The sequence below is a fragment of the Camelina sativa genome, chromosome 20 (genome assembly GCF_030686135.1).
Source record: "Camelina sativa cultivar CO46 ecotype springtype chromosome 20, ASM3068613v1".
In the NCBI taxonomy this organism is placed as follows: Eukaryota; Viridiplantae; Streptophyta; class Magnoliopsida; order Brassicales; family Brassicaceae; genus Camelina; species Camelina sativa.
In genome coordinates this window covers 34254028-34313199 of record NC_141899.1, presented here as the reverse complement: position 1 = coordinate 34313199, position 59172 = coordinate 34254028, and the positions used below count along the sequence as shown (strand labels likewise).

Below are 59172 nucleotides of genomic sequence, written 5' to 3'. Positions count from 1 at the left end.
GCATAAGGCCAAGTTTAAAGGCAAGGGTAAAGGGATCTCTATTCCTCATAAACCGTTGAAGGTGTCATCTGGACCAAACTTCAAGAAGAGCAATCTTGAGAGGAAGTTCAAAGGGAAGTGTCATCATTGTGGTAAGATTGGACACAAGGCTGATGTTTGCAAAAGCAAAGCAAAAGATCTCAAGTTGCAAGCAAACCTAACTGAAGAAGACATGGTTGCGGTGGTTACTGAATGTAACATGGTGGAAGACAACCCAGTGGAGTGGTACTACGACACTGGTGCTACCACACACATATGCTCAGATAGGACCATGTTCACCACCTATGTGCAGAACAAGTCAAATGAGCAGCCTTTTATGGGCAACACGGCGGTGTCCAAGATTGAAGGTAAAGGCAAAGTGATTCTGAAGCTAACTTCTGATCGTGAGCTCACCCTCCAGAACTTGAAGCACGTACCTGATATGCGGAAGAATCTCATCTCTAGAACAGTGTTAAGCAAGCATGGTTTTTCCATCAATTTTGAGGCTGATAAGTTAGTTCTTAAGAAAAATGGGATGTATTTGGGAAAGGGTTTTGTTAAGGGTGGACTGATCAAAATGTCTATAACGATAGTCCATCCAAAAATTGTAGCTTCTGCTTCTGTTGCTGAAATGAAAGAAAACCCTATTGCTTACTTGGTTGAGTCGTTTACTACTTGGCATGAACGTTTAGGACATGTCAATTACAAAACAATGCGAAAAATGCAAAACTTGAATTTGATTCCGAAATTCAAAACTAACCAAGAAAAATGTGAAGTGTGCGTACAGGCCAAACTCACTAACTCCCTCACCACGCGTTGAAAGAACAACCGAACCTCTAGGTTTAATTCACACAGACTTATGTGATTTAAAGTATGTGCAAACTAGAGGTGGTAAGAAATACTTTGTTACCTTCATTGATGATTGCACAAGATATTGCTATGTATATCTCTTGCATAGCAAAGATGAAGCACTGGAAAAATTCAAAGAGTTCACCCTCGAAGTAGAAAATCAGCTTCAGAAAACTATAAAAGTAGTTCGAAGTGATAGAGGAGGAGAATATAATGAGCCGTTCAATGCATTTTGTAGAGAAAAAGGCATTATACATCAGACAACCGCTCCCTACTCGCCAGAATCTAACGGAGTAGCGGAACGAAAGAATCGAACTCTGAAAGAGATGAAGAATGCGTTGTTGCAGGAATCTGGGTTAGCCCAGAACATGTGGGGGGAAGCTTTGCTTACCACTAATTACATCCTCAACAGGATACCGCATAAGGTTACTGGCAAGTCACCATATGAGCTTTGGAAAGGTACAGTACCTTCGTACAAATACCTCAAAGTGTGGGGGTGTCTAGCAAAAGTGGCTGTACCACCTCCTAAAAAGGCCACAATTGGGCCTAAGACCGTAGACTGTATCTTCATCGGATATGCACATAACAGTAGTGCATATCGATTTCTGGTTCATAAATTAGATATTCCAGATATCCATGTGAATACAGTTATGGAGTCAAGAAATGCTTCATTTTTTGAAGACATTTTTCCCTGTAGGAAAACTCAAAAACGGACTCGTGAACAACGAGATGCAGCGACTTTGGAAGCTGGCAATACTTTGAGTACTACTTCTGTAGAATCAGAACTGGAACCTAGAAGAAGCAAACGAGCTCGCAAAAGTAAATCGTTTGGTGATGATTTTCTGATGATGGCATTTCTAGCTGAAAATCTACCAAGAACATATGCAGAAGCTATGTCTACACCTGATGCACCTTATTGGAAGGAAGCAGTCAAAACTGAAATAGACTCTATCATGCAACATCATACTTACGAGATGGCAGATCTACCACAAGGATTTAAGCCTTTGGGATGTAAATGGATTTTTACGATAAAACGAAAACCAAATGGCGATATTGAACGGTACAAGGCTAGGCTTGTAGTGCAAGGATTTCGGCAAAAAGAAGGCTTAGATTTCTTTGATACCTATTCACCGGTAACAAGACTATCTTCGATCAGGATGCTCATAGGTATTGCAGCCTTGAGAAAACTTGAAATCCATCAAATGGATGTAAAAACTGCTTTTCTTCATGGAGATTTAGAAGAGGAAATCTACATGAAACAACCTGAGGGATTTGTTATTCCAGGACAAGAACACAAAGTGTGTAAACTTGTGAAGTCATTATATGGACTCAAACAGGCTCCTAAGCAGTGGCATGAGAAGTTTGACAGTATGATGATGTCTAATGGTTTTCGCATTAATGAATGTGACAAATGCATATACTACAAAACTACTCCATCAGGGTACATTTTGTTATGCTTATATGTAGATGATATGCTTATTATTGGCAGCAATAAAGACATCATAACTCAAACGAAAAACATGCTCAAAAGAAATTTTGACATGAAGGACTTGGGTTTAGCAGATGTAATTTTGGGGATAAAAATCATCAGAACTGATGAGGGCCTTATCTTGTCTCAAATCCACTATGCTGAAAAAGTGCTTGATAGATTCAAGCATTACTCAAATGGGACTGCAAAAACTCCAGAGGATCCTCAAATTCACTTGACCAAAAATTCTGGTGAACCTGTGCTGCAGGTGGAGTATGCAAGAGTAATTGGCAGTCTAATGTACTTGACAAACTGTACAAGACCGGATTTAGCGCACTCTGTAAATGTACTTAGTCGCTACACAAGTAATCCAGGACATAAGCATTGGATGGCTATAGCTAGAGTTTTGGATTATCTACGTTATACCAAAGATCATGGCTTGCACTATGGTAGAGAACCCGGAGTTTTGGAAGGTTACAGTGATGCCAACTGGATCGCAGACTCGAGAAACTCAAAATCCACAAGTGGATATGTTTTTACACTTGGAGGTGCAGCAGTGTCCTGGAAGTCTTCCAAACAAACTCTGGCAGCTAAATCAACTATGGAATCTGAATTCATAGCTTTGGAGATAGCTATGTCAGAAGCTGAATCACTTCGTAATTTCTTGGAAGACATCCCAATGTGGGGGAATCCTGTGCCTGCAATACGTGTACACTGTGATAGCGAATCGGCTTTGGGCAGGGCAAGGAATACCCATTACAATGGCAAATCTTGTCACATCAGACGGAGACATAAAACTGTTAGACAACTTATCTCAACTGGTGTAGTTACGATTGATTACATCAATACGAAAGAAAACCTAGCGGATCCATTTACAAAAGGTTTGGCGCGAGATCAAGTTATAAAATCATCAAGAGGAATGGGTTTAAAGCCTATGAATTAAGAGGATGTTTGATGGTAACCCCACCTACTCAGATTGGAGACCCCATGACCTAGGTTCAAAGGGACAACTAAATCAAGCTGAATCTGCTACAAGCACTAGAAGACTTTTGTCTTTTCCCAGTTCCTAGAGTGATGTAAAGTGCTTCCTGTATGTTAGAGGTTAAGCATATGCTTTTAATGATTTGAAATGTAGCTTTGTAAAATATTTGAAATAATTACAGGATATTTCTTTAAATACAAGCAGCTTATATAAATCACTTTGTGAGTGTGAAATGGGGCCGTTTCTAGGAGATTATATGAGGCTATACTCTCCAAGTTCACTCATGATTAACCAGACATGTTCAAGGCCACAAAGAACACAATAGAGAACCTCGTTCTACGAGAAAACGAAGCTGTGTTATGCCTGCTGTCTAAGTTTACATACAAATTCGGATGGTTCAAGACATCATGTTCACCAACTGGCCGAGTAAACTCGACAGGTATAACAATGAGTCGGTTCAAGGTTGAAAAACGCAACCAACTCATATACAGTTAGTTATCGCATATACTCTCGAAGGTCTGTCTAGTCTAGCTAGTAGTGTCAGTCTATAGGGTTAGTTATGTCGTCATATGTTTAGACTTATTTCTATTCATGTGGGGGATTGTTGGAACTGAATTTTCAGAAACAAGTTTCAGAAAATTGCAGGTTTTGGGACAATGACTTTCCGGTGACGTTCCGGCCAAATTCCGGCCAAATGGCTGATCGGAATTGTCTGGTCGATAGTGCAATGGAAAGCTGGTAACGAGTACTACAAGATGGTATACTCATACGTCCAAAACGGAGTTGATTTGAATGAGAAATAAGAGTGTGAAGTGAGCTACTTGGGATGGTTTGGAAAATATCCCACATCGGAAATATGATTGATTTTTCACTCATATATATATAGTTTTACACTCTTCTAGTTTCAAAAGTGTGTAGAAGGAAGAGGGAAGGTTCCCACACGCGAACCGAACTGAACCGGGCCGAGCACGGATGCGGGACGGGCCGGATGCGGGGCGGGCCGAGTCGGGCTGGTCTCGGGCGCGGACTGTGGTCTCTTGGGCTTTTGGGTTTTTAGGCTTTTTGGCTCTTGAGACTGCTGTAGGCTCATTTAATTTTTTGGAAAGACTTGGTGTGAACTCCAAGCAAACTTGGGCAGCACTCCGAGAATATTCACTGAATATTTTCTTGAGAGCTCCCTCCTTCCACTATATATAGAGGCATAACCTCTCATTATTTTTCACACACAAAAAACATAAACACTCCTTCCTCTGAAGATCTCTCTCTCCCTCTCTCTTGCTTAGTCCAAGTAAGTTCTTAGTTTAGTAGTCTCGAGAGCATAACGTAGATCTGTTCGCTTGAGTTCTATTACTGGTGTGCTACGGTAATAGTTCGTGATCGGTTGTATCCTGGGATTCATAAATCGTGATTGTCCGAAAGCACTTACGGCAGATTTATTGAATTAAGGAAAGAGATATCATATCTCGCCTCCGTGATTTATTTACTGCTTTATATTATGCTGTTGTAATTCGTTTCTGATTTCGTTAATTTAGATATAATTCGCATATTTTCTCAATTCGATTTTTGCGCTCCTAACATCAATCGCTGTTCTGCTTAGCTCAAGCCATGAGATGTTGGTTGAGATATCCGGAAATGTCCTCAACTTTGAGCATCCTTTAAAATCAAGAGCTACAATGGATTCAAGCTTGAGTCCAATGGGAATAATCTCTAGATTTTTGCAGTCTTTAATACGCAAATCTACTAGCTGATTGAGATTCTTAAAGGAAGAAGGAAGCTCCATCAAACTTGGGATATCCGAAAGTACCAACCTCTCCAATGAGGGAGACAGCATGGTCATGAGCTGGTATTAAAGTGTGAGTTCAAAAGAAGGCATTAAAAAAAAAACGATTAGGTGAAAGTGTAACCCAGAAAAAAAAAAAAAAAAAAAAAAACATTTTAGAGGCGTTAGTTGAATGAAAAAACATTTTAGACACCCAAATGTTAACAAAAAAAAAACGTTACAACTCACATTATCAAGGCATTAACTAGTATTAAAGTGTGAGTTCAAAAGAAGGTTAATGGAGAAAAAAGATTAGGTGAAAGTACAACATACCTGCACTTTGTCCCACTGTTTGTCACTACTCATTGCCCGCATCTTTAAATCAATGAGATTCTCTAGACACGAATTAGAGGGGATTTCTTCTATCCCTGTTTTGTCAATGTAGAGGCTTGAAATGTCGGTTGAGATATCAGGAAACTTGTTCAATAGTGTGCAGCCTTTGAGGTTAAGTTTATCGAGAGATTGGAGGTTAATTCCGGTGGGTAAAGTCTCTAAATTCTTGCAGTAAGCCAACTGCAAATCCTCTAAACATTGGAGATACTGAATAGAGGAAGGAAGCTCCACTAAACTTGAGCAATAGCTAAGATCAAGTTTCACGAGGTTAATGGCCATAGAAAGATCTGGGATTTCCTTCAGGTTATAGGAGCCCCGCATATCCATTTCTTGAAGCCTTGTAAGTGGCTGAAGCATAAGTAAGATTACACATCAACTGAAACGATTTTTTTCATTTACAAAGTTAATACTACTAATTGTAATTTTACTAAAAGCTTACATGAACTCCATCCCACAGCTTTTCCAGCTTGCTCTTCCACATTTGGAGCTTAACAAGGTTTTGAGGCTGGAATTTAGAAGGCATGAATTTCAACGGGTATTCGTCCCAATGTAGTAGTCTGAGCTTAGGGGAAAACTGACCAAAACCTTCTGATATGTGCATTGTTATGTCTTTCCTCCGATCAGAGAAGAAGTTGAGAAAAAGGAGATTACTCATTCCTTTGAAGGCATTCTCATGTATATGTAGTTCATCAGTCTCACCCATATTCAATGATATGCCTAGAACGTTTTTAGTACCCTGAATTTATAACATTAAAGAAATAGAAACCATTAGCTTAACAATTCACGTTTCCCTAATTAAGTGACAATTTTTAACCCTTTCTTATTGGGGAAGGTGCATGTTTTAAATCCTATAGAGTGATATATAAAACAAGCATGAAAAACTTACAGTGTTATTTTCAAGTACATTGCAAATATCTTTGGAATCCACCAAGAATTCACGTCCTCCAGGGTCACTGGACTGTGTGCAAACAATCTCTTTACACATTTTTTGTAGCAAACCGTGCACATCAACAGTATCATCATCAGTTATTTTTACAAGAGACTTATCGACCAGGTTTTTAAGCCCGATATTAACATCCAAGTCACTATCTGCTAGTAGCAACTTGACATCATTGACTTCCTCACCACTGAAGAGACATGCAATGTGACGAAATATTGCTTTATCTTTTTTGTTGTTTAACCCATCGTAGCTTACTCTTAGTGTTTTTTCAATTTTCCCATCCAAACTCCTTCGAAGCCTTGGTAGCATATCCATCCAATCCTCTTCGTCCCTACCCCTCAAATATGAACTCAAAACATTAAGACCCAATGGAAGATTACCGGCAAGCAATGCAACTTCAGAAGCAAGCTCCATAAAACCATCAGGTGGATAGTTTTGCTTGAAAGCAGATCGACAAAACATTTCAAGAGCAAGCTTTCAAGATGGGAGTTGGACCTCGTAAACAAGGTTAATCCCATGTGCTCTTAAAAAATGCTTATCAGTAGTAACCACAATAATTCTGCTCCCACACCCAAACCAATGAGTTTGACCCACCAAGGCATCTAACACCAGTTGATCATCCAAATCATCAATAACGATAAGAATTTTTTGTTGTTTTAGCCTCTCTCCCACTGCACCTAAATGATCTACTTTTATACCCTTTTTGTCTAGAACTTGAGATAGAAATTTTCCTTGCATATGCAACTTCATGTTGTAGTCGTCTGAATTGGCTCTAGGATAGATTTTCGTACTCTTACGTATGAAAGCTTTATCTATGAAAACACTACCTTGGAAGTGTCGAGAAAGTCGGCTAAACAAAGCCCGGTAGTTTTACCAATCCCTGAAGAACCCCATATACCAACCATTCTCACGTCCTCAGTTTCCAATTGCATCAACATACTCATTTCAGCGATATGGTCCTCAATGCCAACAAAAACCTCAGAATCCTTCGATGTAGTTAAAAGTAGTTTACCCAAAACATCATTGGCTATTTCTTCAACCATTTTTGCTTCGTTACCCCTAGCAAAAAGAAAGATAATTTCACAAACATGAAAACATTTATTCAATATAAAAATAAGCAATAATGGTAAAACAAAACACAATACCATGCCACAGAATGATATCCGAGGATATTAGCAACATCGGTTAAAGCATTCTGCCATAGATTTATCACGTCCTCTGTTTTTCTTGCAAGTCTCTTGAAAGATCTTTCCAAAGTCTCCGATTTGTTTCCTCACATGTGAAGGATCCAAACGGTAGAAAATGGGAATCACAAGTTGGCCAGACTCTTTCTTGCATTTCAAGATCTCTAACAACTCATTGAGACACCAACTGGAAGAAGCGTAGTTTTTAGAGAACACGACCACGGCGATTCTAGACTCACGAATCCCATGTTTAAGCTCGGGATCGAGCGGGTGGCTTCTTCCAATCTCACTATCTTTAAAAGCAATGATCAATTTCCGATCTAGCTCCTTGAGAAAGTGGCTCAGGAAACTTACGCGGACATCTTCCCCACTGAAACTTGGGAAAACATGGTATAGCCAATTGCGAGAAGAAGATGAATGAGCCATAGATAGAGAGAGAGGGGATGAAACTATGGCGATTGAGGTTGTGAGACCAAAAAAAGAAAGTACAGTATAAGTGAGGGCTCAATGTCGTTTCTATGAATGAAATATGTGCAGATAAGTGTCAGAACCATATTGTTGACTTAATTGTCCATCTTAAGTCAGGGCTTAAGCTCTTCTGATTTGTTTATTTGACCGGATCACTTACCAAGAGCCAAGTCTTTAGTCGTCAATTGTTTTATACTTTTGAATATACTAGGTTTTGAACCCAGGCTACACGTGGGTTTATTTAATATATTTTGGTGAAATTATATATGATTGATGACAATTATAAAATATTATCTTATAGAAAATATTAAATTAATAATAAGGTAAAACTTTTATTTCAAATACATAATTTAAAAAAAATATAAAAATCAGTTGTGCTAAAAATTTAAATCTGATTAAAAGAATCATGAATTTAACTTATAACTTAAAAAATCATGAATCAAATCATTTGTTTTTAATCTAGATTAGTTGGGTTTTCTACAGGTTATTAATCCCCGCTACACACGGGTATGCTTTTATTGATTATCATAAGAATGTATTAGACTTAAAAATCATTTAAATAGCTATACATATAATATGCAAAAGTATTATAACGTATTGGTTTTTTTTTTAAGACAAATGTTCATTTGTTTATATTAAGCATCATTTATGTTGTTTTTAGAAAAAAAAAATAAGAAAGCAAAATTAAAAATTACATACAGTTATTTAAAATATATTTTTTATAAACTGGTACGTGTTAAATAACAAAAAAAATCAAATTTTTCATACTATAATTTTTGTGATTTTTTTGAGTAATAATTTTTTTCCAATATCTGCTTTCAAACACGCCCTCTCCTAATTTTTTTTCTTTCAAAAATGCTCTAAAAGTCAGAAGCCTAAAAAAATATGTGTGTTATAAAAGTACACAAATTTACAATGTAAAACCTTATAATTATTTTATAAAACTTCATAAATCTCACATATTATTTATCTTATCATCTCTCTACCATTTGTTTATGTTCTTTGGTTTTCAAGTTATTTTTCAATTACTTAACTGATAGTATTGTAATTTCTCACCCTTATGATATTCTATTTTTATCTCTAGGATGCCACAAGGTTGCATGTACATATATGCTCGTTATAAGTGTTTGTCATTGAAGAACTTTCTGATGCTAAGGATTCTGCCAGCGCACGTGAAGCATCAAGATCCCTTTGCAGTGAAATTTTTTGTTGTGTTAAATCCTCAATATGCTATTAATGAAAAAACAAAACCGTAGCTTGGTCTTTGAAAGCAATGAAAGCTAACATCCTTCTAATCAAAGTAAGAAGATTATTATAATCAAGGACAATGCAAGACAAAGTAAGAAGATTATTATTCACCAAAAAGGTTTCAGCTCAACTCGAGATTGTTTGCCCAACCCACAATACAACTTGTCATTGTACATTCCATATATACAATGCCTCCATAACAACCCTCGAATAATACACAAACTAACAATTCAATTTGCAATTCCACTGTTGCTTATGGAGCTTATAGTACCACGAGTCTCTCCAAAAAATTTCAGCTCGATCAAACATCCTTACAACCTCGTAAAGATGCCCTAAATAACCCATCTTGGAACTGTTCATGTTCCATACTTGGCAAAAATTGCACCACTTTCCAGCAGTTTCTTCGCTAGGAAGTAACACACATAACTCCTTGAGTTTAATGCCTATTGAGGTTCTTGGCTTGTTGGATATCAAGCCGGTATATTTACCTTTCCTGAAAGAGATCATATCAACCCCCAAATTTGGCTACGGCTACTCAATACAGCCTTGATCTCCATCTTCCTTTCACTTTCTTTCTCTTCTTTCCCTTTCTCTTCTCAATCTGACCTGTCTTGGCTCCACCACCACAATCAGGACTTGCCACAACCACGACATGAGTCACAGACCAGCTAATGGTTTTCACCACCTCCGCCGCGTCACTCTGTCTCCTCTCCGTCACAATTTTCTCTTTTCTTCACATCATCTCAACCAAGGAGCATAATAGTCCTCGCCCTCTGCTCACGTCTCTCTGCTAATCCATGTCCTTTGTTTCTCTTTTTTCATTCGATGGAGTCTGATGCAGAACTCACAACGGTGAAACAAACTCAAAATAACGGCAACGACGGCAACAACGGCAACAACGCAACATACAACAACGGTTCAAACTCCCATATGTCACGAAGGAGACAGTTTCAATGACTCTGCCACAACTATAATCTGAAGTTACAAAGACTTAGAGTTGCACATGACAATAGTTTATACAGAAGCACATAACAACTTTTATTTATTAAAATAAATATCACAACCATCACTATGCACCTTTCACATATTGACTACATATTCACCGGTTGAAGCGGCATCTAATTAAATTTCCATGCATCAATTCACGACTTTGATTCCATACAACCTACGATCAAAGATTAATGGATTAGTATGTATATTTTTTTAAAAAAATTAGCACAATTAAAATAAGAGACAATAGGTCGCCATGATAATAAATATAATGTAAAATATTTATAAGAAAGTAATATACGTTCATAATTTAGGGTTTTACTTTTTTACAATTTTTAGAAACGTGATTAATTACATTTAATATTTGCAAAGTTACATTTAATGATATAATGATATATACTATATAAAGATATGATTAATTTTAGAGATTAAATATTATGTTTAATATGAATATTATTTTATATTTACATTTTTCTTATTTCCATGTGTTATAATTATAACATTTACATATTATTTTATATTTACATTTTTCTTATTTCCATGTGTTATAATTATAACATTTACATTAATTTTATTTCTGTAATTATTGTTTTTCCTTTTTTACAAAAATTCTTAATATAGAAAATTATTATAATTTTAAAAATGTTAAATGTTGATATGTCAAATCATGATTGGCGATTTTAAATCCTATGTGAACAGTCTTAAAAGCTTATAGCTCCTACTTTTATTTAGTATAATTTATTTTTCACCTTATGCAACTTTAATATAAGTTGATTTTGTAGATTATCCCTAACATTACGTTTTGATTAATGAACAAAAATATAAACTAGAGAAAAGAGTTGGTAGCCATAGTGGTTGAATCAGGTTTATATACGCGTGCGTTGTAGCAGAAAGAGAAGAACTTTCGTGGAAAAGGTGCTTAGGAATTAAGATTATTATCTTTAAGTCTTTAACTATGGTCATTATCCACTCACATTACCAAATTTTCAAATAAAGACAGAACTCAAATCCTACTCCCTCTGTATTGAGTCAATCTATATTTTTTAGCATTAGGATTTGGAAGAAAGCGTGTGCAAGAAGATACCTCTTTTACATTACTCTGTTTCTAAGGACTTGTGTGTAACGCTGCAAATTTGTGTAGTATACCAGAACTTATGTTTGACGACATCTTTCTCTTACGAAGCCTCTGAAAATGAAGTACTCACATGCTACATGTCATTTTCTATGTAGCTGGAGTAGCTCTAGATCCAGAGGAGCATTATAAGTATTTTGTTATGAGGATTAAACTGAGAAGAGCTCTATGTCACAACTGATCTGCTATGCAGAAACCAAAATAATAAGTCTGGTGCTTACCCGCTTGCGCTTACTACTTCTCATTGTCTCTACATAACGATCTTCAGAGAATCTTATACCACATCAGTTAGTCGAAACTGTTTATCTACCTGATTGTAGTTGACTTCAACTAGGGGAGAATTCTATTTGTTGAAATTTCGTTAAATATACGATTCACTTGGGTATATTTGTTTTTGCACCTTCATTAGCATTCGAGTTAATCTACAACGTAAAAGATTAGCACCGAAGTCCCAACTCTGTTTTGGTAATGGAACATGAGAAAGAAACATATGAAAATAAGTTACATCAATAATCACCTTTGCCTCATCAAATATTGGCTACCAAAGTTTCAAATGCATAACCCTGCATTGAAAGTAAATTGAATATAATTCAGACCACTGACTTGAAAGATAGAGTGGAGTATTGACTGTAGGGAGTGATAGTTATTGTTGGCATAAGCTTGAAGATAGCTTGAGGTGCAAGCTATACTAATCCTACCGAGTTATGAAATTATGATTAATTATATTTAGGAGTTATCTAAATATGTTAGTTTACCGGTTTAGAATAGGAAAGTTGTCAACTCTAAGGTTGAACAATTGTTATAAATACCAAGAGAGCATTTCATGAAGAGGTGCACGCCTTAGGGTATTCTAGAGAGATGCACACAAGGTGTGTGGCGTTGCCCCACTAGTGTTCAATATCATATACAATTATGATTGTAATTGTAATCTTGTTCTAGTGGATTTATTCTGGACTTGGTCCCGGGGATGTAGAAAATCTGAACCCCGTTAACAAACTCTATGTGTTGTTTACTTTATTCGTTCTTTATTTGCTATCAGAGCAGGAAACCGACTTGAGTCTATAATCTCTAATAGGTTAGATCCTGGATGTGTGAACAAAAAAAAAAACACGAAAGAGAATGAGGCGTGTGTTGAGTGTTTGTGGAATTGAAGAAAATAGAAAAAGGTGATTTAGAGTTCAGACATCAGATCTGTATCTTAAGAGGAGACAAAAACCGAATTACAAAGATGAGCTTTCATTTACAAGAGAAAGATGATGACAAAGATGTTGTGGTGATGAATACTCACTGGATTTTTCTTACGCCGGTGAAAAGTGTTTTTTTTTTTTTGTTTTTTTTTTTTTTTCGGAACAGTATGAGAAGTCGGCTCAAGATCAGAGAAGGAGGGTCTTGTTTGTGTTTATGTCATCATGACAGACAAAAGTACTTCCGTTGCATATTGGTGTTTGGTTAAACTCACGACGCACAAAGAATTGTCAAATAATTGGTGAAGAAACGTCCCCAAAGAATGCAGAAGCAATTGAAAGTGTGAGAACTTATGATCTGAACAATGAAATAAAGATTTCTTTAAACTCTCTTTTGATTAATAGAAAATCTGTTTACAAGTTTGTTCTAAACAATTTTCTAATCTCTCAAAACTCTCTTTAAAGAAACCTCACGCTCTCTCTAAGTTCTTAGCTCTTTTCTTTTCTTAAAGACTAAAACTTAATAGCTAGGTTAACTTTCTCTTGTTTGTGCTAAGGCTTACAATCGGCCTTTGCACCCTATTTATAGAACTAGACCTTCGCCTATTCTAATCCTAATAGGAATTGGACAATTTCCTTTTTCTTTATGATCTAGGAAATTTCCCTCTTTCATGTTTACATTCCTATTGTAAACATGAAACTCCTTGTTCTTCTAGAAGCTTCTTGCACCTTCACCCTCGCGTAAGTCTTCTAGATTGTGAAATACCGACATAAACATCCTGATGTTCTGTTCTTGAATCAGTACTCTGTTCTTCTGAAGTAGTTCACCTTTTGAGCAAATGTTACATCTTCAATCTCCCCCTTTTTAACTTTGTGTTTCTCAAGCATAATAAATTTGGCTTAAAAAAAAAACAAACAGCTTTAAACCGTAGTCAACCGTTCATAACATAACCATAGTCAAACTATCCAACCAAAAAGATCTCCGAAAAAAAAAAAAACTTCCAAACTTGAGAATCTCAGATCAGCTCAAAGCTCCCCCAGAATCTCAGACCAGCTAAGCTCCCCCAGAATCTCAGATCAGCTAAGCTCCCCCAGAATCTCAGATCAGTTAAGCTCCCCCAGAATCTCAGACCAGCTTCTACACCATCTCCCCCTGCTTGAGAATACAATAGTTAAAAACACCTCAAATCATCTTGGAAAGTGGATGATTCTGTATGAGCCTCTGGACTACTTCCGTGAGTCGCTGAAGAGCCTGTGACGTATCGACCAAAGCTGCATATGAACTCTCCTCATCTGCTTGACCTAACTGCGGCACACGAATGCTACCCAACTGAATTACCTCAGATGCCGACGAAAATCCCTCATCTGGTTGTTCATCCTGTGGTATAGGATGTCCATCCTCAGTGAGTAACCCGTGTTTAATCCCATAAGCAAGTCCATTTCGAACATCTTTAGTGTAAAACTTAGCTGTAACTTCTTCTTCTGCATTTGACCACTCAAGAGGACCATCCTGAATCCTAAGAGTGCCAAAAATTATCCGGGGAAAAATTACACGCCTCGAAGGATCACTCCACTTCATATTCATAACTTGATCATAGATCAACTGTCCGAGATCAAAACGAATACCTTTGATCATCTTATACACAACTTGAGCACGTTTGACTGAGGGATGATGTGGATGACCAGATGGAACCCAGTTAAAAGCTGCGAACATAAAAAGAGCTGCAACATCTCCAGGAAGATTCTTAACTTTCAACTTTGACCAAGGCAACTTATCTTTTCCACTTAAAGCCACTGCAAGCTCATTCTTACTCAGCTTATCAACCGCATTACTAGCTTTGTTCTCATCTAAAGTCATATATTCTAGATTAAATGCCTCATTGATCAACATAGGTGAGAATTCATACCACTGCCCTCTAACAAACACCTTAACCCCATCTTTGGCCTTTTCGTTTGGTAAATTGGCATAAAACTCACATATCACTTCCTTGACATATAACGATAACCCTTGAACTGACTCTTGTAATCCCAACTCCATGATTTTATCATGAATCCCAAATTCATCCGGTTGTGAGAAATCTATATTCCTTTCTGCTGTAAATTCTCTAGTTATAAGATGAGAATACCTGACTTGAGCAGCTCTTGAGACAAACACATTAGACCGAAAATTTCCCTTTACTCGAACATTCTTTGCCTTTGTTGTGGCAGACTTAGATCGCTTGGAAACAGAAGTAGACCCTCGATTCATCTTCCGCTTCTTAACCATGTCGTGCAATCTGTTCTTGCACAGAAATTTCTTCAAACCCGAAATCCTCAGAATCCGAAGCAACCTGTTTTCCCTTATCTTGAACCTCTTCTTCCTCATTGTCGGAGACTTCTTTATCATCAAGAACTGGTTCCGATTTGCTCTCTGTGGAATCTTCCCCTTCTACCGAATTGAGTTGAACATCATCACCGGATTCATCATGAATTTGATCCTCATTACTACTCGAGTCATCAACTAGGTGGGGGCGATTACAACCACCATCATCTCGAATCACTTTTGATTTGTTGCCTCCTCTCACCAAACCTTGTCGAGTTGCTCTCACCATCCTCTCTTGAAATTTCTCAATCGCTCGATACAACCAAAGAAAAACACACACAAAGTTTTTTTTTTTTCTTTCTTCTTTTTCGATACACCCGATGACAACCACCAAACCTCCTTTTAACCTAAAAATTAAAACCCAAATAAACCGCAAATAGAATCGGTTTACTCAAATAATTATTTCCAAAACCAGAATTTCTTTATACTTGTCCTCGACCAGCTTCAACCCAAACTCACATCTCACACACACCAATTGAGTTCCTCAATGTGGTAAATCGATTAAAATCTAAAGCTTTTGTGAATATATCAGCTAACTGATCTTCAGTATCAACATGACCAATCTAAACTTGCTTTCTCTCAACCAGTTCTCTGATAAAATGATGTCTCACATCAATGTGCTTGGTTCTTGAATGTTGAACTGGATTCTTAGAGATATCAATTGCACTTTTGTTATCACAATATACTTGTAGCTCCCCTGAATCCATACCATAATCAGCTGACATCTGCTTCATCCACAACAACTGAGTACAACAACTTCCCATAGCTATATATTCTGATTCAGCTGTAGACAGAGACACTGAATTCTATTTCTTACTCAACCAGGCTATTAAATTATTGCCTAGAAAGAAACAACCTCCAATTGTACTCTTTCGATCTGTTACATTTCCTGCATAATCTGCATCACAATAACCAACCAATCCTTTATTCGAACCTTTAGAGTACCAAATTCCAAACTCAACAGTTCCTTTGACATACTTAATAATTCGCTTAACTGCTTCAAGATGAGACTGTTTTGGTTTTGACTGATATTTTGCTCATATACCCACACTAAAACTCAAATCTGGTCTACTAGCTGTAAGATATAGTAAGCTCCCAATCATTCCTCTGTATTGCTTGACATCTACATCTTTACCATCAACATCTTTGGACAATTTCAATGAAGTACTCATAGGTATCACAGCTTCTTTGCACTTATCCATCTGAAACTTCTTAAGAAGTTGTCTTGCATAAGTACTTTGTGAAATAAAAATGCCTTGATCTGATTGAGTAATCTGCAACCCAAGAAAATACTTCAATTCTCCAACAAGACTCATCTCAAATTCTTGTGTCATACTACTCACAAACCTATCCACCAACTCTTTTGAAGTGCTTCCAAAGATAATGTCATCAACATAAATTTGAACCATCATAATGTCATCATCTTGTTCCAAGATAAACAGAGTCTTGTCCACACTCCCTCTAATATAGTTTTGTTCCATAAGAAATCTGGTCAGCCTCTCACACCAAGCTCTTGGAGCTTGCTTCAATCCATAAAGAGCTTTCTTTAGTTTATTCACATACTCTGGCCTAATTGGATCTTCAAAACCTTTGGGTTGTTCAACATATACTTCTTCTTGTAAGATCCCATTTAAGAAAACACTCTTCACATCCATCTGAAACACTTTAAAGTTCAGAATGCACGCCATTCCTAAAAACAGTCTTATTGACTCAAGCCTTGCTACTGGTGCAAAAGTTTCTTCAAAATCTACACCTTCGATCTGAGTATAACCTTGTGCAACTATTCTTGCTTTATTGCGAACAACAACACCACTCTCATCTATTTTGTTTTTAAAAATCCACTTAGTACCAATGATATTCACATCTATTTGTCTGCGAACCAGTTCCCAAACATCATTACGCTCAAACTGTTCCAGTTCTTCTTCCATGGCTATAATCCAAAAATCATCTTGAACAGCTTCTATATGGTTCTTTGGTTCGATCATGGACACAAAACACTCATAGAAAACAGTTTCTAGAGTTGTAAAGTAACTTGTCATCTTCTTAAAATCAATCTGCACTCCTCGAGTCTTCATTTTCTCATTTAAGTCCCCAATAACATCAGATGCAGAATGATTCTTATGAACTTGTTGCACTTCTTCTGGTTTTGTAATAGAACTGTCCAACTCAGAAACTTCTTTGTGGGCTTGAGTGATGCTTACCTGTTCTGAATCACTGTCTGAATCATCACCTTGTACAGCTACAGATTGATCATCAAAGACTACATTTACTGACTCCATGATTAAACATGTACGCCTGTTATAGACTCTGAATGCTGTACTACTCTCCGCATAACCCAAAAACATGCCTTCATCACTTCTGGAGTCGAATTTGCCAAGATAATCCTTGTCATTTAAGATATAGCATTTGCATCCAAACACATGGAAGTAACTCAGATTTGGTGTTTTGCCTCTCCACAACTCATAGGGGGTTTTTGTAGTATCTCTTCGGACATAAACTCTGTTAATTATATAACCGGCAGTGTTCAATGCTTCAGCCTAGAATTTCTTAGGAACTTGATTTCCATGTATCATTGCTCTTGCCATTTCCTGAAGAGTTCTATTCTTCCTTTCTACTACTCCATTCTGTTGTGGTGTCCTTGGTGCTGAGAATTGGTGTGCAATCCCATGCTGTTCACAAAACTCCTTCATAGCCTCATATTGAAATTCTCCACCATGATCACTTCGAATTTTCTTGATTCCTCCTCGTTCATTATGTAGCTGTAAAGCTAAAATTTTGAAGCTGTCGATTGTGTCTGACTTCTCACGAATAAAACAAACCCAAGTGTATCTGGAGTAATCATCAACTAAAACAAACACATATTTCTTTCCTGCTAGGCTTTCCACTTGCATTGGTCCCATTAAGTCCATGTGAACCAGTTCCAGAGCTGATTTTGAATGAACATCTGGAACCTTTTTGTGCTGAATTTTGACTTGCTTTCCCTAATTACAAGGTCCACACACCATATTATCTTCTCCTTTAAGCTTAGGTACTCCTCGAGTTATCTCTTTATTCACAAGAGTAGCAAGGTTTCTTGTATTCATGTGTCCAAGTCGTTGATGCCATAGATCTATACTTCCTCGAGCACTGTAGCATTTGATTGAATGTTTTTCCCACATGTAACAATTGTTCCCAGATCTTACACCGTATAACTTGACATTACCCGACTCATCCAATGCTTTGCAATCAGTTTTTGTGAATAAAACTGACAATCCTTCATCACAGAGTTGACTAATGCTTATTAAATTTGCACGCAATCCTTGAACTAGGTAGACATTCACCAATTGTGGAAGCTCTATATCACGTGTTGTACCTTTGCCTTGTATGAAACCATGACTTCCATCTCCAAATGTTACTGTACCTCCTTTCAATTTCTTAATATTCTGTAGATTACTCTTGGTTCCAGTCATATGTCTTGAGCAGCCGCTGTCAAAGAACCAAGGCTCCGTGTCTTCTTGTTCTTCAGTGATCATAGCCATATCGCATATTGGTTCCGTTTCTTCTTGTTCTTCAGTAATCATGGCCATATTGCATCTAAACCCAGATCCAGAAGCTACCATTGATCCCGATTGATATATGTCAGCTTTCTTCATCCAAACTTGTCTTCTGATTCCATTCCAGAAGAATCTTCCTTGTTGCTTTAAGGTACAGACCTTCTGCCAATATTTGTAGCAAAAACGTTTGTAGTGACCGATTTTCCCACAAAAATAACAACTCAAGGATCCATTAGAACCACCATAAGATGTCTCCTTCTCAGACTGATAGGTTCCAGCAGATACGAACTTGGTTGTCTGTGATTTAGCTCCGTTGTTCTCAGTAAATCCCAATCCTCTATGAGTTTTCTCAGTTCTCCCATAGCTCAAAATTTTGTCAAGCTGCTTTGTTCCTGCGAACATATGAATCTTCCTATGTTGTTGATCTAATTCAGATTGTAGTTCTGTAGATTTTTTTCTTTCTTTAAGTAGCTCTTCTTCAAGCTTGTCTGCTTTAGCAGATAATACCAACTTCTCTTTCATCAGATCTAGCGAATCTTTAGCCAGCTTTTTCTCATCCACCAATTCATTCTGTAATGACATAACAAGTGCTTCTAAACGAAGTTTTTCAGTAATCAAACCTTGATTTTCTTTTCCTAGCGAAATAAGTGTATTTCGTACTTCTTTGTAACTCTGAACAATGTCAAGAACTTCTTCTCCTTCTGATTCTGAGTCAGTTACCTCTTCCCCATTCTCAAATTCAGTGATTCCCACCATAGCTACTAAATTAATGAGTTCTTCTTCGCTGCTGCTATCACTATCTGACTCATTCTCAATGCTAATCATAGATTTTTCTTTCTTGAATTTAGAGTTACTCACACATTCCTCATGTGTGTGTCCAGTCCCTTTACAGATTGTGCACTTGGCATCTCGTAACTTGATTGTTGGACACTCTCGAATAAAATGACCATATCCCTTACATTCATGACACTGCATATCAGCCTTTTTGTCTTCACTTGTCTTCTTGAATGAATTGTTCTTCTTTTGACCTTGACCTTGTTCTATCCTTCTCAGAGCTCGATCGAATCTTCTTACCAACAGACTCACAGCATCTTCTTCTCCTTGATCAGTTAGGTCTTTGCTTACTGCTAGAGCTATTCCTTTTGGTTTCTTAATCCCATTAAGTTCCATCTCGTGTGCCTGTAGCATTCCTACTACTTCGCCAAAACTGAGATTATCTAAATCTTGTGAGACCGTTAAAGCTGTTTTGTATCCCATGAACCTAGATGGAAGACACCTTAGAAACTTTTTGACTAACTTTTGATCCTTATACGTCTTCCCAAGAGTTAAGGCTTCTTGTGCTAGAGCACTCAACTTTGAACTAAAATCTGAGATCGATTCATGTTCCTCCATCTTTAGATTCTCAAATCTAGAGGCCAACATATCCTTTCTTGAACTATGCACTTTAGTTGTACCTTCATAATGAATTTGAAGGATATCCCATGCTTCTTTAGCAGTTTCACACCCCTGAATCAACTCAAACTGTTTTCTCCCAACACTGCAATGAATTGCACTTAAAGCCCTTGAGTTGTATTTTGATCTCTTTTGTTCGTTATCAGTCCAGTCTGCCTCAGGTTTTGGAATTCGCTCGCCTGATTCATCTTTGATCGTTGGTTCCTCCCACTTTTCTAGAACAGCCTTCCAAGCAAGACGATCAATACCTCCTATGATGGATTTGATCCTTGACTTCCAAAACCCATAGTTTCCATCATCCAAGATGACTTTATTGTTGTTGAACAGATCTCTGTAGCTCTCCATCTTGTCCGCAGAATCTCACCCGTAATATTCTGAACAAGTGCTGCTATGATACCAATTGAAAGTGTGAGAACTTATGATCTGAACAATGAAATAAAGATTTCTTTAAACTCTCTTTTGATTAATAGAAAATCTGTTTACAAGTTTGTTCTAAACAATTTTCTAATCTCTCAAAACTCTCTTTAAAGAAACCTCACGCTCTCTCTAAGTTCTTAGCTCTTTTCTTTTCTTAAAGACTAAAACTTAATAGCTAGGTTAACTTTCTCTTGTTTGTGCTAAGGCTTACAATCGGCCTTTGCACCCTATTTATAGAACTAGACCTTCGCCTATTCTAATCCTAATAGGAATTGGACAATTTCCTTTTTCTTTATGATCTAGGAAATTTCCCTCTTTCATGTTTACATTCCTATTGTAAACATGAAACTCCTTGTTCTTCTAGAAGCTTCTTGCACCTTCACCCTCGCGTAAGTCTTCTAGATTGTTAAATACCGACATAAACATCCTGATGTTCTGTTCTTGAATCAGTACTCTGTTCTTCTGAAGTAGTTCACCTTTTGAGCAAATGTTACATCTTCAGCAATGACTGAAGTTACATCTGATTCTATTGTAGGATAAGAAGCTTTGAGGCAGAGACAAGTAGAAGAGTTATTGTAACATCCCAAATTCTATATATGTGGGCCACTTTGAAAAGTAGACGTGCTCTTGTTGTGTTGTTATTGGAAAGAGAGAGGAGGGAAAAAGAGAGTCGTGAGGAGAAAAGAAGATAGAGAGAGAGAATGGGATGTGTAGAGAGGGGAGAGAAGTAGATGTCATGGCTGTGAAAAGCCTCGGTGGTGGTGGAGGAGCAACGCCGGAGTAACTGAAAGGTGGAGAAAAGAAGAACAAGAAAGAGTTAAGAAAGAAATAAGAGCAGTTTGAAGAGGCGACTTTGGAGGCTCGTCGGACGCCAGATTTGACATCGGTTTATCAATCAAAAACCATCATCGCGTTTGCTACCAATCCATGAGCTCGTAGAAACTGACGGAAGTCCGATCGGAGTTATATTCAAAACGTTATGCGGGTTGCTTTCTGCGTAAGAAATATCTGAAACAGTCCGAACCTGCAACCCTAGAAATCGGATTCGAGGTTGTCTCCATGGAACAGCGATTGGTAGTCCAAAACTTTCCTGATCGAGCTGAGATTTTGTGGGGAGCCTCACGGTACTACTGGCTACAGATTCAACAGTGGGATCGTGAGTTTAACGGTTAGTTGTGGTTTTATATGTGTGTTTCTGAGACATATTTGTATGGAATAAATGGAAACATTATAATGTTTGGTTGGCAAACTGAGGTTGGTTGGAACTCCAGCGTGTGATAAGCTCAAATTAATCCCTAGAGCTACTCTCTCAAACAAGAGTTCACTGCAGTATTTTGGGGTCGAATCCACAGAGACTCAAAATCAAACACAATAGATTATAGAGTTTTGTTATTACGCTAAACAAGTTAATTTAATTAAAATAAAAGCAATGCAAATATTTAAATGAAAGTGTTGTAAATTCAGAAAATCAAAAGAGTTAAACCTAGGGAATTTCTCAGGAAATTATGAAATATTAAATCAGATAAATTAATTAAGGTTCAAGCAGTAAAGATCAGATCTAGAATTTTAAACTTTTGGTAAAATAACCAGTTCTCACTGCAATTATATTCTCAATTTAAAACCAGAAAATCCAAATCTCTTTGTAAAATTCTAAGTAATAAATCAGCTTTAAGAACATGTTTAGATAAGTTCACAGAATTATTAATTCAAATCTCTTTGTAAGAAACAATTCTGCTCATCAATGGTTTAATCAGGAAAACAATTATATTCTCATATCAATTTATTTCCCTAAGATAACAATTCTAGGTGATCAATCAAGAATTATTGTGAAGAACAACCAAGGATGAAGATCATAAAAGATTAAGAACCCTAAAAATCTCAGATCTAATAAATCATAAAAACCCTATGAAATACCCTAAACCTAACATGCAAATTACTCAGACATGTTAAATAAAGCACAAATCATCATTCTGAATAACATGCAATAGATATTAAAAGTAAAGAGGGAGTTCAAGAAATCTTCTCTCTACAAAGAATTCAGATCTATCTCTCCCAAAAGCTCTCAATATCATTTCTCTCAAAAACTGCTAGAAGATAACTTAAGGGTTTCTAAAACCCAAAAACAATATATATATATCCTAAAATACGTCCAGGGGTTTATGTTGCAATTGTAGAAGACTTTGGGCAAATTTGTAAAACTTCCAATTTCTTGTTCTCTTGTCGGGTAAACAGGAGTGCCAATCGATGCCCTACTGTGTGGTGTCGATCGATGCTCTATCTATGATCCGACTCCAACTTGATTTCCTTCGGTAAAATGCTCCAAAATGATCCAAATTGTTCCATATTGCCCCATCCGTGCCAAATTCCTAAATAACCTGTAAAGACTCAAAAATAACCTAGAAACAAATCAAAAGACTCAAAAAGCACACTTATATCATGGTTAAAAACCGTAAAAACCATGATATATCAACTCCCCCAGACTTAGCCTTTGCTTGCCCTCAAGCAAAACAGAAACTTAGACCTGTGAAAGAGGTTTGAAAACATAGAATTCACTCAACTGCTGGTAACTGATCTTTGCACTCTTCATTTCCTTGACTCTCAAGAACTTACTTCATATACTTTGTCAATTGAAAAGCATCAACATTCCTTACTCAAATCCCACAATCCTCTGGAATCTCTAGTCTCACCATTGCCATCTCATTACATAAATTAAAGCAAGTACAGGTGAGTTCTTACCTTGGTGTATTCAAACAGTGGCATATGGACTCTCTTCAGGCCAAGACATTCTTCTTACATCTTCTTTCCTCTCCCTTTTCTCACTTCCTTTTTTTTTTCTTCTTTTTTTGGTTTTTTTTTTTTTAAGCAAAGGTGTAAGCGAATACCGGGGTCATCGGTAATTTACCTACCCCTCGCTTCCAAGCTTTGCGTGATCATTTGACTCAAGAGTAGAATAATGAGGTCACTGGTAATTTACCTACCTCTCTAAACTGAACAAAATCATTTCATCTTTTATTCTTTTTTTTTTTTTAAGCACTGAAGGGAAGAGAGAGGGGAGACATACTTTGAAAAATTGCACTGTCTTGTATGGCCTGAAGAAGAAGTCTAGTCCACTGATTTCCAACTCCAAAGTAAGAGATTAAGTCCGGTTAAAATCCTGATAAAAGTTGAGACAGCGTTGGTTGAACTAGATATCCTTTGAATATGGGCTTTCAGGATTGTTGATACAGCTCATAGTCTTTTCCACACTTCAGTTCTGAGGTCAAGCTTAGTCAAGAATCATTAGAGTGTTAGCCAAAGAACAAGAACCATTAGTTAGAGATCATAATTCAACAGAAATTTTTGAAAAATTTGACTCAATAAAAACAAAAATATGGTTTTGACACAAGACACAAAAACCAAGTTAGTAGTTAGTACTAACCTCCCCCAGACTTAAACAACACTGTCCCCAGTGTTATCAACCAAGGGAAAAGCTAAGAAACAAAAATTGTGTTGAAAAATTGAAAGAAAAATTGAACAGTTTCGCGGGTTACCCAACCGGCGTCAACAGATGCCATACAAGGCAGCATCGATCGATGCCCTCAACGAATGGTGAATTTTGGCCGAAACTCCTTGTTAGTTGCAGTTAGTTGTGTGTGTTGTGATATGCTCAAATTTACCCTAGAGCTACTCTCTCAAATTAAGAGGTCAATGCAGTAGTTAGGGGTCGAATTCCACAAGGACTCAAGACTACACAATAAATTATAGAGTTTTATAATTAAGCTAAACAAATTAAATTGAATTAAAATAAACAATGCAAAATATTAAATAAAAGCTGTGAAAATTCAGAAGATCAAACAGCTAGGCCTAGGGAATTTTTCAGGAAATTATGAAATATTAAATCAATCAATAAATTAGGATTCAAGCAATTAAGAACAGATCTAGAACTCTAAACACTTTTGTAAATTAAATCAGTTCTCACTGCAAATAATATCTAAATTTAAAACCAGAAAATCCAAATCTCTTTGTAAAATTCTAGGTTAAAAATCAGCAATAAAATCAGGTTTAGATTGTTCACAAAATCACTTAATCAAATCTCTTTGCAAGAAGTAATTTTGCTCATCAAAAGGTTTTATCAGGAAAATCAATTATATTCTCATATCAATTTATTTTCCTAAAGTATTAATTCTAGGTGATCAATCAAGAATTAATATGAAGAACAACCTAAGAGGAAGATCTAGATAGATAAAGAATCCTAAATAAACAGATCTAATAATTCATAAAATCCTTGTGAAAAACCCTAAACCTAACAAGCAAACTACTCAGACATATTCAATGAAGAACAAAACATGATTCTGAATAATAAGCAATTGAGATTAAAAAGAGTAAGAAGGAGTTCAAGAAATTCTTCTCTCAAAACAGTTCAGATCTCTCTCCCAAAAGCTCTCAAAAATCTCTCAGGGTTGCAGGAAAAATAAAACTTGATAGAATAAAACTTAAGGGTTTGGAAAACCTAAAAACTATATATATATGTCCTAAAACACGTCAGGGACTAGTCTTGCAAATATGGAAAACTTCGGGCAACTGTGTAAAACATCCAAATTTGGCTCTCTCGTCGGTTTGGACTGGGTGTCGATCGATGCTAAGGCAGTGTCGATCGACACCATCTCCTCTGATCGATTCCAAGTTGATTTCTTGCGGATTATTGCTCCAAACTGATCCAAATTGCTCCACTTTGCTCCTTCCATGCTAAAAACCTGTAAAGACTCAAAAACAATCTAGAAACAAATGAAAAGACACTAAAAGACTCCTTATATCATGGTTAAAAACCACAAAAACCATGATATATCAACTCCCCCAGACTTAGCCTTTGCTTGCCCTCAAGCAAAACAGAAACTTAGACCTGTGAAAGAGGTTTGAAAACAGGGAACTCACTCAATTGCATGATGATTCTTATTCACACTCTTCATTTACCTGACTCAAAAACTTACTCCTTATACTCAACCATGATAAGCATCAACATTCCTTACTCAAGTCCCACAATCCCTTGGAATATCTGAAATCCCCATTGTCATCTCATTAGTCAATATTAAAGCAAGTACAGGTGAGTTCTTACCTTGGGTGTATTGATCAGTGGCATATGGATTCTCTTCAGGCCAAGACATTCTTCTTACATCTCCTTTCCTCTCCCTTTTCTCACTTCAAATTTTTTTTTCTTTTCTTTTCTCTTTTTTTCTTAATCAAAGGTGTAAGCGAATACCGGACTCATTGGTAATTTACCTACCCCTCGCTTCCAAGCTTTGTGTGATCATTTGGCTCAAGAGTAGAATAATGAGGTCACTGGTAATTTACTTACCTCTCTAAACTGATCAAAATCATCTCATCTTTTATTCTCTCTTTTTTCTGATTTTTTTAAAGCACTGAAGGGAAGAGAGAGGGGAGACATACTTTGAAAAATTGCATTGTCTTGTATGGCCCGAAGAAGAAGTCTAGTCCACTGATTTCCAACCCCAAAGTAAGAGATTAAGTCCAGTTAAAATCCTGATAAAAGTTGAGACAACGTTAGATCTATCAGATATCCATTGAATAAGGGCTTTCAGGATTGTTGATAAGGCTCATAGTCTTTCTAAGCTTCAGTTCTGAGATCAAGCATAAACAAGTAATCATTAGAGTGTTAGCCAAATAAGAGAAATCATTAGTCAAGATCATAATTCCCAAAAACAAAAAGAAAAATTTGAAAAATTTGACTCAAACTTTATGGTTTTGACTGACACAACTGAAACTCAAAAACAGAAATCATAGTTAGTAACTAACCTCCCCCAGACTTAAACAACACTGTCCCCAGTGTTATCAAGTAAGAGGAAAGCAAAAATAGAAATAAAATAAACAAAATCAAAATCAAAAGAAAAAGAAAAACCTACCAGTGGGTCGCCTCCCACAAAGCGCTTATTTTTAGTCATTAGCTTGACTGTATTGGAGCTTAGGCATCCGGAGGAGCAGAACATGGCATTGAAGTCCTCTTCATCCAAGGTGGTGTATAAGCTTTAGGTGCATGAGGTTTGCCAAGGATGTTAGGAATAGGACCAGGGCGGGATTTAGGGATGGTTGTGCTTCTCTTATGTCCTGCAAAATCATCAACAGAAGAAACAAGCACTCTACGATAATCTCGTGGCTTGGTTAACTGCAAAACAGTTTTTATCTCTTTGAAATTCTTATTGATGATAGGAGAAAGTTTAGGAGAAGGAGAGGTGTACCTTTGCCTTACCTGAGGGCTCTGGAGTGTGGATTGATGACTCTTCTATTTGGGAACAGGTTTCTGACTTGGAACATCATTCTTAGAGCTGTTCTGTCTCGGTCGTGGAGGGGTGTCGATCGATACCTTGTTGTTGGTGTCGATCGACACTGCTTCTGATGCTCGTGTTGCAGCAACCTTCTCAATAGAAAATGTCTGTCCATCAATAGTAGGAGCCCTCCTCAGCTTATCCATCTCAAAATTCATTCTCAAACCATCCACATTCAGTGCTATGTGTCCTTTCTGCACATCAATGATGGCACCAGCTGTAGCCAAGAAAGATCTTCCTAAGATGAGAGGATCTTTAGGCTCTTGATCATACTTCAGCACCACAAAGTGAGTGGGAATTATGAAGTTGCCAACCTTAATTGGAATATCCTCTAAAACACCTTCAGGAATTCTTCATGATCGATCAGCCAAGATAAGAGAAATCTGAGTTGGCTTGAATTCTGTCATCCCAAGTCTCACAGCAACAGAATGTGGCATCAAGTTGATGCTAGAGCCAAGGTCACAAAGTGAGTGTGAAAACCTTCCTGTGGAGATAGAGCAATCAAGTACAAAGCTTCCAGGATCTGGTAACTTCTTAGCAGTCCTACATTGAATGATTGCACTCACTTCCTTAGAAACAACCACTTCCTGCTTTCTCACCTTCTTCCTCTCAACAGGCTGGTTCAACAGAATTGCACTGACATCTTTTGTAATAAGTGCTCCTTCTTCAGGGCTCAAACCATTGGATACCATTCTCTTCACATACCGCTTAAGAGGTGGTGAAAGCTTTACTGCATCAATTAAAGGCATCTCAATCATCACCTTGTCCATCATTGCTTTGCATCTAGCTTCCTCCATCTCTTGCTTAGACTTTCTTGGCTTGGGAAAAGGAGCCTTAGGCTTGTAGACCCTTTCAACTGCTGGAACCTGAGATTTTGCAGCTTCTGGTTCCGTCTGGGATGAGTGTCGACCGACACCCAGGTGGTGTCGATCGACACCATCATCTGCAGTCGAGGATTTGGTCGATTTCTCTTCTTTTTATGCAGAAGCAATTTCACCATCATCTTCATCTCTCACCGATAAGGCATTGCAAGCATGTCTGGGGTTTGACTCAGTTCTTGCTGGAAGAACACTCTCTTGCCGTTTAACAGATCCAGCAGTCTGTGCAACTTGAATCTCCAGCTTCTTAACATGAACATTCAATGCATCAATCTTCCCATTCAGCTCAGTGTAAACATTGTCAATCTTCCCATTGAATGTCACTGTCAATTGCTCCTGTCCTTGCAAAAGCTGCTCAAGCATGGCTTCCATTCTACTCTCTGAAGAATTCTTAGGAGGTGGAGACTGATAAGATGAGTTCCCATATGTCCTTGTATAGCCATTGTTCTGTTGTTGCTGCTGATACTCTGGCTTGGAAGTGTAGCCTGAAGAGTTCCCACTGTAAGGCCTATTGCCTTGCTGATTTCCAAACCGCTGTCCCTGATTCCCATACACATAGTTCACATCTTCCTCTTGGTGTCCTCGATCAGGTTCTGGTTCATATGTCTCAACCTCAGCAGCAAAATGAACAGATTTCTTACCCATAAGGAGATTATGCACTGAATCCAGCTTAGCATTAACAGAAGCTAACTGGTTTGAATCAAATCCTCCATGCAATCTCTTCCTTTCAGCATCTGCTCCCTTAGTGCTATTGCTAGAAGCCAAATTCTCAATCAAAACTTCAGCATCTTCTGGAAATCTTGTTTTGAAATTCCCATGACTTGCAGCATCCAAAGCTAACTGATACTTCCAGTCACACCCTCTGAAAAAGATACTCAGCAATTGTACCCTTGAAAAACCATGGTGTGGACAATCCCTCTGATAAGCTTTGAATCTCACCCAAGCTGCCTTGAAAGCTTCATCTGGTCTTTGCTTGAAAGTGGATAGCTTGACTCTCAACTCATCTGACATTGCATCATCATAGAAATGGTTGAGGAAAGCCACTTTGACTTGTTGCCAAGATGTCAAAGATCCAGCTGGCAACTGCTTCAACCACTGAGATGCCTCTCCTGCAAGTGAGTATGGGAAGAGCTTGCAGAATATGAAGTCCTCAGTCACTCCATTAGCCTTGATACTGGTCACAAGATCCTCAAAATGCTCAATGTGATCCAAGGGCTTCTCATTGAGCAAAGCAGAGTAAGGTCTTTGCCCAACTAGTTGAAAGTACGCAGGTTTCAACTCAAAATCATTCCTCTGAAAAGGGGGAGGAACAATAGCAAACCGGTTCTCATACACTAGATCAGCCCGATTGTAGTCAGCAATGGTCCTGATCAGATCCCGGTTGTTCTTCTGTCGTCGAACGGGGTTCTGTACGTGGTTGGCAGCTCCACGCACGTCTGCAGGTGGGTGTCGATCGATGCCACCTGCTTGGTGTCGATCGACACCGTCGACACCATCAGCTGGTTCGTCGACAACAGCAATTTCAGCAATCACATTGCCCTCAGCATCAATCTTTTGGCCCTTCTCATTGCGCAAGTGGCCCTCTTGATCCCTCAAAGCACCATCCTCATCTCGCATCAGAATGATTGGGTTAACCATCTTCAGAGATTTGGCTGCTTTTCGGTTCTCACGCTCAAGTTTTCCCAACTCTTGGTTTGAAAGTTTCAGAATTGGACCAGTCTTGTTGCTCCTTGTGTTAGGCTTATTAGGCATACACCTGAAACACACAAGAGAAAAGAAAACAAAAGCGTGTAAGTTTCAAATAAAAATAAAAATTTAGACAAAATCTAAAACTCAAATCTAGTGGTAGATCAAAGAGTCCTCGGCAACGGCGCCAAAATTTGATATGCTCAAATTTACCCTAGAGCTACTCTCTCAAATTAAGAGGTCAATGCAGTACTTAGGGGTCGAATTCCACAAGGATTCAAGACTACACAATAAATTATAGAGTTTTGTAATTAAGCTAAACAAATTAAATTGAATTAAAATAAACAATGCAAAATATTAAATAAAAGCTGTGAAAATTCAAAAGATCAAACAGCTAGGCCTAGGGAATTTCTCAGGAAATTATGAAATATTAAATCAATCAATAAATTAGGATTCAAGCAATTAAGAACAGATCTTAGAACTCTAAACACTTTTGTAAATTAAATCAGTTCTCACTGCAAATAATATATAAATTTAAAACCAGAAAATCCAAATCTCTTTGTAAAATTCTAGGTTAAAAATCAGCAATAAAATCAGGTTTAGATTGTTCACAAAATCACTTAATCAAATCTCTTTGCAAGAAGTAATTTTGCTCATCAAAAGGTTTTATCAGGAAAATCAATTATATTCTCATATCAATTTATTTTCCTAAAGTATTAATTCTAGGTGATCAATCAAGAATTAATATGAAGAACAACCTAAGAGGAAGATCTAGATAGATAAAGAATCCTAAATAAACAGATCTAATAATTCATAAAATCCTTGTGAAAAACCTTAAACCTAACAAGCAAACTACTCAGACATATTCAATGAAGAACAAAACATGATTCTGAATAATAAGCAATTGAGATTAAAAAGAGTAAGAAGGAGTTCAAGAAATTCTTCTCTCAAAGCAGTTCATATCTCTCTCCCAAAAGCTCTCAAAAATCTCTCAGGGTTGCAGGAAAAATAAAACTTGATAGAATAAAACTTAAGGGTTTGGAAAACCTAAAAACTATATATATATGTCCTAAAACACGTCAGGGACTAGTCTTGCAAATATGGAAAACTTCGGGCAACTTTGTAAAACTTCCAAATTTGGCTCTCTCGTCGGTTTGGACTGGGTGTCGATCGATGCTAAGGCAGTGTCGATCGACACCATCTCCTCTGATCGATTCCAAGTTGATTTCTTGCGGATTATTGCTCCAAACTGATCCAAATTGCTCCACTTTGCTCCTTCCATGCTAAAAACCTGTAAAGACTCAAAAACAATCTAGAAACAAATGAAAAGACACTAAAAGACTCCTTATATCATGGTTAAAAACCACAAAAACCATGATATATCATGTTGTTGGATCATTCCTTTGATGTTAATTCTGTTAAGAAGCACTCAAACACTAACACAGGTTAAAAGCAACATGATAGATAGATAGTTCATAAGTTCAAACAACTTTCAAACACAAACTGACTTAAAGCAAGAATAAAAATGACTCAATCCTAAAAAGGGAAAAAGATAAAGAAAAACCATGATCAGAAGCTAAAATGTAGCAGAAACATCATCATCATCCTCATCATCATCAACATCATCGGAGATGGGATCAGCAGAAGGTGACCTGCGCCTAGTACGCCTGGTAGGACGAATGCAGCCACACTGAGAAAGTCGAGCCATGCCATTCCAGATGGCACGCAAAGCAGAAACCACATAAGTCTGATGAGCTCCCTGGTCCATAGTGGCAGGATCCTGTGGTGGCTCTGGGAACTCAAATGTCGCGGTCCCAGAAGAAGAACCATACTCAAAACCCCCAGCAGGGTTAGGAGCAGCTGCAGCATCAGTAGTAGTCCGCGAAGCGCGATGGCGACGCGAAGGAGCATAAGCAACATAGTCATCTGGTGAAGGGCAAAAACGCAACTGCTCAGGATCTCTACCAATGGTGGTAAGATCAGGTCGTGGAAGGCGAACAAAGTGCTCTCCTGTCTCATCAACAAACCTCCACAACAAACCCGGTTTCAGCCAATGTGCACTCCTCAAATACTGCTCATCCATAAGCTGTCTCTTAGTGACAACACTATAACCATCAGTAGGAATCTTGTTGAACTGAAGGATAGCAGTAATAAGGCTCCCCAAAGCCTCTTTCTTAGCTCCAGTACCCAGAAATGGCTTGGTCTGAAGCTCAACCAAGTAATGTGCGAAAATAGCTCCAAAGTTAAGGATCATGTTGCCAACACCACAACTCAAAAAGTATAGCTCTGCAGCTCTCATCTTGTTAGGCTCCATCTTACACTGAAAAGTGGTAGCAACAGCTCTAAGAACATACCGGAGTACAGGATGGCGGACCTCTGATTGAAGCATCTTCTTGGAGTCATACTTACCAAGTCCTATGTAAGACCACAAAGGAGAGAGATCTCATATTGCTTGGGCAAAGCAACCTTCTGATAATAACGAGTCCAACGGAATACATCACATAAATGAGAAAAATCGATATCATAAGGCATTCCATTGATGATGAAATGCAATTCACCCCCAAATGCATCTGGTGCTTGCTCATTTCTGTAAGTAATCCTAACTGATGCCATGAACTGTCGCACTAAATCCGGGTACAAATCATACTGCCTAGTACAGACGGTTCCTAAACCCATTCTATCAATCAAATCCAAGACCTCATCATGAATTTCAAACCTACAAAGAATAACAGAATCCACAAACCTTGTAGGATCAATCTCAACTCCTAGCCATGCATTGTAGAGCATTGTCTCATAATCTCCCCAAACACCCACTGGCCTGTTGATGAATTCAGGCTTGCTAAGCTCAGGAAGCTTGTGTTGAGGCCATTCTTTCTCTGTTGGAATTGGTTGACCTTCTTCTTTTGGCCATGGGAACCTTGATTGGATGGGAGATGGAAGAGAGAGATCAGGTAAGAAAGTAGGAGCTCTCGTCGGACGTTGTGTAGGTTGGGTAAGGCTCGCCGGAGCTGACGGAGGCTGACGGTGGCCGGATTGACGAGGTGGGCGAGTGGAAGAAGAAGCTTCGCCGTCGTTGGTTCGAGTCCTCTTGTTCGATGCCATCACTCCAAAACAAGAAATTGACACTAGATCCAGGTAGAGGAGAGAAAATCGAGTGGATTGGAGCTTTGAATCACTCAAATCGGAGCTGTATTGAGAGAGTTATGAGCAATTTAGGGTTTAGCTCCGTTTTGTATCGAATGGAAGAAGAAGACGAAACTCGCGATTTTAATCTTCCGTCCCTTGGTTTCAGTGATATTGACCGATGCTCATTAAAGGCAGCATCGATCAATGCTTCTTATGTCGGACCCGGCCCATTTTGATCACAAGCCCAATAATGTTTCAAACCCAGCAAAATCAACCCGATTGGCCCGTTTTCTCATCTCTGTCCATAATAGCGTCGACCGATACCAATTCAAGGCAGCATCGATCGATGCTAGCTCATCAATGATAATCCGTAACTTTTCTCTTGTTTTTTATTTTCCTGAAACAATAAAAACTCAAAACCAAAAATTAATATGTTAGTGATCCTAAAAAGCAAAAATTCAAAATAATTAATTCTTACCAGTGGGTTGCCTCCCACTCAGCGCTTGTTTTAAGTCATTAGCTTGACTTGGCAGCGGAGTAGGCAGAGGGTGCATTATCCAAACGCACAATGTGTCCGTCTGGTATCTCAGCTTTTGCCCAATAGTGTTTCACCCTTTGGCCATTAACAATAAATTTCTCCCCTTTTGAGTTCAACAGCACAATAGCTCCATATGGTCTGACTTCTTGAATAGTAAAAGGACCAGACCAGCGGGAACGCAGCTTTCCAGGAAACAGCTTCAAGCGGGAATTGTAAAGGAGAACCTGGTCATTTGGCTCAAATTGTTTGGAGATGATCTTCTTATCATGATGAGCCTTAGTCCTCTCCTTGTACAGCTTGGAATTCTCAAATGCATGAAATCTCAGCTCATCCAATTCATTCAACTGCACTAACCCTCTCTCTGAAGCTGTCTTGGCATCAAAATTCATCAACTTAACTGTCTAGACTGCTTTGTGCTCTAACTCCACTGGTAGATGACAGGCTTTCCCATAAAGCAGATGAAAAGGAGTTGTGCCAAGTGGTGTCTTATAAGCAGTTCTATATGCCCAAAGTGCATCATCAAGCTTCATAGCCCAATCTTTCCTTGTAACACCCATTGTCTTCTCTAGGATCTCCTTAATCTGCCTTTTGGAAACCTCAACTTGTCCACTAGTCTGAGGATGATATGGACTGGCCACTCTATGTGGAACACCATACTTTTTCAGCAGCTTCTCAAACACTTTATTGATAAAGTGCTTACCTCCATCACTGATGACAATTCTAGGAACTCCAAACCGTGGAAATATAATGGTCTTAAACAGCTTAAGAACCACAACAGAATCATTCGTTGGACTTGCAATTGCTTCAACCCACTTGGAGACATAATCAACAGCCACTAAGATGTATTGATTCTTGTAAGAGGAAGGGAATGGTCCCATGTCAATGCCCCAGCAATCAAAAACTTCAACCTCCAGATAAAGTTTTGTGGCATCTCATGCCTCTTACTAATTTGACCTTTCCGCTGACAAGCATCACATCTAGAGACAAACTCATTAGCATCCTTGAACATTGTTGGCCACCAAAACCCAACTTGTAGAACCTTAGACACTGTCTTGAAAGTAGCAAAGTGTCCAGCATAATCTGATCCATGGCAGTGAAATAGAACATCAGGAACTTCTGTCTCAGCTAGACATCTTCTGTAAACACCATCACTGCAATGCTTATACAGATAAGGCTCATCCCAATAAAATATCTTTAGCTCTCTCAAGAACCTCTTCTTATGATAGCCTATGAATTTTTCTGGTTCAACCTCTGCAGCAAGATAATTGGCAATATCAGCATACCAAGGTTGATTGGAGCTAGCCACAATAGCTAAATCTCCATCATTCGTCCAATCCGTTTCGGGAAACAAAGGGTGTCGATCTATGCCACCTAGTTCGTGTCGATCGATGCCATACGCATCCGAAGACAAAACCTTCGATTCTTCAGTCTGAAACCCAGTATCAACAAAATAAACATGCTCTTCGGGTAGATAATCACGAATTGGGACATAATCATCAATCCTAATCCTGGACAAATGATCGGCAACACTATTCTCTATCCCTTTCTTATCCCTCATTTCAATGTCAAACTCTTGTAGAAGAAGAATCCATCTCAAAAGTCTAGGCTTAGCATCCTTCTTCTGCATCAAGTACCTTAATGCAACACGATCAGTATGAACAATGACTTTTGAACCAACCAGATAAGATCTAAACTTCTCAAAAGCAAACACCACAGCCAACAACTCTTTCTCTGTTGTTGCATAATTTCTTTGTGCCTGATCAAGTGTCCTGCTTGCATAGTAGATTGCATGAAGCTTCTTATCTTTTCTTTGTCCCAGCACTGCTCCCACTGCAAAGTCACTAGCATCAGACATCACTTCAAATGGAAGATCCCAATCTGGTAGCTGAACAATAGGTGCACTCACAACCTCATGCTTAATCCTCTCAAAGGCTATGCGACATTCATCAGTGAATTCAAACTTGACATCTTTGCACAACAAAGCAAAAAGTGGTCTTGCTATCTTGCTGAAATCTTTGATAAAACGCCTATAGAATCCTGCATGTCCAAGAAAACTCCTCACTGCCTTCACATTCTCTGGTAGTTGAAGACTTGTCATCACCTCTATCTTAGCGCGGTCAACTTCTATTCCAGCTTCTGAAACCCTGTGGCCAAGCACTATGCCATCTCTAACCATAAAATGACATTTTTCCCAGTTAAGCACCAAATGCTTCTCTTCACACCTTGCTAGCACCTTACAGAGATTATCCAAACAGCTTTTGAATGAAGATCCATAAACTGAAAAATCATCCATGAACACTTCCATATAATCTTCTATAATATCAGTGAAGATTGACATCATGCATCTCTGAAATGTTGCAGGAGCATTACAGAGACCAAAAGGCATTCTTCGGTAAGCGAAGGTACCATAGGGACAAGTGAACGTGGTCTTCTCTTGGTCATCAGGATGAATAGGAATCTGGAAAAAGCCTGAGTAACCATCCAAAAAGCAGTAGTATGGATGATTAGCTAACCTCTCCAACATCTGGTCAATGAAAGGAAGTGGGAAGTGATCTTTCCTTGTTGCAGCATTCAGCTTCCTGTAGTCTATGCACATTCGATGACCAGTAATTGTCCTTGTAGGGATCAGCTCATTCTTGTCATTCTTCACCACTGTGACTCCACCCTTTTTAGGAACAACATGTACCGGACTAACCCAATTGCTGTCAGATATTGGATAGATGATCCCAGCATTCAGCAGCTTCATGATCTCTTTCTTGACAACATCTTGCAAATTTGGATTCAGACTCCTCTGATGCTCAATAGATGTCTTAGCTCCTTCCTCAAGATGAATCCTATGCATACACAAGTCTGGAGATATTCCTGCAATATCATCAAGAGAATAGCCAAGAGCCTTGCGAAACTAGCGCAGCTTGATTAGCAATAAAGTGAGCTCTGCATTGTTCAAGGAAGCACTAACAATAACAGGATAAGAAGAGTTATCACCTAGAAATGCATACCTTAAACCTGCAGGAAGTGGCTTGAGATCAAGCTTTGGAGCTTTTTCAAGACTCCAATCAGAAACTTTTGCAGCTTGTGAAGAAGTACTAACCAATTCCTCTTGTGCAACCAGCTTCTTCACTTGTTCATTAGCATCAAGCAGTTTGACATACCCAGCAGCAATGTTATCTAGATGCTCAGCTTCTTCAGCAGAAGCAACCAATGCTCTCTCTAATGGATCCTCAGGATGCAGCTCCTGGAATATCTCCTCAGCCAGATTAGACAATGTGTCTACATAGAATGTCTGGCCATCAATGGTAGGCCTTTTAACCAGCTTCTCCATGTCAAAGCGCATTTGTAAATCACCAATGTTGAGACCAATCTGACCCTTCTTGACATCAATTATAGCTCCAGCAGTGGCTAAGAATGATCTTCCCAGAATAAGAGGGTCCTTGGGTTCCTCCTCATACTTTAATACCACAAAATCAGTAGGTATCAAGCACTCACCAATCTTAATTGGAACATCTTCAAGAACACCATCTGGAATACGAACAGACCGGTCAGCAAGGATGAGAGTGAGCTTAGTAGGATGGAAGTCTGTCATTCCCAGGCTAAGTGCTACTGATCTTGGCATTAGGTTGACACTAGAACCAAGATCACACAAAGATCTAGCAAATCTGTCAGTGAAGATAGTACAATCAAGAACAAAGCTCCCTGGATCAGGAAGTTTTACTGGAATCTTGTTATGAATGATGGCACTGACTTGGGCTGATATCATCATAACTCCTTGTTCAGCATTAAAATCCTTGGTTACCATCCTCTTGACATATCTCCTAAGCATTGGAGAAGTTTTAACAGCATCAACCAAAGGCAACTCAAGAATAAGCTTATCCATCATGGCTTTGCACTTAGCATCATCTAACTCTTGTTTAGACTTCCTTGGATTCTTTGGGAATGAAACCTTAGGTGTGTAAACTCTTTCTGCAACTAGAACGAGAGATTTCACATTCGGAGTTTCTGTCCGTGGTTGGAGTCGATCAATGCTACCTGATTGGTGTCCATCAATGTCCTGTTCTGGGATTTTGCCCGAAACTTCGCATGGTTTGGGTGCCGACCGATGCCTATGTGTGTCGGTCGATACTGGCTCAGCAGAAACATCCTCTTCGTCTTCTATATCAATCAACTCCTGTAGATCATCAGTTTGATTCTTCTGGGGTATAGGATGGAGTTGTTTGCCACTTCTCAAAGTCACTGCATTGCAAGAATGTTTAGGATTTGATTCAGTTCTTGAAGGGAGATAACCTTCTTGCCTTTTTACAGACCCAACAGTCTGCGCAACCTGACTTTCCAGCTTCTTGACATGGATGTTCAAAGCTTCAAACTTCCCATTAAGATCAGTGTAGACATTATCCAGCTTCCCATTGAAAGTCACTGTCATTTGCTCTTGATCTTGCAAAAGCTGCTCAAGCATAGCTTCCATCTTACTAGTTTCAGCTGACTTAGGAGGTGGAGATGATATGAATTGTTGCCATAAGTCCTTGTGAATCCACTGTTTTGTTGCTGCTTCTGATATTCAGGTTTGGGTGTGAAACCAGAAGAGTTGCCCTGAAAGTTACTGCGCTGGCTGTTTCCACTGTAAGGCCTACTACCTTGCTGATTTCCAAACCTCTGCCCCTGATTCCCATAGACATAGTTCACCTCTTCTTCCTCATGATTTCCTTGATCAGGTTCTGGCTCATATGTCTCAACTTCAGCAGCAAAATGAACAGATTTCTTACCCACAAGGAGATTATGCACTGAATCCAGCTTAGCATTAACAAAAGCTAACTGGTTTGAATCATATCCTCCATGTAATCTCTTCCTTTCAGCATCTGCTCTCTTAGTACTATTGCTAGCAGCTAAGTTCTCAATCAACAATTCAGCATCTTCTGGCATTCTTGTCTTGAAATTCCCATGACTTGCAGCATCTAAAGCCAACTGATACTCCCAGTCACATCCTCTGAAGAAGATACTTAACAGTTGAACCCTTGAGAAACCATGGTGCGGACAGTCCCTTTGGTAAGCCTTGAATCTCACCCAAGCTGCTTTGAAGGCTTCATCTGGTCTTTGCTTGAAAGAAGACAGCTTGATTCTCAACTCATCTGACATTGCATCATCATAGAAGTAGTTAAGGAAGGCCACCTTGACATCACGCCAACTTGTCAATGATCCAGCATGCAGCTGTTTCAACCACTGAGATGCCTCTCCTGCAAGTGAGTAAGGGAAGAGTTTGCAGCAGATGTAGTCCTCAGTCACCCGATTAGCCTTGATGCTAGTCACCAGATCCTCAAAATGCTCAATGTGGTCCAAGGGCTTCTCATTGGGCAAAGCAGAGAAAGGTCTCTGCCCAACTAGTTGAAAGTACGCAGGTTTCAACTCAAAATCGTTCCTCTAGAATGGAGGAGGAACAATAGCAGACCGGTTCTCATACACCAGATCAGCCCGGTTATAGTCAGCAATGGTTCGGATCAGGTCTCGGTTGTGCTCCTGTCGTCGAACTGGGTTCAGTACGTGGTTGGCAGCTCCACGCACGTCTGTAGGTGGGTGTCGATCGATGCCACCTGGTTGGTGTCGATCGACACCAAGGTTCGGATCATCATCAATACCAGCTTGCTGGTTCACGACAGCCTGCTCGTTGACAACAGGTTCGGCAATCACATTGCCTTCAGCATCAATCTTTTGGCCCTGCTCATTGCGCAAGTGGCCCTCTTGATCCCTCAAAACACCAGCCTCATCACGCATCAGAATGATCGTATTAACCATCTTCAGAGATTTAGCTGCTTTCTGTTCTCACGTTCAAGTTTTTCCAACTCTTAGTTTGACAAATTCACAGTAGGACCAGACTTGTTGCTCCTTGTGTGAGGTCTAGGAGGCATGCACCTGAAACACCAAAGAGAAGAAAAACAAAAACGTGTAAGTAGAAAATAAAAAGAAAAGTTTAGACGAAATTAAAAACTCAAATCTAATGGTAGATCAGAGAGTCCCCGGCAACGGCGCCAAAATTTGATAAGCTCAAATTAATCTCTAGAGCTACTCTCTCAAACAAGAGATCACTGCAGTACTTAGGGGTTGAATCCACATAGACTCAAAATCAAATACAATAGATTATAGAGTTTTGTTATTACGCTAAACAAGTTAATTTAATTAAAATAAAAGCAATGCAAATATTTAAATGAAAGTGTTGTAAATTCAGAAAATCAAAAGAGTTAAGCCTAGGGAATTTGATACGAGCCAAATAGGGGTGAGTCGATAGCTGGTCTAAAGGACCTCTCTAACTAACTCGGATAGGATGGAGATGAATGATGGATCGAAGTTCGCCACCCAAAGCTGCGGAATGACTTTGTGATAAGAACACAAATCAATATCTAAGTGAATCGCACACAAAGATAAAGATTTAACTTGTTTTTTAAAGGAATCACACACAATAGAAAAGACAAGTAAACCAAAAAGCCTAAGCTTTCAAAGTGAGAAAACTCTCCCTTTATTTTTTCCAAAAATCTGTATATCTACAATGAAGGGAAACATGAGCTTATATAGGCTCAATTTACAAATCAATAACATAAATACAAAACAAATCAAATTAATTACATAAATAAATCAAGAATAAATTTGAGAGATTTTATCAATCATCATTGATGGAGATTGGTTCTTTGTATCTAGACACTTTCTTGATGTAGCCATGAATTGATTGTCTTCTAGAAACTTCTTCATAATTTGATCCTGATTTTCCTTGAACCAATTCTTGATGAGTTATGGATATTTCTAGGATTGCATCACTCTCTCCTTCTTGAAAAGGTTTTGTCCTCAAAACTAAAACCAAAGGTTGCATTTTTTTTGTTTTTTTTAATATTGAAAAATAGAATGAAATTAATACAAAGCAATTTTTTTTTCTTTTTCAAATAAAACTGAAATTCTACAAATCAAAACAAAATTATTTTGTATTTTTTTATACGAATTAAATATATATTTTTTTTCTTTTTTTTTTCAAATAAAACTGAAATTCAACAAATAAAAACAAACTTTTTTTGTACTATTTTTTTAAACGACTTAAATAAAACAAAAATGATTTTTTTTTCTTTTTCTTTTTCCAAATTAAACGAAATGCAGCAAATCAAAACGAATTTTTTTGTTTTATTTTTTTTTATTATTTTTTTTTCTTCAAATAAAGCTAAAATGAAACAATAAGAGATAGGAGCTTTTAGCTCTGATACCAAAATGATACGAGCCAAATAGGGGTGAGTCGATAGCTGGTCTAAAGGACCTCTCTAACTAACTCGGATAGGATGGAGATGAATGATGGATCGAAGTTCGCCACACAAAGTTGCAGAATGACTTTGTGATAAGAACACAAATCAATATCTTAGTGAATCGCACACAAAGATAAAGATTTAACTTGTTTTCTAAAGGAATCACACACAATAGAAAAGACAAGTAAACCAAAAAGCCTAAGCTTTCAAAGTGAGAAAACTCTCCCTTTATTTTTTCCAAAAATCTGTATATCTACAATGAAGGGAAACATGAGCTTATATAGGCTCAATTTACAAATCAATAACATAAATACAAAATAAATCAAATTAATTACATAAATAAATCAAGAATAAATTTGAGAGATTTTATCAATCATCATTGATGGAGATTGGTTCTTTGTATCTAGACACTTTCTTGATGTAGCCATGAATTGATTGTCTTCTAGAAACTTCTTCATAATTTGATCCTGATTTTCCTTGAACCAATTCTTGATGAGTTATGGATATTTCTAGGATTGCATCAGAATTTCTCAAGAAATTATGAAATATTAAATCAGATAAATTAATTAAGGTTCAAGCAATAAAGATCAGATCTAGAATTCTAAACTTTTGGTAAAATAATCAGTTGTCACTGCAATTATATTCTAAATTTAAAACCAGAAAATCAAAATCTCTTTGTAAAATTCTAAGTAATAAATCAGCTTTAAGAACAGGTTTAGATAAGTTCACAGAATTATTAATTCAAATCTCTTTGTAAGAAACAATTCTGCTCATCAATGGTTTAATCAGGAAAACAATTATATTCTCATATCAATTTATTTGCCTAAGATAACAATTCTAGGTGATCAATCAAGAATTATTGTGAAGAACAACCAAGGATGAAGATCATAAAAGATTAAGAACCCTAAAAATCTCAGATCTAATAAATCATAAAAACCCTATGAAAAACCCTAAACCTAACAGGCAAATTACTCAGACATGTTAAATAAAACACAAATCATCATTCTGAATAACATGCAATAGATATTAAAAGTAAAGAGGGAGTTCAAGAAATCTTCTCTCTACAAAAAATTCAGATCTATCTCTCCCAAAAGCTCTCAATATCCTTTCTCTCAAAAACTGCTAGAAGATAACTTAAGGGTTTCTAAAACCCAAAAACAATATATATACATCCTAAAATACGTCCAGGGGTTTATGTTGCAATTGTAGAAGACTTTGGGCAAATTTGTAAACTTCCAATTTCTTGTTCTCTCGTCGGGTAAACAGGAGTGCCATCGATGCCCTACTGTGTGGTGTCGATCGATGCTCTATCTCTGATCCGACTCCAACTTGATTTCCTTCGGTAAAATGCTCCAAAATGATCCAAATTGTTCCATATTGCCCCATCCGTGCCAAATTCCTAAATAACCTGTAAAGACTCAAAAATAACCTTGAAACAAATTAAAAGACTCAAAAAAGCACACTTATATCATAGTTAAAAACCGTAAAAACCATGATATATCAGCGTGTATGAGCGTTCTTTAATATTGGGTCTGACATGGGAAAGGAGAAATGAGTTTCAACATTTAAGTGGCAAAGGTTAAAAGTTTTATGAGACATGGAACAAGTTTTATGATTGAAGAGTTTTATCTTTAAGAAAGAAGCATTGCTGCGGGACCATTTGAATAACATCTTGTCTTGGCCAATAAGACTGGATGGGTGTTAGAGTTATAGTGATTACTGTGAGCTTCATTGGTTACCTCTAAAGTGTATTTTCAGAGAGGAATGGCCAAGAGAGTTGAGAGAATTCTTGCGGTTATCGTGAATTTAATTTCAGGTTGCTAGGGACTGTTTTCTTGGCTGGAGTTTGTTGATATAGTGTGAAATTTCAATCAAAATAGAGCTTGGCGCTATAATGTGAACTTGAAATTTTGTGGGGATGACTCAATGGGCGCTTTCAGTTGGTCTTGGAATTAGAGGCAAGAAAGTGATGGGGTATTATTTTTCTGTTTTTAAAAAGTTGCGAGTGTTGTAAGCTTAAACGAAATTAGTGTGTGATGTGGCTGCAAAGAAGAGAAGCTGGGTTTTTGGTTCGACTAAGCTGTGGATCAAAACACATAGCCTGAAAGGTAAGGCTAAACGTTTAGAGCATTCAAAAAGTCTTTATCTTCTGTTTGGTTCTGTTATCGACATTGAAAAGGAAAGATGAAGCAAACAATGGTTTTTGTGAGCCACGTTCTTTGAGGCTCCAACATCAAAGATGATGGGAAGGAATTAATGACGAGACATGAGAGAATTGGAGGCTGGTCGAATTAACAAAGGAAAGAAATAGGCATTATATTTGAGAAAGGAAGTTTTGATTTCACCATGGGATATTAAATGTCGTGAATATTGCATCGACGATCATCAAGGTTGACTGAGGTGGAACATGTTAATTGGTAAAACTCCATTATTAATATTCACAAGGTGCTTCCCCACGCAACGCGTGGGTTGTGGTGTAGTTGGCACTTTCTTATTTTTTTTTGTCTTTTTCGTTTTCTCTTTTGTATTATTTCGTTTTAATTAGGCATATACGGGCTTTGCCATCACTTTTATTTATACACTATATGTTTATACCATTTCGTTCAGATGTGTATAATTGTGGTGTTTATTTTTTATGAATTATGAAGATGTTGTTTCTTGCTTTTGAGGATCCAATCTTATCATTGACTGATATTGTTTCCAATACATTTATTATTGTATTATAGATTTTCTAATTAACTGCTTATGTAAACTTTTCATACGTTGATGTTGCAATAATAAGTTATTTTTTTAAAATATCTTCCGTGTAAGTGATTATGTTTGTATGCCCATGTTTTGGTCTAATATCAATAAGATCGTTTCTGTTTTTGTTTAGTTGGCTTTGAAACCAATATTGAGTTAAGCAAATAATGGTTCGAATTATGGTGTTAATAAGTAATATAAATTCTTATGTATATATATTGTATATATGTGACTATAAATTTAGCTAACTAAAAAATTATGTAATATTTAAATACAATCTTGAACATATATATATATATATATATATATATTTTTTTTTATTTGTGGGAGGAATGTATGAAATTATTGGATAGAAGCTATTTTTGAGTTAAATGACATTTAATGTCTTTAAAGTGAGTTAAATATTAATAAATTTTTATATGTGTCTTGACTTTTTTAAAAAGGAATACCAAGTGTTTCCTTCCAAATTTGAAGTGATATAGTATTTTAGTTTTCTTATATGATTTTATGAACTTCAATGTAAAAGTTTTTCAAAGTAATAAGTATACTCACTGATTGAATTATAAAATTTGGAGAAATGTTTATTTCGTTTAATCATCTGCTCTTTTAAATAAATTAAATAAGTATGTTGTTATTCCTACAAATAGGACAACATATATTATAGTTTAACCATAGAGTTAAGCAATGGAAATGGAACTTGTGATTGCAAGACAAAATGCTTATATGTTACACATTGATCGTTTAAAAATGAATAGGAACATCTAATTCTCAAATAAAGTTGATTGTTTTGTTAAAACCAACATATGTGAATTAAATTTAACTATGCAAATTTAAAAAATAAATATGAATAGATTAGAAAGGCAAGAAATATAAAAGTGTTGTAAAACACTTAGTGGACTCTATCTGACCGGCCCGTCTATTAGCCTAGTAGATTACGGCCCATTGTACTAAGGCCCATTCGGCCATGTCCTTAGTTATGTCGGTTTGAACTTAGTCTCTTATGGGACTCTATATATATGTTGTAACCTCGAGTTTGATCAATAATAAGACAAGAGATTTCGTCCCTAAATCCTCTAGTTTATAACACGTTATCAGCACGATAGCCTCTAAGGCCAGCTGAGAAAACCCTAACCACAAAACCCTAAAGCCGCCGCCCACAAAACCCTAAAACCGCCTTTGATCTTCTTCCTTCTTCGAGACTCATCTTCTTTGTCTCGGAGATCTCTTGTTGATTCACGAGCATACTTAGCTCGTGATCAAGTTCTATTCAAAACCCGATCGAGGTTCGTTGGTGCGCGGTTCGGGGGTGAGTTCGCGAGAAGCTGATCGAGAGAATCTGTTCGCGGTTCCGGGAAGCATCCGAGAGCGGTACGGGAGCGGTACGAAGATCCGGACGAGAGTAGTACGTGATCCGGACGAGAGCAGTACGTGATCCAAGGTTCATGATCAGAAATCAAAGGTAAATCTGAGGTCTTTAGCTCCCAGATCATATCCAGTCAGAACCTAATTGGTGAAAGGTAAACAAGATCAAAACTCTCTTAGAACCATATAATCGAATCTGGAACTAAAGCTATAAGAACCCTAAAATATCCAAGTAAACAACAAACAAACTTAAGATCTATAATCCTGTAAAACTTAAAAACTGATTCGCATAGGATTGATAGATTGCTTGTTAAATTGCACCAAAAGATATCAAGTTTAATTTGGTTTGATTTCTTGATTGATTGTTGCATAAGAACCTAGAACTAATTTAGATTCATAAGGATCAAATTAAAACAGATTGTTCTAGGAAATTAAAACTTGGATCATTCATGCATAGCAATTAAAATCGGACCATGTATAGGTTGTTTAAAAATCGGCTGCATGAATTAATCTTAGGATTCCTTAAGCTAAAACTTTAGCATAGATTTCCTGTAATTTTCGGCCATGAAAGCCATAGAACTCGAGCATGAACTTGTCTAGGATCAATTAGGATAATTTCCAAAACCTTGAATCATTATCCTAAACTTTAAGTAAAATTTACTTTAATATTCTAAGAGTATATCCGATTAAAATAAAAATTTTGTTAAGTTTCTATAAATTAAAACATAAAATCGAAAATTAAAATATTGGTTAGGATAAGTTCCTAATTAATTATGGTAATTATCTAAAACTCTTAAGAAAATAATTACTAAATCCTAGACTGAATAGGAAAACATAGAAAAGGAAATCCTATCTAGAAATAAGGAAATTGTTGCATGCATTATCTATTTGATTTTGTTGTCCTTGCATGCATAAATATAAGCCACGAAAATATGAGTAAGGCAAGGTATGTTTCGGTCTTAAATACCGCATGGCCTAAGGCATGGTTCGGTCTCAAATACCGCATGACCTGAATTAATATTTGTGGCATGGTTCGGTCTCAAATACCGCATAGCCTAGACTAAAAACAGTTCCATGGTTTGGTCTTAAATACCACATGGCATGATCCAAATTAATTACATGGTTCGGTCTTAAAAACCGCATGATATAATCGGGTGCATGTTCTGTATTAACCTAAAAAATCAAAGGACCTATGTGAGTGTATTAAGGATGATAATGATTGCACTTAGAAAAATATATATAAGGTGATTATGCATATGCACACCTTGTTGAGAGTCTCAAGAATCAGTACCTCACCATAGAAAATCCTATTGACCTTTGGACAGAGTTGAAAAACAAATATGGACACCAACAGATGGTGCTCCTACCAAAGGCTCAATTCGATTAGAAAACCCTAAGGATCCAGGACTTCAAATCCTTGGATGAGTATAACTCAGAGCTTTTAAGATTGTCTCTATCCTAAGGTGGTGTGGTACTGAGATTACTAAGGATTTGCTAGAGAAGACATTCTCGGCTTATCACACTAATGGGTTTAAGACCTATGCAGACCTCATCTCTTGTTTACTGCTTGCTGAGCAAAACAATGAGCAATTATAAATGAAAAAGTGCAATGAAGCTCACAAGGTTAACATTATAAAGAAAAATCCTCAAGAGCCTAAAGAGCCTAATGAGACCAACTACGTCCACAGAGAAAGACACTACGGCCGCGGCCGTGGTGGCAGAGGACGTGGTGGTCGAGTAGGCCAGGCTAGCCGAGGAGGCCGCGGACATGTTGGTCCAGGTCGTGGGACTTACCAAGGAAATAATTATGGTGGTCAAGGCCATAGAAACCAATTAGGCTTCGGCCTTGGTTGGTGAAGAGGCCGCGGGTTATCTAAACCCGCAACATAAGACCAAGTCCACTTGTAATAATAATTATGGTATAGAAAACCATTAGATAAAAACATGCAGAACTCCTAAAGCACCTTGTTGATCTCTACTAAGAGAATTTGAAATAAAGAAAATAAATCCAGAAATCTAACCTGGTTCATCTCGATGGTGAAGGAAATTTCAACCATGAGAATGATGACTAAATTGGATTATGAGATTTGTAATTGCCTAAAGAAAAAAAATATTTAAACTCATGTGGTGTATTAACTTAGTTTCTATGCTTTGAATTTGATTGAATTACTATTTCCTTCATTATATATTTGCAAGTTTAAAACATAAAATTATTGTCCTATTTATAGAAATGGCCAAGGACATATAATAAAAAGTGCCAATGTTAGTACAATTGCGGGTATAGCAATTTTATGTGAAGGCTACGGCCAGGCTCACATTTTGTTGCCTAAGGGTACACATATTGAGATAAGTGATGCCTTATACTCACCCAGCTCTAAGAGAAACTTATTGAGCTTTAAAGATATAAGATCAAATGGTTATCATATTGAAACCAAGGGTGAAGGATCTAAAGAGTTCCTCTACATTACAGAAAATGTGAAAGGACAAAAGAAGATCCTAGAGACCACACCTGCACTAGCCTCTGGTTTATACCATGCTAAGATTAACATGATAGAAGCTAACTTGGCAAAGCAAAGAAAGAAAATGTTCAACGAATAATTCACTATGGCATGACCGGCTTGGCCGGCCGGGTTGGAACATGATGCGTAAACTAATTAAGAGTTCGAAAGGGCACATCCTCAAAGAAAGAAAAGTTTTCCCTAAAATCTCACTTGTGTAGCATGTGCACAAGGGAAACTTATTATAAGACCATCACAAGTAAAAGTCAGCAAAGAAATTTTCTGAAAGGATACAAGGTGACATATGTGGGCCAATACACCCACCTAGTGGGATATTCCGATATTTCATGGTGATGATAGATGCATCAACCAGATGGTCCCACGTATGCTTGTTATCCACGAGAAACTTAGCATTTGCTAGGCTCTTAGCTCAAATCATTCGATTAAGAGCACATTTTCCGGACTTTCCACTTAAGACTTTACATCCCAAGCGTTTAATGATTTCTGTATGTCCATGGGGGTGAGTGTGGAACATCCCGTGGTACATGTTCATACACAAAACGGATTAGCTGAATCCTTCATTAAACAAATACAATTAATAGCTCGACCATTGTTAATGCGTGAGAAGCTTTCAGTGTCGGCTTGGGGACACACGGTCTTACATGCATCAGAACTTATACGCATCAGGCCATCTAGTGAGAATATATATTCCCAACGGGTCATTAGCCAGACATATCCCATCTAAATCAATATTCGGGTGTGCCGTTTATATTGCATCCATTAAGATGGGATCTCAAAGGAAAATGGGAATATACGTTGATATGAGTCTCCCACTATTATAAAGTATCTTGAGCCAACCACATGTGACTTATTTGTGGCCAGATACGCGGACTGTAAGTTTACAGAATCCGAATTCCCTATGTAGGGTGGAGAGACTAACAAGTTGGTCAAGGAAAATATTATGGAATCAAACATCCTTAAATTGGCAAGATCCTCGGACTCTAGCATGTGATGCAGAGTTCCAAAGAATTATATATATGCGAAAGCTAGCTAATAAATTGCCAGATTCCATTTGACCCAAAGAGAGTAATAAAATCGTACATACCAGCTTGTAATGCACCAGTACGTATTGATGTTCACAAGGAAGACAATAAACAAGTTGCTACAGAAAAGTAAAAGAGGTGCATATCAGACCGAGGCTAAGGGAATTATAGAGAAGCCAGACATTGTCATAGAAACTCCTAAGGTACCAAAAATGAGGTTTGGGACGCTAAACCTCAAGGACCTAAAGGTATTGACAACAATGAGATCTCAATAAACTATATCATGTCTGGAATATAATGGAACTGCAAAGATGTCGACATTAAATGAAATATTATGCATACAAGGTAGCACTTGAGACAAATGAGGATCTAGAGCCCACGTCTATATTAGAGTGCACTCAAAGCAAAGAAGCTATTTACGTGGAGCTTAACTCTTACAAGAAGAGTAGTGTGTTTGGTCCGACCTTAAGGATAACACCTGAATTTAAAGCCAGTTGGACACAAATGGGTCTTTGTACGAAAGAGAAATGAGAGTAATGAAATCGTGAGATATAAACACGGCTTGTAGCACAAGGACTCTCTCAAAGACCTGGCAAAGATTATGAGGAGACATACTCCCTTGTGATGGATGCAACGACTTTTAGATATCTAATAAGTCAGGCTGTAATTTGTGGTTAATGGATGTTAAAACCACATACTTATATGGTCTACTGGAAAATAAAAGATTACCAGAGGATATAGAGCTCAATTATAAGAGTGGTTCTCGAGAAAATACTGCATAAGGCTAGACAAATCCCTTACTGGACTGAAACAAAATGGGTGTATATGGTACAATAGATTCAGTAAGTACCAAGCCAAAGAGGACTATAAAATGATCCCATCAGTCCATGTATTTATAAAGAAGTTTGCAAACAAAGGATTTGTAATCATAGCAGTATATGAGGATAATTTGAATATCCTAAGAACCTCTGGGAAATCACCCAAACAGTAGAATATCTCAAGAGAGAATTCAAAAATGAAAGACCTAGGCAAGAAGAAGAAGAAAAAATTTCTGTTTGGGATTACAACTTGAGTACATTGATGATGAAAACCTTGTGCATCAAATGGCATATACAGAAAAGGTACTCAAGAGTTTTAATATGGAGCAAGCTCACTCATTGACTAGCCCAATGGTTGTGAGAAGTGTAGAAGTGGATAAAAGATCCATTTGCTCCTAAGAAGGACAATAAAGAAGTTATTGGTCCTAATATGCCATACCTCAGTGCTATAGGAGTGTTAACATTCTTGGCTAGCCACACTAGACCAAAGATAAGTTTGCCGTGAACCTCCAAGCAAGAATTAGTTCTTGATAGACCCAAAGGCACTGGAGTGAAATTGAGTATTAATTACGTTACCTACAAGGAACATTTAAATTTGGGTTTATATTATACTAACTATAACAAAGAGTGTTTTAGTTGGTTTTGCTGATGCAGGTTATAACGAAGAAAGTTTAGTGTGCTAATAGTACTATATGAGGACGAATCAGCAACCATACTCTATGAAGACAATACAGCCTGCATCGCACAACTCAAAGAAGGTTACATCAAGGGAGATCGGACGAAGCACATCCTGCCGAAGTTCTTCTACACAAGGCCGGAGAAGTTCAAGTGGTGCAAGTTCAATCATGTGACAACTCAGCCGATCTCTTCACCAAATCTCTACCGACTACAACATTCAAGAAGCTCACGCACCAGATTGGAATGCGGAGACTTAAGGACTTAGAGTGATGTTTGGAACAGGGGGAGCAATGTGTGCTGTACTCTTTTTCCTTCACCAAGGTTTTGTCCCAATGGGTTTTCCTGGTAAGGTTTTAATGAGGCAGCATCCCCTAAGCACATTGCAGCGATCCCGTCCAAGCATAGGCACGGTCATCTCGTCCAAGGGGGAGTGTTGTAAAACACTTAGTGGACTCTATCTGACCGGCCCGTCTATTAGCCTAGTAGATTACGACCCATTGTACTAAGGCCCATTCGGCCATGTCCTTAGTTATGTCGGTTTGAACTTAGTCTCTTATGGGACTCTATATATATGTTGTAACCTCGAGTTTGATCAATAATAAGACAAGAGATTTCGTCCCTAAATCCTCTAGTTTATAACAAAAAGAAATATTTTTTATATAAATAAAATAAAAATTGAAAACAATGTTAAATATATATAATATTTTCTACATTAAAATATAGAGAACATTTGATGGTAGAGAACATTTAATTTCTACAACACATATGAGATATAACAACATTTGATATTGGTAGGAGAGGAGGAGAGAATGTTTACTATAAGATGGTAATCCAAATTAGATAATGGAGATTAATCTTTAAAAAATAGAACAATGTAATATCTATATATATATATATATATATATATAATAATTTCTAAATTAAAATATAGAATCAAACTCTTACAACACATATGAGATATAACAACATTTGATATTGGTGGGAGAGGAAGAGATAATGATTACTTATAAGATAATAATCCAAATTAGATAAAGGAGATAAATCTTTTAAAATAAGAACAATGTAAAATATATATCATGTAGTCTCTAAAATTAAAATATAGCATTAACAATTTACAATGATATTTCATTTTTTTTTACAACCCATACAACAAAAATAAGAAATCAAAAATAACAAACAAAAAAACGAAAAATGATTTGAGGTATTGTAGAAGAGAATGAGAGAATGTGAAAATGGGATAGTAAAAGAATGTCAATATGAGAGAATGATAGATTGAGAGAATGCTTATTTACAATGTTTTTAAAACCGGACCGGAGAGTGAACCGGAATTCTTTCGGGTCACTGGGTCAATCGGTCCAACCGGTTGGACCATGGGTCAATTAAATAATATATATTTTAATATTTGTGAACATAATTTTAACTTTTTTATCTTTTTCTTACAAAATATATCAACAATACCTTTCATTTAATAAAACATAAAATAGTAAATGAACAAGAGCTTGCATAATGTATTATGTATATGTAAATAATAGAAAATCTTCACTGTAAACAAACAGCAACATAAGCAACGTGACAATATGACATAAAACATTAAATGAAAATCAACCAATAAGGAGAGACCAAAACCTTACTTTTATATATATGATATATTGCTTTAAACTTTGAAATGAGAAATATATTATAAACAATAATTTTACATGAGAAATATATTAATTTAGCCAACCAAAATATGAATATAAGTTTAGCCAACCAATATAAATAAAAAATATTAAAATTTAACCAAAAATAATTTTTCTTGAAAGATAATAAGTTAGTAGGAGGAATGAATTAATGTACAATTATTGGATAGGAGTTAGTTACATGTCTTTAATTATAAATAAATATTTTAATTTTTTATAACCTAAAATAAAAGGAATACCAAGTGGCTGAATCAAAATTCACATGATTTGGTTATTTGTTGATATAAACTCAACACTTACACATAATATTTCAAAATAAAAAATATTACTTTTTAAGTGACAAACTAAATTAGTTTTCTTATAAAATTATATGAATTCTTCAATCTCAATAATTTTTAAAATCCCAAGGATAACTTATATTTTTTTTGGTTTTCACTCATCAATTTAATTTATAGTGCTAGATTCCATACTAATGGTTTCATCTTTAGAGAATTTAGTGAAATGATATTTTTAAAATTATATTTTATTTTTATATTTAAGTTCCAGTTGAATATGTTTTGTTTTTTGGATCATTTTTTATTTTGATTAAAGACACAAAAAACCAATTGTTTAATTATGTTCTTTTTGTTTTCAAAAACCTCAAATCATTAAAAAAAATATTTTTATTATATTGATAATTGCAGATTTAACAATTGGATAACAAAATAAAATATTCTTTATAAATGGATAAATGGATAATTATATTGATCTTTAAATATTATATTGATTTTTATAAATTATTAAAAATGATACATGAATATGTGAGATAACCAGAGACATAATAGATAATTACATATGGATCATTTCAACTTTATGATCCTATTGTGTGGTGAATATTGTAAGGAAGTATGAAAATAATGACTTATAAGATGTTAATATAAAATAGAAAATGGAGATAAACATTTTAAAAGATTAAAATAAATATATAAGATATACATATCATACAAACTCTAAAACTAAGCTTTTACAATGATATTTGATTTGATTTTTTACAACCCATATAACAACAATAACAAAAAAATACAAAACAAAACAAAAAAGAGATTTGAGAGTAGTGGAAGAAGATGAGAGAATGAAAGAGTGACATACGAAGAGAATAAGATAATGAGTATTTATAGGAAGAGAAATGATGAAAAACTACATTTAGAAAAATGAGAGTTACAATTTTAATTTATTGTTTGTTTTAATACAATTGATTAATACAACTTAGTGGAGAAATAAAGTTAATGCATAATTTATAGGGAGAAGGTATAAAGATTTCAGTTTTATATTATGTGAGTTAAATGTGAAAATTAATTGTTTTAAATTTGTGTTTTAATATAATTTTTTTTTTGTTAAAATTACATTGCCAAGTGGACCAATAAGGAGAGACTGAAACTCTACTTTTATATATATGATTGATACACATGAGGTATTTATACAATATACAATGTAGATAGAGTCATATCTTTGCTAACTATATACTCGAGATTGACATATATCCAAGATCCCAAAGGATCTTAACCTTCTAACTAACACGCCCCCGCAGTCGGAACGGTAGTGACATGGAGGAACGAACGTTCAGGCTGTCGCAAAAGTCCAGAAACAACGGCGAGGGCAGACCTTTGGTGAAGATATCGGCGAACTGGTGAGCAGAAGGCACGTGCAACACTTTTACCTCACCAAGCGCAACCTTATCACGAACAAAATGTATGTCGATCTCGATATGTTTCGTCCGCTGGTGCTGAACAGGATTGGAGGCCAAGTAGACGGCAGAGACGTTGTCGCAGTACACGAGCGTGGCCTTTGGAATGTGGATGTGCATCTCGGAGAGAAGACCACGCAGCCAGGTAGCTTCAACAACAGCATTAGATACCCCTCGGTACTCTGCTTCAGCACTGGAACGCGATGTAGTGGCTTGACGTTTAGCGGACCAAGAGACAAGGCTATCATCGAGGAAGACGCAATATCTAGACGTGGAGCGGCGAGTATCCGGACAGCCGGCCATATCAGCATCGGTATAAGCGACAATGTCGGTGACAGAGGAGCGATGTATTTGAAGTCCATGCGAAATCGTCCCTTTTACGTAACGTAGGATCCGCTTCAAAGCATTGAAGTGTAACTCACGGGGGTCGTGCATGAACAGGCAGGTTTGTTGTACCGCATAAGCGATGTTCGGACGCATAAATGTGAGATACTGGAGAGCACCAGCCAAGCTGCGATATAAGGTGGGATCCTTGACCGGAGCACTAGTCCCTGCAGCAAGTTTTGCCTTGGTGTCCACGGGTGTGATGCATGGGTTGCAGTTGGTCATTCCCGCCCAATAAAGAATATCGGCCGCATAATTGTGCTGGCTTAAGAATAGTCAAGCGTCATTGCGAGTGACTGCAATACCAAGGACGTAGTGGAGGAGTCCGGAGTCAGACATTTCAAACTATGTACTGAAAGACGAGATGATACGGTGAAGAAGAGGTGTCGTAGAGGCAGTAAGGATGATATCGTCAACATACAGAAGGAGGTATGCCATGTCTGTTCCATGACGGTAGACGAATAGAGAAGGGTCCAAGACGCTTTGCTTGAATCCTATGCTTCGAGCGTAAGTGGCGAATCGAGAGTTCCATGTCCGAGGAGCTTGTTTGAGGCCGTACAGAGAGCGTCGTAGGAGGCAGACATGGTTCGGTTTGTCCTTGTCGACGAACCCAGGGGGCTGGTGCATGTAGACCGTTTCCTTGAGGTCGCCGTGGAGGAACGGGTTCTTGACGTCTAGCTGGTGGAGAGGCCAATTTCGAGCCGTTGCCGTGTGGAGGACGGCACAAATGGTTGCATGTTTGATGACCGGGCTAAACGTCTCGTCGCAGTCAATGCCTAGTTGCTGAGATCTGCCGTTAGCGACCAACCGAGCTTTGTAGCAAGCTAACTTGCCATTTGCATCAAATTTGTTCCTGAAAAGCCACATGGAACAAACAATATTAGTAGCAACTGGTCGGGGCACCAAGTCCCACGTTTTCCTTTTAATTTGAGCAGTATGCTCTTGTGTCATTGCATTATTCCAAAATGGATCCTTAGCAGCCTGCACATGTGACGTTGGTATAGGAGAAATTATGTCTGTATGGAGACATAACGGAGTACGTGGTTTGGTGATACCACTTTTGCTACGAGTGACCATCGGATGTGAGGGGGGAACGATATTTGGCACAGGTGGCTCCGGTAACGGAGTGATGGTCAGCCGGGAAATGGGAGGCACAAGAACAATCTGTTTGGGAAGGGGAACCGGTGAAGAAGTGGCTGAAGAAATAGCCGAATAAGGAAATACCGATTCATTAAAAGTGACATGACGAGAAAGGATAATTTTACGGGTTTGGATATCCATGCAGCGATAGCCTCTATGCTCAGTCGGGTAGCCCAAGAAAATGCTGGGAGTGGACCGTGGAGCGAGCTTGTGAGCCGAAGTGGCGAGTGCGTTGGGATAGCACAGGCACCCAAACGGGCGAAGGTGGTCGTACGTAGCCGGTTTGTGAAACAACCGTGTGTAAGGGACGTCGTTGTTAATGGCCGTAGATGGGAGGAGATTGATGGTGTGTACGGCAGTGTAAAGAGCCTCGACCCAGAAGGAAAGAGGCAGTGACGCGTGATGAAGTAATGTTCGCACGAGATTGTTAATGGTGCGGAGTGTTCGTTCGGACCGGCCGTTATGTTGAGACGTGTAAGGGCAAGAAAAACGTACGGTCGTGCCAACGGATGAGAGGTGTGCCAAGAAGGTGCGGTTGTTGTATTCACCGCCATTGTCTGTAACGCCCCCGAACCATTCTATGAACACGAAGGCCATCAGACAGCCATGGGACGTCACTTGTGGAATTGCACCGAGGTGATCCGGTCGAGGGACGGAAGCTGCAGACTTCCCGACCGGTCCTCCCTGGCACAACTCCACCCGCAACCGAGGTTACTTAGGCTTTGCAACCCTTGCTGCCTGGTATGTTGTGTTAGCCCGGACAAGGCCGAGTATCATTTGCAACTTGCCATGCTTTCCCTGAAAACCGTATATATCACTTTAATAAAATATATCCTCGAAAATAAATCATCAAAGTAATATATATAAGATAGTTGCGTAAATTTTACATAACCGTTTATAAAAATATAGGGTTTTACAAAGAACACAAGAAAACCCTATCCGGTACCCTAACGTCTGCTCCGGCTCTAGACTCACTTAGGCTTCCCTGCAAGACCACAACAAATAAAAACATGAGTAATCTAACATTACTCAGTGAGCCTGGGTACCCCTTTCACCTACAAGGGATTCTACTCTCCCCCAACCCAACTACTCGGCAAGCAAAGAAAACAAGCAACGCAAATGGTTAGCATGTGATCAAAGCAACACAGCCGGAAACGATAGCGAAAGCAATTTAAACCACAACCAGTGATTGAGGTTAGATTCATACGACTCATCTCGATGATCTAGACTCGCTATACCGCCAAATGACTCCCAACGTACACTTTAGACACTTTAACTCCCACACGCCTCTCAAGGCCAACTAGAATACATAAGGGACACCTGAAATGCCCTAAACTCCTTTTCCAAACATCCGCACAACATCATCTAGAATACAACAAGGATCGCTTGAAATCCTCTAGACTCTTTTCACCTAAGGGCCCTCGAAATTCTGTTTCGTTCCCTCAACACTGCTCCATGTCGAGACCACAAAGGTCACCAACATGAGCCCACAACATGCTACATTGTCATGTAGCGGTCACGCTAGTAGCTATCTAGCCGTGACTATGTCCTGCGCGAGTGGTCATCGGGAACTCACGCGTGACATCCTCTGTTAGAACAGAAGATCGATGATTCCTGGACTTCACCGCACCAATCGATCAGACAATCTTCGCGTCAACAGCTTCCCGCTTCACCGACCGCTTCGTTCCGCAACCAACTTCGTTTCTTGGCTTTACTTTACCGCAACCCGCTTATCCTCTCGACCTTCTTCGATCGCAAAATAGGTCTCACTCTCGATCTTTCTTTCTCGACACTAGTAAGATTTCTCGTCAATCTCTCCCTCGTTTTCTTTCGACAATCTCTCTCTTTTGTCTCTCTCGATCTCTCTCTACTTTGAGACTTTAAGAAAAATGAGAGAAAACTATCAAATGAAGTCGCAAGCCTCTTATTTATAGGCTCGATTTCTCTCCTTCCTCCTTAGTGCGTTTTGACAAGTGGCGACTTCTTTGGCTCCATGTGGCGCGTGTTCTTCACCGCCCAATCATTTCACGACAATTCTTCATATAACACCAAATTATTTCTGCATGTGTGCATGTCTTCTGATTGGTCAATATTTACGAGAGAATTCGATTTATAATTCTCTCGACAAAACCCTTCGTCGCTCGGACGCCCCTCTCGGTCACCGCTCGAACAACTTCGGTCCTCTCGGCAACTCTCGGTACCGTTCGGACGCTCCTATCGAATGCTATCTGTCCCGCTCGATGGCACGTCTCGGACACCGCGACAATGCGTCTCGGATGTTCGACGATATGTCTTGGACAACTTTCCTCGGCACTCTCGACATATTTTCTCGCCAACCTTTCTCGACTCCTCGACCAATTTTCTCGACTCCTCGACCAATTTTCTCGACTCCTCGACCAATTTTCCCGACCATCCCCAAACTTCTCGATTTTCTTCGATCATCTTGACCTTTTCCCGAACATTACCCAAACATCCCTTGTACGTCTCGGTATTCTTCCTCGGTACTTACTCGACTTTCCCGCGGATGTCGTTTCCTCATCAACCATTAATTTTTGATCAATCTTAAGGCCTCAATCTCACCTCCGGTCATTCTAGTCTTGGCTCGGCCATTCCTCGATTCACGAATATTTTCTCGGACTTCTTCTGGTCATTCTTCTTCGTTTTATATTTTCTTTCTTTTTGAGTTCTTCCCGAGTCATTTCCTTGAATTTTTATTTTGGGATTTTTACCCTTGGTGAGGGTCATTACATTGTCGCACTGTGGTGGTCCATATCCCCATGGTTGGTTGTTGTGAGCCCACTGATTGTTGTAGCGACCACGTCCTCTGTTGTGTCGACCACCACGTCCGCGTCCCTGGTGTGATCCACGGCCGTGACTACCAGACTGCGAACCACGCGATGATTGTTGATCCGTGGTAGCGTAAAGGATGTTTGGTGATGACGAGTTTGCTGGTGGGGTGGGGGCTGGTTTCACGTGCTTGGAGAGACGATCCTCTTCCAACTGCAGCATTGATCGGGCGGCGGAAAACGATGGATAGGAGACTTGTGTTTGATGACGTTAATGATGGAATCGAACTTGTCGGTAAGGCCATTGAGCATGTACATAACCAGCTGTCAATCAGTGACGGGAGAATCAACGTTTGCGAGAAGATCTGCAAGGGTTTTGAGTCTTTTGCAATAGTCAGCAACGCTGAGATCACCGATGGTGAGGGTCCGGAGTTCAGTGTCATATTGCATCGCTCTTGCTTCCTTATTGTCGCGAAAGAGTTCTTCAATGGTAAGCCAGAGTTCACGTGCAGTGGACTTGGTCTTAAGAACAGTGTCAAGGGTGGATTCGGAGATGGTGCCGTAGATCCACATCTTGACGAGGCCATTGTGTTCCTTCCACTCCTTTTGTGTTGCAGTAGTTGGTTCGGACGTACCGTCGAGATGGCCGAGAACTCCGAAGCTGAGACAGTGAGTCTCAAACAGTTCGCGCCAAACATCGTAATTCAGTTTGGTCATATCAATGGTGATCGGAATATACGCCTTGATCTGTGAGATACCAAACGGTTTGTCGGATTTGGCGGTCGAGTCAGTCATGATGACGATGACGTAGAGAGAAATAGAGAAGCGAGATGAAGAAGAATGAAGAAGAGATGGGAAGGAAGAACGAGAAAAGATGTTAGCGAAGGAGGAAAAGAAAGAGAGCAGAGATGGATCGAGCGTGTATCTAGCTGGAGGCTAGGCTTCTGATACCATATTAATTGGGAAAACTCCGTGAGTATTATCATTGATACACATGAGGTATTTATACAATATACAATGTAGATAGAGTCGTATCTTTGCTAACTATATACTCGAGATTGACATATATCCAAGACCCCGAAGGATCTTAACCTTCTAACTAACAGAACAACTTATCATTAATTGTAATATCTGGTTTGATGATGTTCATGTTACCTCATGAGGGAGAGTGTAACTCAAAGAGATGCTTCGTGCTGGATGGAAACGATGCTGAGAGAAATCCATAAAAGAGTATAAAGTCAAGTGAAACGGGTTGATACATTGTCTTTAATATCCGTCAGTTACAGATCTCGGTTTTTAAGTCTGAAAGGTGTTCTGAAAAATTGAGAGTTATATCTTTCCAATGATATAAAGATCGTCATCTGATTCCTTGTGGTCTAATGGAAAATTGCTCTTAAAGTTGGACTGTTTGCAGGATGCATCATTCCGGATCTGTGCTGGGAAAGTGGCCGTAACTTTCAAACCGTAAATGCAAATCGTGATCTGTTTTTTCATGTGTCTTCATATGACTGTTGTTGATATTCCCACAAAATTTCATAATTTTCTAGGTTGGCTTGCTACTCCATTGTGCTCTGCATCGAAACTGATGATAAATGCAGAATTTTAGTTGTCTCAAGACAAGAAGTTGTGGAGAAGTATTTGAAGGCTAGATTGGAGAGCATAATTTTAGAAGAGAAGATGAGCTCGTTGGTCTTGTAAAAAAGTATGTGTGATTAACAAAATTCATAAAGAAGATTGTGTGGTTGAAGAGATTAAGAGAGATCCAAGAAGAAAAAGTAGAGTTGATTGAGAAAAAAAAAGGGACAAGAAGATATGATCTGCATCATCAAGGTTGAAGTATTTGAAGGAAATTTGCAAGGAGATATCAAGCTCATTTGAAAAGAAAATCCTAGTAAATATTTACTCTATATGAGAAGCTGAATGGGATCAATATAAGATATGTCCACTGCAGTCACAAAGACTAAAAGACTAAGGTGAAGTCTCTATCGATTATGTCCCTATGGAATGAACATGATACTTGTGGGTATTAAAGATGGTTTAGAAGTTAAATCTTGTTTGATATAAGCATGGGAGAATGAAGGGGATGAAGATAGTGTACGACATCAATTGGGGATCAATTAAATATGAAAT

The 59172-nt window shown here is 38.0% G+C and overlaps 2 protein-coding genes and 2 pseudogenes across 3 annotated transcripts; 1 reads left to right on the top strand and 3 right to left on the bottom strand.

Annotated features, from left to right (window-relative positions):
• Window positions 1-3843: 3843 nt before the first annotated feature.
• LOC104771908 (disease resistance protein RPS6-like) lies at window positions 3844-8093 on the bottom strand (annotated as a pseudogene). Its single transcript, XR_015592159.1, has 5 exons — window positions 7555-8093; window positions 6356-7468; window positions 5909-6205; window positions 5410-5817; window positions 3844-5157 (listed from the first exon to the last, which is right to left on the bottom strand). The product of XR_015592159.1 is annotated as a disease resistance protein RPS6-like (transcript).
• A 7447-nt stretch (window positions 8094-15540) lies between these two features.
• On the bottom strand, window positions 15541-20307 carry LOC104772909 (uncharacterized). The gene is made up of 4 exons (XM_019241976.2): window positions 17980-20307; window positions 16023-17514; window positions 15846-15911; window positions 15541-15761 (listed from the first exon to the last, which is right to left on the bottom strand). The coding sequence occupies exons 1-4, from the start codon at window positions 20305-20307 to the stop codon at window positions 15541-15543; spliced, it is 4107 nt and encodes a 1368-aa protein (XP_019097521.2).
• A 12595-nt stretch (window positions 20308-32902) lies between these two features.
• Window positions 32903-33313, bottom strand: LOC147919838 (uncharacterized). The gene has a single exon (XM_087504124.1). It carries the CDS (start codon window positions 33311-33313, stop codon window positions 32903-32905), a length of 411 nt encoding a protein of 136 aa, XP_087360250.1.
• A 4622-nt stretch (window positions 33314-37935) lies between these two features.
• Window positions 37936-38036, top strand: LOC147919837 (small nucleolar RNA R71; annotated as a pseudogene).
• The last annotated feature ends 21136 nt before the right edge of the window (window positions 38037-59172 follow it).

What these genes read in the sequence shown, in the direction of transcription:
- LOC147919838 (XM_087504124.1), bottom strand. Translation starts at nt 33,313, where the DNA reads ATGAATTTTGATGCCAAGACAGCTTCAGAGAGAGGGTTAGTGCAGTTG.
- LOC104772909 (XM_019241976.2), bottom strand. Translation starts at nt 20,307, where the DNA reads ATGGAGAGCTACAGAGATCTGTTCAACAACAATAAAGTCATCTTGGAT. An exon ending in AGATTTGAGTTTTAGTGTGG is followed by an intron (nt 15,912 to 16,022) that starts GTATATGAGCAA and finishes GGTACTCTAAAG; the next exon opens with GTTCGAATAAAGGATTGGTT. An exon ending in AAATGTAACAGATCGAAAGA is followed by an intron (nt 15,762 to 15,845) that starts GTACAATTGGAG and finishes CTCTGTCTACAG; the next exon opens with CTGAATCAGAATATATAGCT.